General features: G+C 47.8%; 2 protein-coding genes across 13 annotated transcripts; one reads left to right on the top strand and one right to left on the bottom strand.

The window, feature by feature from the left end:
* Positions 1-3,593: 3,593 nt before the first annotated feature.
* Positions 3,594-42,475, bottom strand: IQCE (IQ motif containing E). 7 transcript variants are annotated; one of them, XM_054693664.1, is made up of 24 exons: positions 42,353-42,475; positions 40,012-40,059; positions 38,794-38,839; positions 35,272-35,400; positions 34,575-34,709; positions 33,677-33,747; positions 30,430-30,543; positions 30,253-30,303; positions 27,557-27,627; positions 26,522-26,594; positions 26,233-26,282; positions 24,544-24,707; positions 23,047-23,102; positions 21,792-21,988; positions 19,965-20,069; positions 18,557-18,647; positions 15,156-15,326; positions 14,442-14,465; positions 12,106-12,216; positions 11,462-11,583; positions 10,320-10,420; positions 9,271-9,384; positions 6,842-7,481; positions 3,594-4,865 (listed from the first exon to the last, which is right to left on the bottom strand). In XM_054693664.1, the coding sequence occupies exons 1-23, from the start codon at positions 42,386-42,388 to the stop codon at positions 7,372-7,374; spliced, it is 2,190 nt and encodes a 729-aa protein (XP_054549639.1). In that variant the 5' UTR covers positions 42,389-42,475; the 3' UTR covers positions 3,594-4,865; positions 6,842-7,371. The 7 variants fall into 7 exon arrangements, with proteins under 7 accessions (XP_054549639.1, XP_054549644.1, XP_054549642.1 ...); XM_054693669.1 differs by lacking the exon at positions 42,353-42,475 and adding an exon at positions 41,997-42,145; XM_054693667.1 differs by lacking the exon at positions 34,575-34,709.
* A 2,241-nt stretch (positions 42,476-44,716) lies between these two features.
* Positions 44,717-58,485, top strand: BRAT1 (BRCA1 associated ATM activator 1). 6 transcript variants are annotated; one of them, XM_037507047.2, is made up of 14 exons: positions 44,717-44,765; positions 45,857-46,000; positions 49,393-49,547; positions 50,575-50,722; positions 51,482-51,854; positions 52,068-52,187; positions 53,198-53,289; positions 53,802-53,920; positions 54,133-54,319; positions 54,537-54,610; positions 55,238-55,340; positions 55,448-55,546; positions 55,717-55,892; positions 56,198-58,485. In XM_037507047.2, the coding sequence occupies exons 2-14, from the start codon at positions 45,874-45,876 to the stop codon at positions 56,894-56,896; spliced, it is 2,472 nt and encodes an 823-aa protein (XP_037362944.1). In that variant the 5' UTR covers positions 44,717-44,765; positions 45,857-45,873; the 3' UTR covers positions 56,897-58,485. The 6 variants fall into 6 exon arrangements, with proteins under 6 accessions (XP_037362944.1, XP_037362943.1, XP_037362946.1 ...); XM_037507046.2 differs by having other exon boundaries at positions 44,722-44,754; XM_037507049.2 differs by lacking the exon at positions 44,717-44,765 and adding an exon at positions 44,779-44,938.
* The last annotated feature ends 2,463 nt before the right edge of the window (positions 58,486-60,948 follow it).

Raw genomic sequence — 60,948 nt, forward strand, 5'->3', positions numbered from 1 at the left:
ATTTTATATGTGGCCTTAAATGTGTATGGATGACCAAGTGAGCCAGCTGTTAGCAGACTGACACCTGACAGGCCCATCCACACCTGTAAAATGTCCATGTTCTCACTCTGGTCACACAGCTGCTCTTTGTTGTGGTCTGCTCTCGGGAGACATGGCAGAGCCTCGTGCAGTTCAGGACGGCTTTAAGTTTAGAATGAGTGTGTGTGCATGTGTGGTTTTGTTTGTGTGTGTGCATGCATGTTTTGTGTGTTTACGTGTTTGCCTGTACACACATTTGTGCATGTGTGTGTGTGTTGTTGTGTGCATGTGCTTTTGCCTGTGTGAGGGTGGCATGGCATGCTCAAGAGATCATACTGGTGTCCATGGATGGCTGGTGACGTCCCCTGACCTCACTGCAGATGTGGCAACAGAGTTGGGGGCTGCTGAGGAGCCCAGGAGGCCTTGGTGACTGGTTGGGGGAGGGGCTGAGGATGAGGGGAGCTGGGATGATGTCCCCTTCACGATCCAGTGGCCTGTGACACCAATCAGTGTGATCTGACTACCAGATGGAAGCAGGTTGGGGGTGAAGAGCCACCAGTGCTGTGGGGTTGAGGCCTCTGAGACACACACATGCAAACGTCCACAGCAATGTTTACAGTCTGGGTGCTAGGGATGAACTCTGGGAACACACACATTTGACAAACAGGCTGTGAAAGATTTTTTTTTTTTTAAGATTTATTTATTTATGCATATAAGAACTGGGGTGTAAGCCAGAGGTGCAGATTCACCAGAGAGAGTGGGGAGCAGAACAGGCAGATCTACTGAAATACACTGCTGAGGGGAGCAGCGGGCGAGGCAGGAGAGGTCTGCTGCACCATGTGGGTTGCTCCCTGGCCAGCCGGGGATTGAACTGGTGCTCCAGAGGCTGCAGATAGCTTGATAGCACTGTTGTTAACCCCTGCACCACCAGGGAGGCCCTGAAAGACATTTTTTTGCTGGAGGGGTAGGAGGAAAATCACAGGAGGTGGGGAGAAGAGTGGCTAGGAAGGAAGTGTCTGCATCAAACGCTGTGGAGGGCACAGATTGAAGCAGGAGCTGTCCTGCCCACCTGGGCCTATGCAGGTGCTCCTCTCGCCAACTCTCTCCCTCTGCAGGGCAGCAGCCTTCCTGCCTGCCTGTGACTTGTACCATGCAGGGGTTTTTCTTTACTGATCTCCCTCAGCGGAGGCAGCTCTCCTCAAGGCCGCCCGCCTGCGATCATGCAGGCCTCTCTCAGCAAACCTGTCCCTTTCGGGCCAGCTCTTCCTGCCCACTTGTGCCTATGCAAGTGTCCTTTACTCTTCTCTCCCTTTTATAATAAACCTGTCCTTTTGGATATAACTAACATCTCTGTGTCTTGGAGAAACTTGCCTGGGAAACCCTGCGTGCCGCTGAAGGGGGAGCTGTGGTGAAAACTTTCCCAGAGTGAACCCTCGGACCCCACTCTCCGAACCCAAAACAACATCATCACCGTGAGTTGGGGAACAAGGCCAGCCTGAGAAGGGTTGGCAGCAGGTTCATAGCTATTAGCAGGGACAGGCCGCTTTGAGGCAAACAAGCCCTGCTTCTCTCTGAGCTGCTACCCTCCACCCCCATTCCCTGCTTGCTTTCCTTTAAAGCCGGCCTGGGGAGGGCTGGAGAGACTCTGTCCATGAATGGCAGTCCCAGAAGACTTGGCCCACTCAGGCTCTCTCCTTTGAATCCCAGGCTGTTCTGTGTGTTAATTAATGAATAGCCCAGGGGGCATTCCCCCCCCCCCCCATTCAGAAGGACCAGCACCATGGAAACGCAGGACTCCTGCAGACTCCTCAGGCAGACGCTGTCTAATGGGCTGCCCCCTGGGCTGGCCCGGGATGGGCTCCCAGGGTGTTAATGGGAAAGTGCTGGCCAAAAGCCCTGAGCTGGCACCCGAGCAAAGAAACTTGAACTTGTGCTTCAACCTCATCAATTCTATTCTGAACCCGAGAGCAGAGCTGAAAAGAACAAGGCACTTGGATTCTGAATTTTTTTTTTAAATATTCCCTGGCTTTTGAGAATGCTCATATTTTAAATCATCTTGGCAAGGATCTGGGGGTAATCCTGTTACCAGTCTTCAAAGAGGTCCACAGGTGCTTTGCAGACCAAACTGGGGGCTACTTTTAACCAGAGAATTCCTAAGGGCACCAAAACCAATGGCAGGAACAGGGAGATTCTGTGTGTGCGCATGTTCATTTACTAGTTATATGTTCATGTTGGTCTCTATCTCCCTGCACTTTTCCTGTTTATGGGGTGGAGATTGGACTTCTCGCCATAATCCTGTCACCAGAGGCTGCCCCTTTCCTAGGCTTGAGCCTCGTGGCACACATGAGGCAGGGTGGTGGGGTGGGTTTGATGCACCACTCTCTCTACTCTCGACTCCTTCAGGCCCTACCAGTCTCTCTACAAAGCGTGGTGTTTTCCAACCAGACACAGAGTGACTGGGACACAGAAACAGGCTCAGGCAAGTGCTGGAACAACAAACAAGTCCTCGCAGGACCTTCAAACACATCCCAGCCAGGATTGAAGGGCCTGGCAAGCAGCAGTGTACACACAAAGCCACAGATGCACCTTATTCTATGCAACAAAATATTGGAAGACCGTACTTACCTAGAAATCAACTTTGTGTTTGATTTTTTTTTAAAGATTTATTTATTTATACAAGCACTGGGTACAGTCAGAAGCGCGGGAGGGTGAGAGAATTCACCAGAGTGGGGAGCAGAGCAGGCAGAAGGACCGAAGTACACTGCTGAGGGGAGCAGCGGGCGGCAGGAGAGGTCTGCACGCCATGTGGGACCCTCCTCCGGTGGCCGGGAGCAGCTGGGGATCGAACAGGCACTGCAGAGGCTGCAGGCAGCTTTGCAACCCAGCGCTCAACCACGGCGCCACTGGGGAGGCCCCTGTGTTTGATTTCTAAATAAATGATTTACTCCATTCCTCAAATAGAATTTGTAGAAATTCTCCCCCTGCCCCAATTTTCATTTCTGCTGCTTGCTTAGAAGGAACATTGAGAAGAGACCCTGGTGCCCATAGATGCATCAGAATTTATGCATGGGGGACCTCCCTTGTGGCACAGGGGTTAAAGACACAGCGCTATAAAGCTACTGCCAGCCACTGCAGCACAAGTTCGATCCCCGGCTGGCCAGGGAGCTGACCCACATGGTGCAGCAGACCTCTCCTGTCTCGCCCGCTGCTCCCCTCAGCAGTGTATTTCAGTAGATCTGCCTGTTCTGCTCCCCACTCTGTCTCTGGTGAATCCTCTCATCCCCCATCCCCACTCCACCCCTCTGGCCTACACCCCAGTTCTTGTATACAGAAATAAATCTTTAAAAAAAATTCCTGCATGGCCAGGAGTTGGCGGTGGGATCCCTTCCCTTCCTCCAGATGGCTCTAAACCCCCAGCCTGTGCTGTCACCAAAGCAAAATGCCAGAAGCTCAGAAAAATAGGGTTTCTGAAGCAGATCAACTGAAGTGTTTGGGCGGCATGAGCTGTGGCATCACGAACACCTGGAGGTAATTAAAGTGACAGATTTATGGGGCAATCAAGACAAATAGTCTGTAAAACAACTTTTATTTACAAAGGCCAATAATGAGTAGCATAGAGTGAAAAGCTATCCCTTCCAAAAGATTCATGTATAAATTATGTATAAAGGTAGAATTATTCTAAGTAAATATGTCAAAGACCAGCCGATCCACTTCTTCCTCTGTGAGCCACCTGGTTTCACTGTTCAACTTCTTGGCATCACTTCTCAGTTTTAAGGATGCTTCCCTGGGGTGTCGACTGCTAACAGACCTTCGAGAACTTGGTGTGTGGGAGCCTGGAGTAGCCGGCCCGGACACATAGCAGGTCAGCAATCTGCTGCTCAGCAGGTCTGGGTCATCTGAGAGCAAACATGGCCTCCAAGGCCAAAGGAGGGTTTTGCATTCGCTTAGACAGGTCATGGTGGCGGTCACACTTCACTCAAACCTTGATGGTTAGCGGGCTTTGCAGAGGTTATTTATTTCCTAAAAAATTAAGCTCTGCTCTGCTGTCTGCATCCTGGACAGATGAGCTAGGCTGGTCTGCTTTTCACTAACGCAACTGGTCTCAGCCAGGGTAAGGGCTTCTGGTCCGTCTGACTAGAGAGTGGCCCTCTTTCCCCTTGTCAGTAGTCAAGGCGTGCTCAGACCATCTGTCTATTCTAGGGTCTCTCAACGCACATGTGAACGAGCCAACAAAACCCTAACGGGTGAAGCGGCTCCGTCCAATCACCAGGCTGTTGCCTGAAGGTAGCCCCGGTCAGCTGAGCACTGCTAAGAGCACCCCACTGGTCAGGAGACCTGGAGGTCACGCGGTCTTGGCAGCCCTCCTCACTGAACCTGCTGCTGGCTCCCACCTTCCAGCCTCAGCCCTGCTTTGGGGTCACCCTGCGCAGAAACCCACAGCAGAGCAGCTCCCTAGTCTGCCCCCAAACATGCACCCCTCCCATGCTCTTTAGCTTTGGCCCCAGTGTCTTCCTACAAGTGTCCAGGCAGCCTGTCTGCCCTGCTCCAGGCCCTCCTGCCAGTAGGGCCCCTCCTGCATTTTCTCCTCAGTTGGCATCTGGTAGATGGGTGTGAACCAAGGGCTGCAGAACATGTCAGCTTCCTGTGCATCCTGCGTGTGCCCCTGGAGCCCACGGGCAGCACTGCTGTGAGGAGAGGGCATTGGCAGCCCGGTGTGGCCCCGTCAGGATGCCACGACTCCCAGCTCTGCACGGAGGGACGCCAGCAGGGTCAGGGTAGAAGGCGTGGTTCTGCCGACACAGCCAAGGTCCAGAGATTCCACTTCTGTTACTGCCGGTTTGTGGTATCTAGGATGGAGAGAAGGAAGCTCTTGTAGAGCCGGATCACCCACACAGCCTCTAACAGCAAATAGCCTGGCTGCTTAGTTCAACGAGGCAGGCAGGTGCTGCAGTGAGCCTCATATGCCACTCAGTCTCCACCCAAAGTACAGACCTGGGCCTTTGGGCACCTACCACCTGTGAAGTCCCTTTCTCCTCTATCCACTTTCCATTTCTAATCTTCCCAGGGGTGTTGTTTTGCCACCTCTTGAGGCCCTGCCCCCAGATCACCCCCACCCAGCTCACCCCACTGCCACTGTCAGCAGCCTGGCTCTGAGAGGACTGTGTGGAGAGATGCCCAGGTGACCTGTCTAGCAGAGCACCATGGAGGCAGCATAAGGAAGGTGGTCCTCCCGGGTCCCAGGCTCCTCACTGCCCTGCCTGTTCCTGTGGCCTTAGAATCCCCAGGCTATGACCTGGGGCCTTGAAAACATGCCTGACCCTGGCATGTCCTCCAAGGAACAAATTCACAGAGTGTAGGAAGGGATCACAAGAGAAGGCTGCATCCAGCAAAGGGCACTGGACAGTCACTGGACATCAGCTGAAGACACACACTTGAGGCACAGCGACTTACTATGGCAGCTTCAAGAATGCTTGCTGCACCCAGTTGTGCAGGCAGACCAAAGGAACATACTTACAGTTTTCAGTGGCATTTTCTTGAGTGGAAAACTCAAGTCCATGGGCTGATCTCAGCTCTGCTGGTTGGCCAGGATCTTACAGGTCATGGTACACAAGATAGCCCTGGACACCATGCAGAGCCAGCCCCAAGCAGGGACATCCTTTTAGTGACCGAGCTTTGTGGGTACCCAGAATCTAGAGTTCCAGAGGCTATTCCTTCCTGAAAGTGGTAAGTAATTTAGACATCCCCCCCTGCCCCCTGCAACCTGGGGAATGTGCCTTTTCTCCCTTAGGTGCTGAATTGGGTACATTAGCCCCATAGACCTTTAGCTCTGGGTCCCCAAAGAATGATGGGACATTGCACCTGGGAACAGCCCCAGTGGGCTGAGCACAGGTAGGGTCTACAGAATGCTCACATCAGCAGCAAGTCAGCCAGTCAGTGAGTCAATGGGGGACAAAAAGAATGAACACAATTGATCTGGCAGACAACAGACCAAGTAAAGAAAAAATTAAACAAGCCAGCCCTCTAGCTGAATTTTTTTCAACACACTGAATAGCACCTAAGTGGGGAATAGGGCCAGCCTGTCCCAGCAATAGGGCCAGGACAACTCAGCGCCCCACAGACCTGGCTCATGCTGGACTTCCCTGAGGTTGGACATCAGAAAGGCTACATACAGAATTGCAGGAGATTAGGGATGGGATGGGGCAAGTTTTGCAGAGCCCATCAGGTTGGTCTTTGGGCCAGCTTTCAAACATCAATCTCTTCTGAGATGTCGTCTCCACCCCAGAGGGGAGTCAGTCCTGACAGGGGTCTGCAGACACAGATGTCAGACGGGATATAGGCTCAGAGGCCCTGGAAGCCCTACCCAAACACAGGTACCTCATTTTTACCCACCAACAAGTGTTAATCTCACTAACAAAGGGCCAGAACTGACTTTCTTAAGGAACCCTGCCAAACAGATGGGGCTTCAGGATGCTGACAAGGTCATGCCTCTTGGACCTGTGGCCTGCAGAGGGAGACCTGGGGACCTCTTAGAGTCATAGTAACTGTGATTGGGGACAGCCATCCCCTGCTGCAGTTTTCAAGAGAAAACTGGATATTGCTTCTGTGATTATATTATAGTTTGGCATTTTTTTAAAGGCCTAAATAACTATCACAAAATTCTACCAGACTTCTTGGGCAGCGCCCCAATGGGTAGGAAAGATGACAGTAGAAAGATCTGTGTGGTGAGGGGGGCAGGAAAGGCCTAAAGAATAAGAATTCATCTTGGGATGTCTTCTCATTTTGCAAGGACTGCATTTTGTTGTGGGGATGAGGGAAAACCTACCGCCCACTGCAGGCCTGTGTCATCTCTTGCTCTTCCAAAAGGTATGGCTCAGCGGGTCTGGCTGGACCTACTAGGTGGAGATGGGAGCAAATCCTGGTGGAGTAGATGTCAACGAGGATGAGGAAGGTGATGAGGTCAGTGCTGGATCCTAACGGAGCAGCTCTTCCCAAGTCAAGGCCAAAGACAGCCAGTCTGTTGCTACAAGAGAATGTGTCTCTGCAGGGCTCCCTGGCTGCCCCCACAATTCCGGGCAGCTGTGTCTGCCTGGAACTGAAACCCCAGGGTGAACTGCAGCTGGAGATGGGCCCCTGACCCTGGCCAGAGAATAAAGGCATTTGGGATTCCTTAAACAAGCAAAACAAAAGAGAAAAACCCATTAAGATGTTCTGGTGGTAAGTATGTACCGTTCTTTTCCTAACAAGATAAATTATTTTTCATTTATAGTTATTATGTCTTCTACAAGTGCTTTGTCCTCTCAGCCCCAACCTCCTCCGCTAGAGCCATCGCCACGGCGGGGCATGTGCAGGGGTCTAGGGCGGGGAGGTGCTTTTCTTCATAGGCAGAGACGGAGCAAAGATAATCTCGTCCGAGTCATCGGAGCTGACATCATCTGTAGGTGGCCCTGAGAGAGAGGACGCCACTGCAAGGAACCAGAGAGAGGGAGGCTGTCACACCGACTGCTTGGGACCTGTTTCTGGGCACCCATCTGGACACGTTTTCACATCAGCCCCAGGTCACACCCACAAACAGTGGGTATACTGCTGTTTTCTTCGAAATTGGTTTTTTTTTTTAACTAGTCTCTGGGGGATGCCATGAGAGCCACTCATGGCAGAGTGCTACTCATTGAACTCTGAGTTGCACCCACATCTGTTTCTAAGCTCAGCACTGAATATTCTGGCCCTTTCCAAAAAGGAATGCACACCTTGGAAAGGTAAAGACCACCAGCGTGAAGGAAGGGTGAGTCTGTGGCAGGAGCTGAGCCGCCCGCACAGCAGCTCCAGGAGTCTGGCCTGCAGTGCAGATGAGGCAGCGGCCCCAGCCTCTCTGTGAGAACAGCTGGCTCCCACGTGGCACACCCCACTGAGGTGAGGCAGGACAAGCCCGACCTCACGAACACTGTGAGCTTCACATGGGTGGGCCATCCTCCCCAGCTACACTTTCTTCATTCACATCTAAACATCCCAGTTTACACTGGAATGAGATGTCGGCAACGAACCCCATGGACTGGGGGCGATGGGTGTTAGGCAGGGCAGGTTATCAGCAGGCTTCACAGCCCCTAAAAAGGGCCTTTCATCTATTATTTCAATAAAATGAAAGTGAAAAAGTGACCAACCACTGATTTGAGATAAAAAGGTGAAGGAAATTAGGGCTGAGCAGTGCTACAGATACTGTAGCTGCATCAGCTTTTTTTCTGTAACTTTCCAGAAAACTAATACAGTCACCCCTTGGTATTTGCTCTGTGAATACCACATCCACAGAGGTTCAACCCCCTTATGTAAAATGGTATAGCATTTGCATATAACCTGTGCACACGCTCCTATGTACTTTAAACCATCTCTAGATTACTTATAACACCTACACAATGTAAATGTAAATACTTGTTTAGATGATAATGACAAGAAAACAGTTTGTGTTCCGTATTGACAAAACCATCAGAGGCCTAACTACATGGTATGGATTTCCCATCGGGGGCTGGATGAATCTGCAGATGCAGAACCGTGGATGAAGGCCCAATTGCATGAAAGTGGAAACTTATGAAATTAAAAACATTAGTTTTCAAGGGTTTTTTTCCTTTAAAAACACTTTCACAATTAGATAAAAGAAGAGCTCCATCTCTACTTTTCACATACTCGTATCCTTGGGTAAATAAAAGCTGAATGCTTGAATGTTCTGTGATAATACTTTTCAGACAGGTGGATGAAGCTGCTGCTTCAAAATTACATACATTTATCAAGAGGAGAAAAGGGCAGCATAAACAAACACTTTAACTTTGATCAAAGAATCTAAAGGTCACTGAATGCAGGGTCTGGTAAAATGGGCATGAAAGGGCTGTTTGGAGAACAACTTAAAGCCTTTTGGGGTGCCCACAAGTTCTAGGATGGCCCCCGGGGCTTCTTGGGCTTTGCATGTTGGCACGGCTCTCCTATAACCCCAGGCTGCTAATCTTTGTTAGTTGAGCTATACAAATGGAGAGAATATCAAAGTTCAAAGTTTGTGAGCTCCGACAAAGCTAGGAAAAAGATTAAAATGTGATTTCTAGGTGCTGCTTATGCAGAATAGTCTCCAAAATCCTGTTCCCAGCAGGCCAGCCCCTGAAAGGAAGCTTGGCAGGCCAAGGGTGCTCAGTCAGAGTGGGCTTGCAGCGAGCTAAAGTCATGGGCTCACAGAGCAAGAGGGTTCGCTGTGGCCCACCATTGGCCTCAACTCACCAGGGCAGGGCTGCAGGGTGGTGGGGCTCCCTGGTCCCCAAGGCCTTGGCACTTCTTCCTCAGTAGCTGGTCCCCCCATGGTCTCCCAGCTGCTCGCTTCACTGTCTTCCTTCCCTGAAGGAACATGCAAACTGGAAGCACCCGCATTGTGTAGAGACAGCGCCAGATGCTGGCTGGAGCCGCCACACCCTCACATCTGTCTACTCTAACACTTTTTCATCAGAAAACCCACTTTCTTTGTAGTTTTTCCTGACATGAAGCATCATCTCTACCTGCACCCTGCTCCTCTCCAATTCCATCTCTGAGACCGCAGAAGCCAGGCTAGGAGGCCAGGACTGGAAGCATGCTGGACCCGACCCACACTCCACCTTCATAAAATCTCAAGACTACATTTCTTGGTCTGATAAGAGATAAAATCTCAAATCAGGATCTTTTGGTCATCTTTAGCGTGATAGCAATAGTCACAACAAGCAAGTGTAGATGAGGTCTTCTAGCTAGAGTATAAGGCTGAAAGAATCGTAGATCATACAATCATAGCTCACATGATAACAGCGGCTCTTAGACTGTCTCACCCAATTCTCCATTTCACACATGAGGATGGCAGGCTGGGACCAGGCCTCACCATTAGGGATTGATTATCCACTAACTATTTTTGTATAAAGTATTACTTAAAACGAATAAATAGGAAAAACTTGGGCCCAAGGGAGCCAAGAGCAAACTCTAGATATGAAAATCACGACACTCCCACTGCAATATCCGTGGGAATACACTGCTGTCCATGATGCCTGACCCCATTCTCTAGTCTCCTGGGCTCAGGGAGTCCCTTCAGGCCATTCCTACAATCCAAGGGACAAAGCTGTGATGAGGGAGACTTGGTTGAGGTGACTTCCGGGCTGAGGGCATCACTGAGTTTGCAGGTGGTCACAGGGAGGAAAGTCCCCCACGTGTCCTTTCACATGTCAAGCTTTGGGGAGAGTAGCAGCTCTTTTGGCTCAAACCTCAGGGGCCAGCTGCCCCTCACACTAGAATTTGAAAGGAAATGAAATTACCAGGAACAGCTGCCGGGCAGGGTGGGGAGGAGGTCCTGTCACGCGCAGCTGACACAGGTCTCTTAGTCGCAGCAGCAGTGCCGGTTCCCTTACTGGCAACACTAGAAGAGAGAAACACTAGCCGTTTCTGACATTACAGAACATCAACACTGTCTGGGCCCTATAGTAGGGCTTGACAGAGCGAACAGCCATTGCTAGCAGAGGCTGGTCCTGAGACTCTCTTTCCTCCCACCTCCTTTTGGTGCCCTGGGTCTGCGTGGAGCCAGTGGCCTCACTTCATTGGACATGCTCACGGCTGTGCAGCTCTCCATCTTCTGGTTGTGGCTGACTGCATCAGGGGTGGATCCCCAGCCTGCACTGAGCCCCTGGTCCCATCTGAGGGAGGTGGGAAGGTGGAGTCTGGGTTATGAGATTCCAGCTCTCCTTTTGCAGAGAGAAACTGCAGATTTAAAAACATGGTGGCTGCAATTTTCTGCCACAAAGCCTGAGAAACAGAGAAATCCATGGCAAAGGGGTGCGAGCCAGCAAGCAGAGTGCTGCTGAGTGGAGATGGAGAGAGGGGAGCCGAGCTTCCCCAAGCAGCAGAGTCCAGGCCTGGCCCGGTCCCAGCCAGCAGCATCCCTGCCTTGTGCCTGATGTTCTCCTAGCCTCACTAGAAGTTCCACTCTTTAGCTGAGTTGACCTAAGTGGGGTTCTGATTTTCTGCAACCAACAAAGTCCCCATGACCGGGGAGGCCTAGCAGGAATGCTGCTGCTCAGAAAGAGTCTGTGTTGCTGGAGGAAGGCTTCTGACAATGCCTACATCTTCTGAACACTGGGTCAGGTCACATTTTTCTCTAAAAAGGGCAATGCATTAGGACAAGCTGACAGTAACTCTACAAACCGGCGGCTACCAGTACATGGTCTCAAACTGGCTACTTGTTTTCTCCCAGTGCAAGGAAATGATTCTAGAGAGGCCTCTTCATGAGGACCAGAACTTGGGGCTCACCCCACCTGCACGGAGAGGTGGGTTTTTTTCACAAGGCATAACTTTTGCTCTGGCCCAGGTGCTGGCTCTCTGGATGGGTGGCCTCTTGCTCAGTGACTGTGTCTGGCGCGTCCCTGTGACACAGAGCAGAGGTGGGCCTGATAATCAGACTTACCTGTGCCTGGTCCGAGCCAGGTGTGCCCGGAGAACAGACTGGATGATGGTAATGGCCTCCTCTTGCTCTGGGTCATCCTCAGCCTGGTCAAGGGGACTTGGCATACGGGGCGAGGGGGTGTTCTGTAGCAAAATGATAGTGGGGAAGAAAACCACTGGAGAACCTCAAGGGCAGTCACCCTCAACCTGAGAACCAGGTAAGAGCACATTCTGTTCCAGGTGACTCACCTCATTACCAATTACGTAGCCAGCAATTTCCTGATTGTGGGTTCTTAATTCTTAGACTCTAGAGATTCTTAATGAACAGCTTGCGCTTTTTATAAAGGAGGGTGCTGCCATGGAAAGCTTCTGTCTTCATTATATTTTTAATCTTATGTCTTAATTGCAGGATTGACATGCTACTTGATGTGTCATAATTGCTAAGTGATTTGGTCCCTGAGGCCTAATCCACCTGGGGAGGGTCCACAGGTGTTGCTGCTTGGCTGCAATGTGCTGTAGGATGGAGAAGGTGACACACCCATAGGGCAGGCAGGACACGAGGCTGGAAGATGCCCCATGCTTCCCTTGGTTGCTTAAGTATGGGAGGAAGAAACGGAGAGGGAATGATGAGAACTCTAGGTCTGTGTCCAGCCCCTGTGAGGTTACCTGGTCAGGAAGGCAGGGCATGCTGGAAGCTTCTGAACCACTTGCTGTGCTTGTCAATAGCCTTGCCCGTGTTAGATGTCCCCTGAAAGCTGCCTGAAGCACAACAGCTGCCTGGCAGGGAAAGAGTAGAGAGAGGAACAGATTTTAATTTCTCTGGAAGATGGCAGGTATAGATCAAGGGAAATTCCAGAGGGAAAAGCTAAAAATTACAGCAGAGAAAATTACTTCCCTTACTACCAACACAATCACAGGGGTATCTGAGAACCTCTCTTTCCCTGACCCAGAATCTCCTACAGCAAGAAACATTCTGACTCTAATCTCTAGGGAGGAAAAGGCAGATGATCCCACAGGAAGCTGAATCTTGGAAAGTAAATGAATCATCTGTTAAATGTTATTAAATTTAGCTGCTAAAGTACTCTGGTTTCTCTTCAGATCATGTAAATTGCCTTTTTAAATTCAGCTGCTAATACCAGTCCATATTTTACACATGGTTATGTTTTCATGTTGGCACAATTGACTTCATGGTGTTTATTCTAATTCATACACTTTCCACATATATGTAAAATCAAGCAGTGGAGCATATGATGACAAAGGAATTATTTATCCTTTGACCTTAATGTTAAAGTACGTGGTGCTCTGTCAGTTCTGAAGCCAATGCTGTGGAATTCGGGGGCAGCATTGTATTTGCATGGCCCATGCTTGGGGAAGCTTGGCTCCCCTCTCTGCATCTCCACTCAGCTCCTTTTTAGAAGGATGACAAGCAAGCACACTGAGCCTTGAGGCGACATTTGTCTAGAGGCCTAGACGCTTCCATAAACAGTCACCGAAAGGAGACATCTTCACTTTTTCTTGAAGGCAAGGTGACGGAACTGTCACAAACATGGGGTTGAGAACAAGTACTACCAAGGCAGGTGAGAGAACGTCAGTCGCTAAGGACACAGAACTCAGAAGGCTCACATCCTGGATGTGGCAAAGCTGCTGCTATAGTGGTTGACATCAACCATAGCAACCAACGCAGGATGAAAAGCAGAGCGAGCCTCTGTCCTGCCCACACTGTGTCCACACTAACAGACTGACCCCACACAACTGTGCACGACTTATCATCTGGGCTCCACTATGAGGAAACTGAGGCTGGGGGGGGGACACCAGAAGAGAAGACACAGAATGGAGGACAGCACACACCAGCTGTCTGGGCTGTAAACATGTTATTTGGTCCTCTGAGGAGTACCAAGTTCATTTATTCACTCATTCATTCTTGGAACTAGGAACACAGCAGCAAAAAAACAGGTGTTTTCTACCCAAAAAGCCGATGTTTTCTACCTCCATGGAGATAATTCTAATGGGAGATAAACAATTAAAAAAAATTAAGGGAGGATAAATGCCATGAAGAAAATAAACCAGCACATAGGCTGGAAAGTGACAGGTAGTATAGAACACTCAGAAAGGGTCTCTGAGCTGGTAATATCTGGATAAGTAAGGGAGAAGGACATGCAAATATCTGGAAAGAGCCTCTCTGCAGCAGGAGCAGCAAGTGAAAGGTCGTGTGGTGGGAATAGCTTGATATTGTCAAGTCATGCCAGAAAATCCCCCAGATGAGTTAAAGAGGAGTATGCAGAGTTGGAAGGGTCTTTAGGGAACAAGTTTGGATTCTGTCCTAAGTGTGAAAAGAATGGTATTAATTAATATTTAAAATTATGTCACCCTGGTGACTGTGTGGACACTAGGCTGCAGAAGGTCAAAAGCAGAAGCAAACGACCAGTGAGGGGTCACGAAAACAGGCAAGGTGGCTGACGTCTGCACTGCCCCAAATTCCACTAGTTCTCTGCTGCTAGTGACTGCCGCCAGCTGCTCTTTCCCATCTTACCCACAGGCTCGTCACACAGCTACCCTTGCCTCTCATAATGAGCCACACTTCCATACATCCAGAGCTTGACTGAGTTCTGCCTCCAAGGTTCTTTCTCTTGCCTCTCAGTCAGGCAGTTCTTAATCATTCTCAAGGCCTAGCAAGAACAGCACCTCTAAGGCACTTTCCTGCTTGCAAGTGGGATGCACCCCAAAGGTGCCACGATGCAGCCTAACTGCACTTTGACCTGCCTTTCTTCATGTCTTTTTGGGGACCCAGGGCCCATCAGGTTGCTTGGCACAAAAGTGATGTCAATGAAAGTGTGCTGGAAGAATGAATGAATTTTGACAGTGCAAACTTATCCAAAGGTTTATGTGGTATAAATGTTGGGGTCTGGTCTGACTTCATGAAAATCAGCACCTAAGATGCCACAGTCACTTCACTCTGAAGGAAAAAGACGTATTTTGAAATTAGTGAAATCAAACTTGCTTACCTCATCCAAAACAGCTTTTTTTTTCTGAAATAAAGAGATAAATTAGAAGTTAACATGAAGATGAATTTTCCCACAGTACTATTTTCACGTCCTGATCTTAGCACCACTAGTCAACAGGGGATGGAAAAGCGGGTAAGTTCCCAGCGACCCCTCACTGACAGCGTCCCTCCACCACCACACCCCAGGAGGCACCTGCTGTGGGGTGAATTCCACAGTGGCTTTATCAGTCAGTCAACAGTAAGATTCCTGAGCGGGAGTCCATGCTGGGGGTATTTCCAGGGTAGGATGGGGGGCTGCACCAGCAGCAGTGTCCCTGTGACCCAGCCTACCACTGCTGTCTAGGATGGAGCAAATGAGCCAACAGTTGCTTTCTGGACAAGCCATTGGCCTTTTCTGGCAATGGGCACCCCACTCATCCTTCCAGCACAGGCTGAAAGGTAAGCCTTCCTGTTTCCTTCCCAGCAGGGTCCCCACTCTCTCCACTGTGCTGGCACCTCTCTGCTCCTCGGCCCACAGAGTCACTTTCAGCTGCGCCCATTCTGTCTCCTACATTGTTCACATGTCCACCACACATATCGTGGAGCTCCACACAGCAAAGGGACCCATAAATGTCAGTCGATTGAATAAACGAACAACAAAATGCCTTCTCTGGTGGGAGGACAACTCTGTGTGCCCATCGTTGGTGAGAGGGCAGGTGCCCTTGGGAAACCTCACCTTGTGTTTGTACACCTTCCAGCGGGTCTGCAGAGTCCTGGCAGCTGCGTCTCTTCTCCCTTCAGAGCAGGAGGAGGGTGGCCGGGAGAAGCCCCCCTCACTTATATCTGGTCCAAAGTCTTGCAGAATGGGGTTTCTGTGGGACTGGAGGGCTTGGGGTTCTTCTTGGATCTGCAAGAAAAGCAAGGTATGGAAGCATGATCATGCCTGCAGCAGCTCAGGTGGCAGGATGTGGCCCCAACACAGGCTGAACGTATCAGATTAGATTTTTTTAAATTCAGAGGGAAAATCTGTAGCCACACTGTTTATCAGTCCATACAGCAGAAGTCTCTGGAGAAACAAGATGAAAGCAAGTAAATATGTTTAAATTCGCTTTTATTAAACTCCCTAAACTGTCTGGGGGCACTCTTCTGGGAGAGGTGAGCTCACCTACTGGGTCCAGAGGCCTCTATTTCAAATGTTGTACATGTTCTCAGCTCAGCAAAATTGGCACATTATTGAAGAGTATTTGCATACCTGGGGTTCTTTTGTGTCTTTTAGTCTGATGCTGTATTACAAAAATAGGAATTTGGAAAAAGTTCAGTAGATTTCTAGCTTAGCTTTTAACGTAGAAAGAACCCATAATTGCTATGGTGACCATTAAAACACTGATGGGTTCAAATTTATTATCTATAGTAACCTCTCAATCAAACATCTGTCAATAAAAATGAAAATACTATTTTTCTCATGTCACCAGTGCAAACTCAGTGGTCTTGCTTGTGTCTCACAGCTGGGGAGAGTCCTCCTGGAGCGACACAAAACTGCCACCAAACTAAACCATGCAGTGATTCTGAGTGCTTAGCTGTCTGGGCCACAACGCCCCGAGCAACTGGCTCTGTCACTGCTATTTCACAAGTGCTCACAGAGTCACTGCCACCAATATTCTGAGTTGGGCATTCAGGTCTGTGACTCCAAGACCGCCCTGTTTCTTGCCCCAGTCCCAACATACTTCCTGACTGGGCTCCGCTAGGCAAGATGAGAATTCTGTTGCCATGTGCTGGTGCCAGTGTGAACAAAAAGGTAAAGTCAGTTACTTAGGAGATAAAGGAACATTTACTCCAAAACTCTTGGCAGAGAGCTGAACAAATTTTACATTTTGATATACATATAAATTCCTTGAAGCAACTGTTAAAAACTGACTCATATCTACTCCAATTAAACTCACAAATTCATCATTCGCATCTGAATGCTGAGAGCCAATTCCCTTATTTAAATTTACTTTTTAAAAAAAAAGAATTATTTATTTATGCATAGAAGAGCTGGGGTACAGGCCAGAGATGCGGGGCAGGGGTGGTGGTGGTAGTGGTGAGAGGATTCACCAGAGACAGAGTGGGGAACAGAACAGGCAGATTGACCAAAGTACACTGCTGAGGGGAGCAGCAGGTGAGAGAGGAGAGTTCTGCTGTGCCATGTGGGTTGCTCCCTGGCTGGCCGGGAATCGAACTCATGCTGCAGTGGCTGCGGATAGCTTCATAAGTTGCATCTTAACCCTTGTGCCACCAGGGAGGCCCTAAATTTACTTTTTTAAAAAAGATTTATTTATTTATGTATCAGAGATGTGTGTGTGTGGGGCGGGGGGCGGGGGGGGGGTAATGAGAGGATTCACCAGAGACAGAGTGGAGAGCGGAACAGGCAGATCTACTTAAATACACTGCTGAGGGGAGCAGCGGGCGAGACAGGAGAGGTCTGCTGTGCCATGTGGGTAGCTCCCTGGCCGGGGATTGAACGCGTGCTGCAGTGGCTGCTGATAGCTTCATGGTGCTGAGACTTAACTCCTTGTGCCATCAGGGAGGCCCCCAATTTCCTTATGTAGAAGCACACATATCTTCCCAATTAATCCCAGTATTCTTTTTCTTTAAAATGAAAATGCTTCTGGGCCTCTCTGGTGGCGCAGCGGTTGAGCACTGGGTTGCACAGCTGCCCGCAGCCTCTGCAGCACCGGTTCAATCCCCGGCTGCTCCCCGGCCACCGGCGGAGGATCCCACATGGTGTGCAGACCTCTCCTGCCGCCCGCTGCTCCCCTCAGCAGTGTACTTCGGTCCTTCTGCCTGCTCTGCTCCCCGCTCTGGCTCTGGTGAATTCTGTCACCCTCCCACCCTTCTGATTGTACCCAGTGCTTGTATAAATAAATAAATAAATAAATCTTTAAAACAAAATAAATAAAATGAAAATGCTTCTCAAGCAAGGGAAAACAAACAAACACCCAGAGATAATACATACTTAGAAACTTCTGGACAAGGCTAAAAGAAAGTAAAACTCCTACCCTGCTGCAACAGTCACACTTTGGTCATCTTCCCAGACATTTTTCTACATATAAGTTTTTTAGAGGATCACGACTGTGCACCGTTCTAGGGGAGAAGAATGCGTTTCCATCAATGACAGGTCACAGGCCCCTTTCCATGTCAGTGACTGCATATCTGTTTTACCCTTCCAATGGCTGGGGAATGTCCCACTGCTCACTAATAGGCCTCCCATCTGGCTCTGTGGTCTCCACTGCAGCAGATGTCCCTGTACTGAGAGCCTTGCACAGAGGTCAGGATCCCTTCCCCAGCTCACCCTGAACAGCGGGAAATCTGGGATACTCGATTTGTTCCTGTCGTTTATAGGGCCACTACGTCTCAAAGTCATATAATAAGGTGCCAAAATATTGATAAACACTTGAGTGTAATTTTGACACCAAGCAAATCTAAGGGCTATCAGGAGAAATGGGGAGGTTGAAAAAGGATGTAATTCTTAAGGAAAACCTTTATGAGGAATCTCCCCGCGGGCCACTCTGCCTGCACTAAGGTAGTGGAGGATTTCAATGTGATTTCTGAAATTAACAGAAAGAGGCAAACCCAGTGGTGAAGGCGCTCAAAGAAAGAGAGGATGCCTCATGTTGGGGAGGGTCCTTTCCTGATGATCAATGTCCACACTGGGGTCATTTTTTCTTCTGAAGTTGTGGGTTACTAATGCACAGGGAGAGAACATCGAGAAACTGACCTGTTCTATGTTTACAAAGCAGCAGGTTGGTTCCCTCCAGAGCCTTTTCAAACTCCTTTCCACCTTCTAATGAACCATCATCCCATGTGGGATAATTCAACTTTCTGCATATTTGAAATTTTGGGAAGATGTGTGTTCACCAGTTTAAAGATCCAAAACTGGAATACTAGTTTAAGAAGCCACTTAACTGACAATCAATTACTGTAGTCCAGAACTCCAGACGTCATGCAATTTTACAGAATCGATGCTGATGAAGAAAGGAAATCAGATTAAGGACATTTTTTCTGGATTGTCAGGAGTTGGTGTGGAAACAACCAGAACAGCGCATATCACCTGCAAGACCTGCCGGCCCACTAAGACCAAAAAAAGCTAAACCATACCTCAGGAGTCCACTCCACGGGACCCTCTTTCTCATCTGTCTTGGTTTCTTCCAATTCTTGTAATTTCTTGGTGAGTATTCGAATTTCCTCTCTGAAGTGGGAAGGGGAGAGAAGCCACCTGACTTGTCAGCACACAGATGAGGACTTATGACAAGAGGGATGGCTGCCTACAGAGCTGCGAGGCCACCCCTGGGAGCAACATGGGCACCTGCGCCACGACCATATACCCGAGCACCCCCACTGTCTGTCATCTCCCTTCAGGAGACCCCTTGGGCTTGGACTGAGGGGTCCCAGGGCCTAGCACCAGTCCGGGCAAATGGTGAGAACTGAAAAGATACTGTATGGACGATGAGTAGGTGTCATTTGGGACTTTTATAAACAATGTGAATTGTTTCTTCACAACTTGTGTCCTATAGATTTTAAAGACAAAGTAAAAATAATTCTACATTGTACATATGTTGTTTCTGATTTACTTTAATTTTAGCTTTCTAATAAAAATGTAGCCACATTTCTCCTGAAAATATTTTCTATTCATTCTAGTAATCTGTATCTTACTAATTAATGTCAGTGCTTAATATTTCTGCTCAGATTTTTCATCTACTTTTTGGAGGCAATTTTTATTGACACAAAGTTCATTGACATGAAACTCACCAAATTAAACAATTAAGTGGTTTTCAGTATATTTACAATGTTATGTAACCATCACCACCATCTAATCTTAGAACATTTCCATCCCCCATTTCAAAAAGGAACCCTGCCAACAGTTACTCCCCATCTCCTCAACCAGTGCTCTATTTTCTGTCTCTATGGAGTTGCCTATTCCAGACATTTCAAACAAATGCAAGTGTACACATGCGGCCTTTTCTCTCTGCAGCCCTAAGTGAGTACCAAGTTCTTGAGGTACATCCTGTTGTAACATGTATCAGAATTCTATGCCTCTGTAAATCGTGTGCCAGGAGGGATGGCTGCCTGCAGACCACTATGTATGAATATATGTGCTGAAGGGTATTTGGGTTGCTTCTGCTTTTGGCTATGTGGACAATAAAGGTATGAGGATCATGGGAGGCACCTGTCTCAGGGGGCAGCTGACACCTGGGTTGTGCTGACCAGAGATGTGGAACTGTGGCACATTCTGGAACTGCCAAGAGGTGCAGGGAGAGGCAGCCATGAGGCCAAAGAGGCAAACACTAACCTAACCAAGAAGAGCCTTGACCTAAAATTTGGATATCTGCTTGAAGGAAACAGAAAATCACTGGCTACTTCAGAAAGAGTGACTTAATCAAGCTGAAGTTTAAAAAAAAACTACTCTTGACACTGTGCTGAGAATAGATTGGGGGCTGCAGGGGGAAGTGAACAGCTTGGAACTGTGTGTATTTGCTCTGAAAACCATGAGCTCTGGTTCACTTACCTCAAAGCTTCCTCTCTCTCTCTCCTTTCCTTCTCACCTTCCTTCACACTTTCCAGCTCCTTCTGCAAATCAGCCTTTGTCTGTAGTAGCTGCTTTACCTCTAAACTGAACACACAGAACCAGAGACATTTCAGCATTCATCAAAACACAAAGGATCACAGTTACACCCATCATCAGAGCAGGAGGAGCTTTCAGAAAATAACCTTGTCCGCCTTCCCACGTATGGCTGCTGCTGATAGCAGCAGACAGTGAAGAAAGGCACTTGTTCATAACTATGCAGAACCAGGAACAGACCCCAAGACCTGATGTCCTGCTAGTCTTCCATCAGATATTTACGGAGCACCTACTGTGTGCCAGCACCTGTTAGGCCTAGGGGACACCATGCTGAGTAAAATCTGACTAGGGCCTGCTTTCACAGCCCTCACAGTCTCACAGTGCTTGTCACACAGTTAGGTACCTTTCACATCCAGTACTCATATTCTGAAGGCCCTGCCGTGGACTAGACTTGGTGCTGCCTGAGCAGAGCCTGAGGATGGGGGTGTGAACCCGCGCGCCTTCCAACATGACTGCTTCCTCTGAGCTGTCCTATATCCCACAGGGGGACTGGTAGCTAAGACTGTGACTTCCAAAGAGACCTGCTTACTCTCAGTAAGTTCCACTGGCTGCTCTCCTGGTGACCTAACTGGTCAAGGTCCTGTTAATCTCCACATGAACGTGCTAAAACACCATGTGCATTAAGAGATGCGCCAGCCACCTAGTAAGAGCTCAATAAGTGAAAGCTATTATTGTGCCATGTGATTGCTTACAAGACAAACACAGACACATTTACTTTCAATATGACTAGTGCAATTTTTAAATCTATGAAATATCTTTTTTTTTTTTTTTGTGGGACGGCGGCAGGGAATGAACCAGCGCTGCAGAGGCTGCGGGCAGCCTCGCAGCCCAGCGTTCAACCACTGCGCCACCAGGGGAGGCCCTGAAATATCAATTTTTATAAACAACATATTCATTCAAATAGATGCAGCTTTAGACTTTGATTGGAAGTAACAGGTCAGGTGAGGTGTGAAGGCATTTGCCTTCTGCTATAAACAGAAGGCAGCAGAGAACTTGCTAGGCCAGGAGTTGATTAGTGGGTCCTTCTCAGACCAAAATGTGCCCATGGGGATCTCGTTAGGGCAGAGTTGGATTCAAGAAGTCTGGGGCCCGCCAAGGTGCTGCTCCTCTAATCACCTGGGGGCAGGGGCTACTGGCTTTCCAGGACACACTCTGAGTAGAAAGGCCTAACACATAAACACCATCCCAGAAGACATATGGGCTGTGCGCGCTCATGCAGAACTGTGACTAGAAGCCACCATAAACAGGAGACAGGCCACATTTAAGTGGGTCACAGATTAAGACATTAAGAATGAACAATGAACAAGCAAAACTTTGAGACTTGGCCTTTCAATTCACAGTATCTATGAATTGATATAAAATTGATATAAAGTTGATATAAAGTTGATATAAAGATCAGATATCGTAAAATACTACTATTTTAATTATTCCACATAAGATCTAATTGATGACCTAGCTATTTTATGCAAATCAATGAAAGCAAATGCTTCACTAAAAAAGAATTTAAATATCTCTTTGGAATTCAGTGTAAAGAAAAATGGTATGTCTCCCCTTAGTGATATAATCTAGCTGACTAATATCTTCTTTTTAACACTAACATTGCCTTTATTTCCCAACCAAAATAAAAATTTTGGAATCCTACAAAAATTATGCAGTAACTACTATGAGCTGATCATCTGACCAAAGCACAAGAACAGTGCAGGGACAACGCACTCTTTCTCCAGCAGCTGGGTCTGCAGGGCGCTCCGCTCGCCTCTCAGGCTCTTCACTGCCCCCCGGAGGCGCTCGGTGTCCTCCTGGCGGTCGGGATGCGGCTGCTTGGGCACAGTGGAGCATGAGGCAGAGTGAGCCAGCACGTTGGACTTGACCCCTTCTGAGTGTGACTTGGGGCTTTCCATCGAGCTGATTTTCTGGAGACCACACAGATATTTGTTAGATGTTATTTGTCATCTTCACTTTTCATTGATGAAACCCAGAAAAGAGACAGTGGCTCAAGGGCAACTCCCCTCCAGCAAGGCAAGAGCTCTGCTCTGACCTGACAGGGGACAATCCTACCCCTCCAGAATCCTGTGGGCAGAGGGCCCTCCTGTACTCAGAGCAGACTCAGACCTGGGGTGGGGATGGGGGTTGGGGGTGAGGGGAGCCCCAGTGAAATAGAAGCAATCAGTAAAATAGAACAAAGGGCACAGGGAAGGTGAATTCCTAACTACTTTTATTTGTTCCTTTACCCTATTATTTCCCTAGAATTTCTGAACATTCCCACTTCTGCTTTCAATCTGAAATGCTAACCCAGTCTGCTAACTAAATGATCCTGAGCACCTGCAGATGTCCACTGCCCTCACTACCTCTCAGCCTAGATAATTCTACCAACTGGAATCCTGAGCCATCTTGGATGACTTTCTCCCCGTATAAGCTTTATATTTTAAAATACCCATAATTTACCAACATGTAAGTTTTCTTCTTTGTAAATATGTTAAATTATTATTTTTTAAATGTTCTGTTCTTCTTTACTCTGCTCAGTCAAACAATGAGACAGCTCTAATTTAATATATTACCAGGTTATGCTAAGGGCATTGACACTGCTGATCAATGGCAACAGAATCAGATTGATTACCAGTTTGCAAATTTACACAGAAGCTATGCCAATTTCCAAATTTTCTGGTTGGCAAAATATGAATGAACAGTTTTCTATGAATTCAAATATTATATAAGCAGAGAAGCAAACAGTGGTAGTGATGAGTAGTAAAGGGCCCTGCGCGACCATCTGGAACACGAGGATGGGACTGACGTGCCCGAGGTCCTGCCTCACCTGCATGCTGCCTGGTAGATAGTGCTGTGCATGTGCTCAATCCAAACCCGTTTCACTTTAAGCAAAGCTCGGTGCCTGTGCTCCCCACTCTGAGAGCCCTGCCACCCCTTCACATGGGCTAGTGTGGAGTGGCGGGGAGACACGAGGTGGTGCACTCACTTTTTCCAGCTCTGCAATCCGTCTGAGCAACCGGGGCTTGCTCCACTCCACATAACCTGATGGAAGCAATGGGCTGATAAAGACACACTTCATACAACCATCCCTCTGGGCCCTTCAGCCTGGACCCCCATCTCAGAAATGGACCAATAGTGCCCCCAGGTCAGCACAGTGTGTGCAGCCATCAGTAGAGCTGGGACTCTTGCAGTCCAAAGGACGTCTGGACAGTGAAGATCCCTGGCCCCTCTGTCAAATCCCTCAGTGTCTCAGAGTGACATTCTTTCTTGATTCTACCCTGGTCAGACTTGGCTGCTCCAGCATGTTATGATCATCCCAAGGTCACCAAGAATCTCACTCTGCCAATCCAGCTCAATCATGTGCTGCCCCTCCCAGCCCCCACACATCCACTTGTCCCTTCCTTCCGTCACCTGGCCTTCGGGGCATCTCAGGCCGCTGGCCTCACTCCCCATGAGCTCTGCTGACTTGCACATGACCTACCTCTGAGCACCATCTTCTCAGGCCAACCTGGACGTTCCCTTGCCTGCTTATCCACTTGGTGATGGGAGGCACACCTTGCTCATCAGGTCACTGACGACTAAAGGTGAGTCCCCTGTCCAAAGACTCTGCCTGAGCTTGTTGACACATCTTCTCCAAGGGAACCTGTTATACCCAGCAGATCTGACAAGTCCCTCTCCCACACCTGCTCCTCTTCTGTCTACTCCACTGCTGGATGCTCAGATAAAAGGCCTTAAGCCTGACTCTCCTCCTCTGGCAAGTCATACTTTCTCCCAAAGGCAGGGTGCCGGCCTGGTCCAGGCTACCAGCAACCCTCTTTTAGCACTCCAGGCCCCTTTTCTACACAAGGTCTTAGCATAGAATCCAAGAAGCTTCATGAAAAACACTGTTCCCTTCTGCTCAAATCCTGCCCCGGACTGGTTGGCAAGGCCCTCACCCCATCTGGCCCCTGCTGCTTCTGTCTTCGTCACTATGACTCGCCCACGGCCGCCCATGCTGGGCACACTGGATATCGACCGGCTGTCACTCACCACTCTCAGCTCTGTACTGTCACCACTGGTGGGCGTTCCTTGCTGCCTCTACTCATAGGTGTGCTGCCCCTCCACCTCTGCTACTCTACTTCCTTCACCTCCCTCCCTCCATCTATGTCGGATCTGCTGGTCTCTTCTCCTTCCCTGCTGCCATGTCCCTCTAGGGGACATCTAGAAGACACCTGCATGCTTAGTCCATTGCTCTACCTCCACCTCCTGTAACAGTGCTTGGCACACAGCTGGTGCTCATGATTTGGACTAAGTTTCCAAGTAGTGCTGCTCTGTGGGGTGTGTCTGCAAACGAAAGAGGATCTTCGTGGATGCGCAGGAAAACTACCTTTCCCCCAGCAGTCACCCCATGTCTGCCCTCAAGGAATGAAAGTCCCAGCCTCTCTGCTCAAGTTCCCTCCCCTGGGGTGGCTCCCCTCTTCCTGGGCATCTCTCTGGGAGTCACCTTTCATTTTGGAGCAGGTGGGAGAGTTGCTCAGCATGCGGTCCAGGTCCTCCTTTAGGCTCTGGTTCTCCTCTGTGAGCTCCTGCACACTCCTGGACAGGCTTAACAGGGCACTGCTCACTTTTTTCTGCCTTTTGGGGCCTGTTTTCTTCTCTCCTGGAGGCCTAGGAACAAACAAACCATGTGGCTAAGAAGTGGGTTTCTAAGCCAGTTTAATAAGCATCCAGACGAGGGGAGGCACATGACGGCCCTGGCCGGTGTGCTCAGAGGGCTTTCGCAGATGAATACTTGCAATTGAATGGGAATATTAACTCTGAACCCCAAGTAGGCAAGCTGCCACCCCCAAAAAACAGAATTCAATCTTTCTCACTAGTAAAGATACGTAACAAAGTATTCAATTATTAGCAATATATTTTAAAGTGTAGCACTAGGAAATTTGTGAATTTGTTTTCTCCTGTTACATCACTATCTGTAGTAGTCTGGTTGTGCCTCTTATCCCATAAAGTCTAAAATGCAGCCAGTTCTCATCGTTCACAGATTCTATATTTGTGGATTTGCCTACTGCTTAACATTTACCTGTAGCCCCAAGTGAACACTGTGGTACTTTCAGGGTCACTCACAATCATGGGCCAAGTATGGAGAAGTTCGAGTGGACTGGCTCATCCATCAAGGTGCCCCTGCCTCCTGCTTCAGGCTCACTGTCAACAAGCATCATTTTCGTGGCTATTGAGTGAAAGCTTTTCATGTTTGTGCTTTTTCTTCATGCTTTCACTATTTAAAATGCCCCCAGCCATAGTGCTGAAGAGCTGCCTGGTGTCCTAATCGTGAGAAGGCTGTTGGGTGAGCTTTACTCCAGCCTGAGTTAGTGCTGTGGCCCAGGAGTTTAGGGCTAATAAATCAACAGCTTTTGTGATATAAGGCATCTTCAAATAGAAACACACATAAAAACAGGTTCATATCGGCTGGCTGATGAAAACATGTGACCAGATGCCCTCAGGAACCAGCCCCGGTTTCCCCTGGGAGCAGTGGTTCAGTGTTGGTGGAGACTTTATAGAACATTCTACAGCAGGTAATAAGAATTGACTGTTACTTACTCTCTGGCCCTTGACAGGAAAAGTTTCCAAGCTCCATTTTAAACTTCGGGGTGGGGGGTGGGAGGTGGGAGGAAGGGGTAAAGGAAAGACCATGCCTGGCACAGTGTAAATGTTTGTTTCCGGCAGATGCCAGGGATATGAGCAAATCCATGAGGAGGGATCACTCCTTCCAAAGTGTTTTGAAAGGCAGGCATCATCTGAAAAATCTATAAGGTGAGGAAACCTTGATGTCTCGCCTAGTAACCTCATCTGGCAAAATGAACTTGTACTTGGTATTAAGTGTCTCCCTAAAAGGAAGATCTACTCAGAAAAACAGGGCTTTCTCGCTCTGAGCTGGCAGCCGTGAGGAAGTATGAACGACTAACGCAGGGTGTGCTGACTCTGAGCTTGGCAGTAGGCAGCGGCAGCGCTGAAGGCACAGCTGTAAACACCCCAGTGGAGACAGACAACCTGAACCAACAGCTAACAGGGAGAGGTACTGGCACTGTCCCAAAGGACACTCATGGAGTTCCATGAAATGACTAGAAACCCTACTTTAGGGCAGTCTAACATAAAGATAACACATGAAACATGGCCCCCAAAGAGAGGATCATACTTCTTTCCCGTCGTTTCAGAACTTGCCAAGAGAGTCTGGAGACGGTGAATCTGTAAAGACCAAATTTAAATACATTAAAATACAAAATGAGCATGAAGAGCCACCTCTGAAAAAACTGTTCAGATCCCCGATCTCTGCCCGGCAGCAGGAGATGAGCACTAAGGGATATGTGATCAGCTGAAGAGACGAGAGCAGGCCCAGCACTGCAGCAGGCAGCCACCCAGTTCTGCAGCAGACTCCTGGCTGCACTTCCCACCCCTTACCCCGCCCTGGTCAGAAGGGCACACACCTCCTCGTAATAGGTCTCCATGGCAATCCTCATCTCTTCCAGGTTAGTGGTCTTCATGTCAGTCTGCAATTTGCTAAAACCCAAGTGCAGAGTTAGCATGGCAGCACCAGCATTTCCGGGCCAGAGCAAGAGGAAGATGAAGTGTTTTCCAGAACACTCAGAGAAGGGCAGGTTTAGGAAGAAAACTGGCAGGGAAAGGAAAAGCCCAACTCAGTCGCCCCTCATCTGGCATCTGGGCTCACACAAGACTGGTTTTTGAAATTGATAAGAGAATTCCTCACACCCACATGACCCTTCAATCATGGACTAGCCACTTGCCAATCATGGACTAGTCACTTGCCAAGAGGTAAGGAAACTGACTCTAAAGAAATTCTTTACTAAAGAAGTGGCTGTGCTAAGAAATTGGAACAATTGTGAAGAGAGACCTCGGGGGTAGGGGGGGGACAGATCATGGTTGGGGGGAAGTGTACTGGCAGTAAAATTCAGCTTGTTCTCAACATCTAACAACTTTAAGGGCTGTAGTATAGAAATGAAAGTAGAGTTCAGGGCTCTGAAATATGGAAGACAATTTCAGCAAGACACAAATAAAGGGGGGAGTATAAGATAAAGAGGAGACATGGGGCTTCAGACATCCTTAAACAAACTCAAGCACAGCTAGGAAAGACTGTCCCTCTGTATTAAGACAGGAAAGAAATGTGTGCAACAGAGAAAAGCAGCTGGGGAAACAAATATAAGTAAATAAACATAAAAAGTGATCCACAGAAACCTATGGAAAGTGAGCATTTCTTAAATGTAGTGATGAAAAAAAAAATCCTGTTCCTTGGTGGCATTTGGAAGGGATAGCTAATATTCACTTGCATTTTTTGGCACAAAGATGAAACTGGCACAAGGGACACCGACAGAGGGTGGCACTGGGAACTAAAGCTCTTGTCTCAGAAAACAGCAACTACTGCTGAGAAAGAAGACAGGACAAGTGGGCAGTTATGGTGAGCCTGGGGGCAAGGCCTGGAGGGCTGCCTGCCAGCATCTCCGTACTTGATAGTGCTGTCTTTGTCCTTGCACTGCTGCTCCAGCTTGAGAATTCTCTGCTTCAACCCATTAATAACCTGCCAACAGAACACTGAGTCAAGTTTGTGGTTCCCATGTCCCAGCCTCCCCTCCCTTGAGAGACTCAACTGTCCTGTCCCCAGGCCATGATGGGGTCCCCTTTGGAATGCAGTCATTCTGTCCCCCCTAGGTGATCGCTGGCTTTGCCTTTAGACAAAGAGTGCAGCACAGAGAAGGGCACCCAGGTCTCCTGGCTCATGGTGTGCACTGGCAAGTTGAAGGGCAGAGGTGGGGATGCCCTGGCAGCAGGTATATGGCAACTGGGCACAGCAAAAATGAGGGTTTCCTCTGAACACAGTCCACACTTGGGCGACTGGCAGGATGCTGCACTGATTTCTGCTAGGGAAGTCCACACAATCTCTAGATACCTATGTTCCCTGCCCTAACCATGCCTAACAACTCAGTCTGGGGGGTGAGCCGAAGTGAAGGGCCAGAGCAGGGGCAGACAACTTGCAGCAGTCTACACCTCCTTCTGGGGGGACCAATGTGTGCATATTCACCTCATTTCTTTCTTCTCTGTTAATATGTCATTTGGGGAGAGAATACTTCTTTATACTCCTAATAAAACAAGATCCCTTTCTCAACAGCCAAACAATTTTTTTAACTGGATTTTAAATTTTAAATATTAGTAATGTGTGAATACATCTTATTGTAAAAAATTTAAGACATTATACATGAAACTAGACCCCTTGACCCTGCCCCTCCCAACTAAACATCCTTATAAGCCAAATGTGCATTCTCTATGCTTGCACGTGTGGGTAGTTGCCACTGAGGGGATGGAACCCACCATCGCTGCCCCCAACCCATATCCCACACTTTATTTTTTCTTCACTCCACAAACCTTTTTGGTGATCCTCCTGCTAGTTCCCTATGTTGAAGTTCTTTTCAGTAGTAAGAACACACATGGTATATTCACCCATTCGGCTATTGATATTTACATTGTAATCAGTTTCTGCCATTACCAACAGTCCTGCAGTACAAATCCTGGACTAGTCTTCCTTCCACAAGGGTAGGTGATGACAAGCAGACAAGTTCAGTCTGGGATATGGCCACTTTGAAGGACGACTTGGCAATGGGCATTAGGGTGAAAACTGCACCCTATAATCTGGAATTTCTATTTTCAACCAACTTTAATTTAAAAAACACAGTATCAGAACAAAATAAACTAAGAACCCCTTCTTTAAAATGAATCCATTATATACAGAATCTTACACCTTCACCCAAATTAATCATATAGACATTTGTTCAACAGGTTGAACACAGGTGCACTGCTATATTCCTTTTAAAATTTTTTTCTGAAGATTTTTTGATGGGACAGTATTCCAATTTGAATACCTTCTCCTCAATCCTCTACATCCCCACACCACTGGTCAGCTATTAATACATCTGTAAATGGTTTATAGATATATGTGTAATATATGTGTAAATGGTTTTTGTATTGGAGTTTTTCTTCAGGCACAGTTCTAAGAAGAGTTTAGACTAACGTTAAGCACAGTTTTACAGACTCGCCTTTGCAGGCACGAGGTCTCAGTTCTGAGCAGCCGTGTTTCCACAGTCCTGCCAAAACAGGAGCTGACGGTTGGTGTTTATTTTGCTTTTAGGTGTCAGGCTGTACCTACCCGCTTGAGTGTTTACTGTTGGTGAAACAATGAGAACCCAGCCTCCCAGAGCATTTGTCTTTCACTAGGAACCCAATTTGGGCAAATATTTTAGCCTCAGTTTCCTGATTTTAAAAATGGGGATTGAAGTCCCTATTTCAAAGGATCAAAGGCTAAGGCGCACATGTGCACCCTGTCCAAGCAGAGATGCTGAGGAGTTGCTGTCACCTCAAAGCGTTTTCTTATGGAAACACTAATTCCTTCTCAAACACTCTGGTGGTTATTTGGTAGAGCCCAAGCACAGAACCAGGCTCTGTGAGTCTGTTCAGAGCAAACTGATGATATTCTTTAAAGATCTGGATAGATTCTTCATCTGTTCTAGACAGACAATTCTGTTGTACTGATCAATACTATCCTCTCCCCTCCCCCTTCACACTGACCCAGTTTCCATCATTGACTATGGACTTTAATTAAAAATTTTAAACTTATCAAACCCTCTATCACATCATTGTTGTTATTTTAGTCTGTGTGTTCAATTGTCTCCCTTCCAGTTTTCTTTTCACCTATCCCATTTAAAAAAAATCCTTCCTTGATTCATAAGAGATGTATTGTGATCCATTTTGCTCTGAAAGCTAAGGATTACTGCCATAGCATTAATCAAATAAAAGCTCCATTTTTCATCATTTGTTTCATTCACTTTGCATAACATTCACTTTGTTTTAGCTTTGCTTCTCTGTGTTAAGTCTCATTTGTTCAGCACGAGGTTTTTAGGTATGAGGGGGACGTTCTCCATGGTGACTACTTTCCCTAATTCTGTTTGTGGTGCAGAAGTTCAGCTCCCTCTCACTGCCCCTAGTCCCCTGCAGCAGAGCCCCTGTGGTTCTGTGGAAAGTGGATTCAGGAAGTTCTGAGCTTCGCCCCATCTCTCGTACTTCTCTGTGAGAATGCTTTAGAGAAAAGGCTCCTCTCCACGGCCACAGAAAGACTTTGGGGGAAGGTTTCTGTCCTGCTGGAGACTATACTCACCCAGCCAGTGTCAGGCCTTTTCTCTGCCAGAGTCCGAACAAAATCCGGGCCCTGTGGTAAGCAGATTGAGAAATGAAGACAACATGTGGTTTCTACTTTCCCCCTTAGTCTGAGGAGTGGAAACCTGTGGCTCCCACTCCACAGTCAGGGCAGGACCACCGCAGGGCCAGGACTTACTCGGGATGGATCCAACAGCTGTTCTATCTGCCGATCCTTTCTGTTATTTTCCTCTTCTAAGCGCCGGAGTTTTGTTCTCATCAGATCCACATCACTTTTCTGCGTGTGTAATGACTGAAGAAAAAAAGGCCCATGCACACGTACCCATGCACACACACGATGTGTACACAAACATCCCATGAAACAGTGAACTGGAGAAGAATTTCAAAGCTTCCTGGTTCCCCATAAGAGTGCTGTGTGTGGCTGATGGGAGGGATCTGGATGTCCAAGATAAGGGATCTGGCATTTTGTGGGTGGGAACTAAGGAAACAAAATGCTGCTGAGTACAGGACAGTCCACTGCAACTAAACAACTCCACTCAAAACACCAGTGGCGCCCCCAGGAGAACTGTTCTACAAACACTGAACAGCAATTCTGGTAGGCACCATGCCACCTCTGCCATGTCCATATGACAAAGCAACTAAGCCCGTTTTTGTCACACTGCATACCACTAAAACTCTTCCAAGGCCAATGTCCACTTAAAACTGCCATCCTACATTAAGGCTTAGTTGCTAGAGTTATGGTTCCCAAATGCTTATCTGAAGATCAATTTTTCACCAGTATGTGGTGAACTGAGAAGAAAAATACTATATTGTCAGTTTCTCATAAAGCAATTTCTCACTGTTTCATTTTTGTAACAATTGTGTATTTTGAAATGACCCCCCATCCCTTCCTACTATTATGGACTTATATAGTCCTTCTATGAAATGATGATGGTAAGGTATATTTAATTTTTGTTTTCAACGTCCTCATTTGAAAAAGGTTTCTCCTAGTCTATGAAAGCCCTTAGCCTGAGCTGCAGGATGCCAAGAGGGCTCACAAGCTCTGGCCAGCTATGTCATAGCTTACTGCTCCCAGCATGCGACCTGCAGCCAATCTGGTCCATTACTTTGTTAATACCCTTCTCCTTTCAAGGAACTCCCAGGGCTCAAGAGAGGCTGACTGAAGAAAGTCAACCACCATAGCTGAAAAGAACACCCAGTGTGCATATCCCACCAAGGTTGGCCTGGTACGTCTGCCACATGGCCACAGTGGGCAAGACTCTCAGTTCTGCTGTAGGGCATGAGACAGAATGGGTACTTGATGAGTGTTGAATGAATAAATTAGTTAGTACACAGTCACTGGGAAAGATGAAATTCTGCTCCCAGAATATGTAACAGACTCACTTTTTCCTAATCGTCCCGCAAAATAGGGCTAAAAACCTTTACCATCATAAATAAAGCAATCATAAGAAGACTCAGAAAGGTGGGAAGGAGGAGGCATGGAAGGACATGCGGAGGGTGCTTTCAGTTTTCTTTTTTCTACCTGTATCCTCGACAGGGTGCCCAAGAAACCAATACTTGGACAAGCCAATGCACACAGACAGGAAAGCCCCAAGAAAAGCCAGCTGAAAGACCAGGAAAAGGGAAGCCTCACAAGGCAGAAAATGTACAGATAATACCTGTTTCTAAAAAAAAAAAAAAAAAAAAACAGCAGCCCCACCCCACCAGCATAGGTTGAGTGGTGACCCTGCACTTCTACACGTGCTGGGCTGTGACAAGGTGCACGGCGTCCTCACTGGGTGAGGGTGTCAGAGGAGTCCGTGGTGATGAGGATGGACACACACACACACACACACACACGCACATGTGCGGGAAAGACTTAAATCCTAACACATCAATAAAGGTAAATGTTCTGGCCTGACGCTGTGCTGTAGCTATGTCTGATGTAACACTGGGGGAGGCTGGGGGAGGATGCAAGGGACTGCTTGGTACTGTCTTTGCAGTTTCTTGGGAGTCTGTAATTATTTCAAATCATGTTTTTTACTAGTGGTCTACAAGTGTTACTCTATTAGTTTGTCAGACACAGCACTAAAGCATGTTGTGGGTGATTTTATTATTGACTCCTGATAACCCTATGAAACATGCTCTTATCATCCCCATTTTCAATAGGAAACTGAGACATCACTTGCCACAGAAAAACTCCCACATTCAGGAGCCAGAGCAATAGAGTATCGAAAATAATATTCTTTCTGAATTTAAGAACTTAAGCTGATTTTACCTGGAAACCCACAATGGTAAGTTTGAATAAAGTCCACATAATTCTACCCAGGACCCAAGATTTTTAGTCCCAAGAAGATTGTTTCCAATGGTGTTAATGCTGTGATTACTCAGAGTTTCAGGGTCTCTCAGAGTTCATTTAGTACAGTCTCCCAAACAAAGTAAGAATCCTCTACTATATCTCTGATAATTGTATCAGAGATTATATCCAACATTTGCTTAAAATTTCTAAGGACAAAGTGCACATCAGTTCATCAGGGAACACTCTCACTGTAGACAGCTCCTGGGGATGAGTGTTCTTTTGACTCTACCTAAATTCTCTCTGGATTGACTGGGACACAGAAGCCTATACCAGTGCTCCTCGGGAGAGACAGCTGCCACTCCTCACCATACTCTAGGCACACTGGCTGCCAGCTCCCTGCTCAGCCTCTAGTGTCCACTGATCACAGCCTCCAGCATTTGGCATTGAGGATAGTAGGTCTATAGACCAAGGTTAGAGCAGGGACTGAATCCTGGTCATTTCTCCTGCAGCACAAGGGTTATCAAAGACTGCTGTGATAATAGTGGTGATGATGATGGTGTTGATGACAATTACTTCTTTCAATGTAATTTACTTTAGGGAATGTTAGACAACATGAGTTAGAATAAGAGTCTTGGCCCTGGAAGGCATTGATCTTGATGGAAATCATGGTTCTGTTACTGGTTAACCTTGAAAGACTACTGACTTCTCTGAGTATGAAGGTCATCACCAGGTAACAGTTGTCAACGGGCCCTGCCTACCTCACAGAGCTCCGGTAGAGATCAAATGCGACAGGGCAAATGAAAAGTCTTGCTGACACTAAAGAATTACACAATGGGAGGTTATTGATAATTACAACACCAAATGACCTTATCATAATCAGTGCACAAAGGGACTCTCTGAAATTAATCCACTTCTTCCGCAGTATGGTGAGATGAAAAACAGGATTCTAAACTTGTGAGGCCTCTTAAACAGCTGGTGCAAGGCCTGTCTTTAACCAGGTCACCCAGCTCACAGGTGTCACTCTAAAGCTCATGTTCTCACGTTCTTTCCATACAGATACCTCACAGCACAGGTAATGACTTGTTAGTGCATTGTTAGAGAAGGCTTTCATCGGTTAACATCAACAAAGATCAGACAGAAACACTACCTTCTTCAATTCAATGATCTCGTCATACATGTCTTCTTTCTCTCTGTAGACAGGGGTCCCAGGGACATGACCTGGAGGAAGATACACAACTCTTAGAAGATTATTGGAAAAATACAAAAAATGCTTGGCCATGCCTAAACCTGGAAGTTAATAAACTTATCCCTTTAAAAAAGGAGAATAAAAAAGAGCAAAAATATTTGAATATTTTTAGGCTGATGATACCTTCCCTCAAAAGTAAGGAAAACAAAAATAGCAGTGCTATAGAAAGATGAAGCAAAATATAACTAAAGGATGTGAACCCAGAACTTAAGTATAATATAAGGATTAAAGATGGGAGTCAAAAAAGGAGAAGCGATATGTTTAAATTTTAAGTAGCAAACAAAACAACCAAAGGCAAATGATGTTCAGAGCAGATGACAATAGCCACCCAAAGCAGCAAAGCATACTCTGATTTCAACATGATGTCTCACATATAAATATTTAAGCATAAAATAGAACTCCCAGCCATAAATGCAGTGAGGCAATCAGCTCATGGGGTACAGAGGTTTCACCCCCTCCCTGTGGGAGTCAACAGGAAAAGTGATGATAGCTTGGGTAGGAAAACAGAAAGCAAATAGATTCTTTTTGTTAAGAGGTGGGCTTTTTATTATTATTTGCAATGTTTCTTTCTGTTTCTAATATTGTCTATACAATATATTTAAATAAGACCAAAGCCTGCTAGATGTCACTGTTCAAGCTTTCCAGCAGGTCAGTCTGAACTTTTTAGGACTTCTCAGGACACTCTCCAACCTCCTACTGGGAGAGATAATATAGGCAGCTCCAAATCTCACTTTGTCAAAGGACACTCAAAATCCCAAGTTTTTCCTTCTCATGGGCTTGTCACCATCAACGTGCTCACCATTGCTGGCAGAACGCCTGAGATTTGACCTCTTCATTCTTAAAGCTTCTGTCAGATAGTCAGGAGTGCAGCTGGGGGGGTTGGTCCATGCATGCTCCAAGGTGAGGTCTGACTTCAGGGGTTGGGTCAGACTTCCTGGTTCGAATGTGCATGGTTTTAATGACAGGTACAAGCAAATACAATGGGAAGTTTTGCCTTTAATAATCAACCTTCTCAGGTTGAAGAAAGTTCAAGTCAACAAGTATTGATAGATACTGGCAATCAGTGGTGTGCGGAGAAATGCTTAACAACCAGCTCTCAAATAATAACGTCCTGATTTTTAGCATTTGCCCATTTCAAATGATCAGGGATGGTACAAATGCCCCCACCAAGTCCTATTTCAAGCTGCCAGTGTCATATTGCCCAGCACACAAAATTCCTAAAAACTGAACAATTGACTCTTGTAAGCTTGTAAGAGCTGGCTCCAACACACCACTGCCAGCAGCACTGAGACAACATAAGACTCGCAAGGAGCAAGTGTCAGACATGCAAACCTACAGAAATCAAACTCAGATAATACATAAAAGCTGCGAGACTCAACATCTTTAGTAAGATGACATTCAAACAAGCCATACTCAAAACTCTAGCTTAAAGCACCACCCTTAATTTCTAAAACTTCTCTTGAGCAGGAAGGGTCTCTAGTGGAGCAACCACATACCTTGCTTTGAGTTTCCCAGCCACAGCTTCTGTGGGGTTAAGGACATTCGATTACTGAGAGGCATAGTCGCTGCTGTCCTCAGAGATCTCCAGGATGCCACTTTTCTTGGCTTAGTGTAATAAGGTGACTCTAAAAAAGTCAATGTATGATTTTAGAGCTTCAAAATACCAATGCCCCCTTAACATATGTATTTCAAAAGACAAAAATGATAAAAGATAATATTCACAAGGGTATAATGACTCTAGATAAATCATTCTGACAAAACTTTAAAATGTGGTTTTATATATATATACTTACATTGATTCTTTAAATTTTATTACAAAGAAATAACATAATGGGAATTTTATTTTAAAATATAAATAAAATCCTACCAATATTACAATAGTTAACTGTCAATTTTTCAGGTACATGTATTTTTTTTACATAGTCATAGTGAACATACAATTTTTTGTACTTTATATTTAACACTAAATATTTTTTCTAAGTTACTAATGATGTAATAACATATAGAACTTAACATTTAAAATATCTGAAGATACTTTAAAATTATTCTTTCCAGGGCATTTTTGATTTTGTTACCACAATATGGGAAAAGTCTTAAAATTGTTTTTTTCTGAGAGTTCATCTCTTTAATTACATAAAATATGATAAATGAAGACAAAAACTAAGTTATTCATAAAACAGGTTACATTCTTTGAATAGCAAAGTAATTAATATGCATAAAAGGTCCTGAAAATCCAAGTCTATTTCTAATAATTAATTTCCAAGTTTTTTTTTTTAAAAAGATTTAATTTATGCATACAATAGCCGGGGTGTAGGCCAGAGGTGTGGGGGGGGTGAGAGGATTCATCAGAGACAGAGTGGGAACAGAACAGGTGGAATGACTGAAATACATTGCTGAGGGGAGCAGCAGGTGAGACAGGAGAGGTCTGCTGCGCCATGTGGGTTAGCTCCCTGGCTGGGGATCGAACTTGTGCTACAGTGACTGTAGGTAGCTTCATAGTGCTGAGACTTAACATCCCTGCGCTGCCAGGGAGGCCCAATTTCCAAGTATTTTACATGGCTTCAAAATTTATGGAAAAATTTCTATCGTAACTTAGAATAAGAGAATAAAGACACATTAAACCTTGATACATTTTCTTATTTTTTAAAATTTTATTTATTTATTTTTTAAAGAGGCATGTATTTTTACTTATTTATTTGTTTGTTTTTTTTCTTTTTATTTGTTTGTTTATACATGCACTGGGCACAGTCAGAAGTGCGGGAGGGTGAGAGAATTCACCAGAGCCAGAGCGGGGAGCAGAGCAGGCAGAAGGACCGAAGTACACTGCTGAGGGGAGCAGCGGGCAGCAGGAGAGGTCTGCGCGCCATGGGGGACCCTCCTCCGGTGGCCGGGGAGCAGCCGGGGATCGAACCAGCGCTGCAGAGGCTGCGGGCAGCTTTGCAACCCAGCGCTCAGCCGCTGCGCCACCGGGGAGGCCCAAACCTTGATACATTTTCACCCACCTTCCAAGATATTCTGAAGGCCTCCCAATATTCTAGAAGTGCTCATTTATAAAAATAAATTAGTGATTAGAAAAAAAACAAAAATAACATTTCCCTCCTAACATGTGCTTTTTTTTTTTTTTTTTTTTTTTTAATGATGTGCTAGAATTTCTCTGGACAATGAAAGTTGTGAAGATGGAAACTTGAACAAAAGAGAAGTCTGTTAGTGATTGATTCTGCCTTTAAAATAATAAATGCTGAAAGAAAAGAGATATCACAGCGGTCCCACCTTCCCCAGGGAGCTGTGAGGACGAAAAGCCTCAGAACACTTTGGAAATGACAAAACTGATGAACCTTTGACTTAGCATTAAAGAAAAGCACATGTGAAGGCATGGGACAGACGCGGTCCCTGCACTCACAGCATATACATTCAGGCAGAAACACACGTGCCAACCAAGTGGCATGAAGGAGGAGACCAGAGCGAGAGGCAGGCTGTATCTGAGGAGTTAGGCCTGAAGTGTGAAGGCGGAGTGTGAGGCATTAGCTACAACACCCCCACATCTGTAATACTTTGGGGCTTGGAGAAATCAAGATAAAAGTGATTTGATTATTACTATCTTCAACACTTGAAATGCTTGACTTTCATCAAGAATAATGAAAGCTGCTCCAATATTTACCTCTGGTAACTTCTAGACAAAAAAGGACTTAAACAAAATGGTTCTAAAATAAGTTTTAAAACACAAACACTCCTGATACCAATTCTCAGTTTTCTTCACTGAAGGAGAGGAAGGACATCAAACATCCATATTGCTGGAAGAATTCTATCTAGTGTTTATGTATATTTGTAATATGTAACACACTTTCTTTGCAGGAACTTATCCAGGCTTTTCTTGGGCTAATATCAAAGCTCATTTGCATTCTGTGTATATGTCATAAATAACAAAACATGTTTAAAATACATGTATCTAAAATACATATATACACACAAATACAATAAATTCAGGGAGGGTGACAGGTTTTTGGGTAGCAAAAGGAAGCTAGTCTAGGATTTAAAGTTTGTCATCAAGACACTTTTCTTGATTCATAAAATGAAAATATGATTCACTGTATTCTAGAGCAATGTTTGAAATACAGAGACAGAGGCCTGGGTGGCCAGCCAGACTAGCCCTGTTTGTCATGGATGAATGTCTGAGGTCCCTCCCTCCCAGCTTATATGTTGAAACCTAACTCCCAGGGCGTTAGGAGGTGGGAAGCAGTCCTCACAATGGGATTAATGCTCTTATAAAAGGGAAGACAGAGAACACCCTCATCTCTTCCACCATGAGACAGGTGTAACCTAGACATCTGTAACCTAGAAGAGGGCCCACAGAACCATGCTGCCCCTGAGCCTGGATTTTCAGTCACTGGGCCTATGAGAAATGTCTACTGCTCAGAAGAAGCACAGTCTCTGGAACAGCAGTGCAGACTGAGAAAGTTCCATCCTCACAACATCCTCTAACAGATGACTGCCTCCCTGACCACTGCCAAGGAAGAGGCCTCCCTGGACAGAGTTGCCCTCCTCCTGTAGAAGATGGGGAATGGAAGAATCTTGCCAGCAAAAGCAGCCCAGGGCCACCACAAATGGGAAAAACTAACTTTCACCCTGGTCCTGGAATATCTACACTTTCTCAGTACAGTGCCCAGATGAACTGCTTTCAGCCATAAGGAACAAATCCTGAGGTTAAAGATGCAAAAGACCAAGAGGCACGGTGTTGTGTCCTATGGAAAGCTTGGTAGAAAGATGATCGCTCAGGGGCCGCAGGCCCCAGTGAGGCCACCTCCCAATGGGAATACGGGGGAAGTGACCCCAGGAGCATGTGCTCCCAAGATCCCAATGCCAAATGGAGCTAACTGGTATGGGTGTTGTGTCTCAATAGCCCTAACTGTTCAAAAACAAAAACATTCTAGATCTTTCTCTTAGGACACCAGGGAAGGACTGTTTCTAAAAGCCATTTTCTGAGTTAAACTGTGGAAATTTGAGGGCCTGGTCATACTTACTTGGTGATGTGGGAGGAGGTTTGTGGAAACTTTTCCTTTTTGCTTTCTGAAAGAATGAAGAAAGCATGTGAATAAAGCATGTTGCACCTTCTTGAGCAGCCACAACAGTCCCAATTGTGAAGCACAGGCATGTTCAGAAGGGATTGGGGTGGTGTAAGAGCAATGAGAGAGGATGCTGGAATGTCTGGAGCAAAACTAGCAACACATGAGGTCCCCCTGGACATGTGATGGACAGCACGCTCGATTGAGCTGGGGCTCGCTGGCTCTCCTAGTGCAACCTGATCATGAAAGATGGAGGATATATGGTGAGTCTAAATCCACTGTGTGGATACCACGCAAAGGCATATCTCTGAACACCCAGTGTCCTCATGGTTCACCAGGCCAGGTACACCAAGATGCAACCCCTATGAATAAGTCAAATGCAAATCCCACTGAGGAAAGCCTGCAGAACAGCACAAGCAGGACACAGTCAGCTTGCATCCCCACCTCTTTCACACAGGACAGAGGGCCTCTTACTTCCCTTCCATCAGACACAGTGATACTATGACTATGTTGTCTGAACTCTACCTGGGATTTGGTTTGTTTTCCTACTTCTCTAGGGAGCACCTCAGGCCCAGAGTCTTAGTGGTGTTGAGGGAAGATTCTTGATTCTTTGAGGTCCCTCACCTCAGACAATGATGTTCTCCCTTGAGTTCACAGCGTTGAATTGGAATCGAGACCGTTCTACCAGATTCCCTCAGAGCTATGTGTTTGGCTAGAATTCCCTATGCCAGGAGATACATGAAGCTACCTCTGCTCTTTTTACTGCAAGTATAGTCAGCAGCTCTGTCTTCTACCTGTTTCTTCCATCTGGTCCAGGGATGAGGCCATCAGTCCAGACAGTGCTCAGTCCCAGAGCCACAGCTGCCAAGTCACTTTTGACAATGTTGCCATCCCCTTATGTGTCAGGACTGGGGGTTGGGGGTGTGGGGAGTATAGGCCCATACTCGATACAAGATAAGAATTTGCAATCTCCTTATACCCTGCTCAGGTACACAGTTTTAAAATGATAATCACATTTACTTAAATCCCACTAAGGGTTTGAAACTTTTCCAATATGAGTAGTGTTTAGAATTTGCATTCCAGCTGTAATATAACATGTTTGGGGACTGACCAGCTGTGCAACTATGAGGGTCATGTGTGAAGGCCAGATAAGCTGCTGGCCCCCATCATACTCACCGTCTCAAAGTCAGAGTCAAAGGTAATAGCAGATAGACTGTCATCTCCCTAGAAGAAGAGATGAAAACACTGAAACTTTAAGGTACCTACTTGGCTTCCAATAGTCACACTTAGAAAGTGAAGATGGCCCATTCACAGCAGCTAAAGCAGAAGCCCAGAGTGGGGGACTCAGGACATCAGAGCAGACAGCAGCAAGTCTGCTTGGGTCATCTTCGGAAGGGAGGGGGGGGACATTAGATATAGAGTTGGATCCATATCTGTTGCTATATTTAGCAACAATGTATCCACAGAATCATGTGTACTTTGGATAAAGAAACAATTCTTCACAAGCCTTTCACTTTTCACTGTTTAAATGTTCCCTTAATCATCTTCCCATCAAAGCACAAGGAACCCATGGCTGTATTCCACGGCGGTTCTGGCTCAGCACTATGGTCAGCTTCCACTTGTGGCACAGGAGCTCCCTGGCAGACAGGAAGTGCTCTGTAAAGGCCCACCAGCAGGTCCAGGGGCAGCTCTATTCCATGGGACTTGGGGAGCTGGGGAGACCAGAGGTTTAAAACAGATCCAAACTCAGCAGGAAAGCCACAAATAAGCCTGTGTTCACTTTCAAAAGACTGAGACTTGAGACCAAGACACTGGGATTTATTTTTTTTGGGGGGGTCCTCAGATCCTGTCATGTACAAGGTGCTTAACAGATGCTTATATGGGCAAGAGCATTTATAGCAGCATCATTTCTAATAGCAGAAAATAAAAATAATAAAAGCAGGGAGATGGATGAATAAAATATGGGTGCCCTCCTTGGGTTCAAGGTTTTATAATCATGTTCTTAAAAAATATGTGGATAAATGAAATGGTAACAAGTTATAAAAAACAAACAACAAACAAAATGGTAAAAGTTACAAAACAATGTAAATACGATCTCAACTGAAAAACAAAATATAAGGAAAAAAGATGCTTGGAAAAAAGATTGGAAGAAAATGTACCAAACATTAATTGTAGTTTTCTGCTTGTGGCTAGATTTTGGATAATTAATGTTCCAAATGTTCTCTAATGAACATGAATTATTTTTATAGTCACAATGCATGAAGTTACTTTTGAAAGTTGAAGGAGCAGTAACAGATGTCAGTGTAGTGAAGCCCCAAAGCTGTCAGGCCTTTCAGAGACAGGACTCGGTGCCTTCAGGAACAAGTAGGACATTTCAGTGCTCCAAGAGGTTCACAGCACTGAACTCCTACTCCAGGTGAGCTCTGTACAGCCCACATATACAATGGTCTCCATGAGTTTGTGAGAAGGAAGTTCTCTCTCTCTGACACCCTCCAAAGCCTACCCACTATTCCCTGAATAAAAATCAATCTCTTTCCAGGGTCCGCAAGGTTCTCCGGAATCAGGCCCATGCCCACTCTTCTACTTCCACTCAGGCCATGCTCCCCTGGCTTCCATACCCGCCCACCCCATAGGAATCCCAGCAAGCTTTGACAGCACAGCCATTTCCACTCCTGGACCTTAGTACCAGGCGTCCCTCTGCTCTTAGATTAGAATCAGACTGCCTCCTCCTTACAAGTGTGAACTCCACAGGATGGTTAGTCCTGGCATCCAATCCACAGCAGCCCTCCTCCCTAACCCATCTCTCTCATATGGCATGTTTTATTTTCTGCACAGATTCTATCACTTTCAGATCTTAATGATCTGTTTATTGCCTTGTCCTGCCCCTTTGGGAATGCAACTTATTCACGCTGATACCTCCAGCCAAGAGGACCTTTCCAAAATGGCTTGGTAAAGAGGCACGTTTCCCTTCGCTCTAGGGAGTAAACCTGGGCAGCACATCCTCCAGGAAGTCCTCTCCCATCAGTGATGGCAAGGCCTACTCCCAGAGCCCAGGGCTTCCACCCACAGCCCGGGGATGGTTCCAACAATTCCCTCGGTTGTCACAAAACAGAACTCGAGGACACCCCTAGCCCTTAAGGCATAGGGTGGTGGGCACTTACGCAGGGAGCTCCGTCACGGGGCGGCCGTGCCGCAGGCTCGGCACCTGCCCAGCCCCTCAGGCGCCGGGCGACGAGGACGCGGAGTCCGGGAAGGCTTCCTGGAAGGGGGGTCCGTGCAAGGGCAAGCAGGATCCCGAGGCTGCTGGAGGCCGGGCGAGGGACGCAGAGGCCCCGCCAGCAGCACGCGGGTGGGGACGGGAGGTCCGCTCTTATGCGGTAACAATAATGGCAGCTGTCACCGGCGGCCGCGGGCCGTGCGCCTCCTTCCTCCGGCCCGCGGCGGGCCCCGCAGGCGGCGGGCAACGGGCAGGGGAAAGGAGGCCCGGCCCCTCCCCGCGACCCCCCGCTCCACTTACCGTCTCCGAGGCCCGCTCCGCGGTGTCCAGCGACATGGCGGCGGCGGTGCCCGGCCGCACCTCGGAGTTACGGGCGCGCTGGTCCGGCTTTGAGGCTCCACTTGCTCCCCGCAGCCAGCAGCCTCTCGGCCCTCCCGCGCGCCGGGCCGCGACCCCGCTGCCATAGCAACCGCGCGGCGGCGCGCCGAGTCCCGGATGTGGCCGGCGCCCGGCAAGCCCGGCGGCTGCGCGCGTGCGCAGAGACACCGCCGGGCCTGCAGGCAGGGCGCCGGGAGTCGTGAGCCCAGCGCCGGGCGGGGCCGGAGCCCGCTGGTTTCACAGTGCACTGCGTTTTACAGTGTAGGGAGCTCGGCTTGTTTTTTTTTTTTTTTTTTACTCGTGGATGGTACACAACAGGCTTGTGCGCTAGTCACCGAGCAGGAAATTGATAACCTTGAAAGGACCGAGGGCTTCTGTGCTGTCACAAGCTCCTGACATTCAGAAAACTGTCTTCCTTGACCTCATCTCCTTCGCTGGGGTTCTCATGTAGCCACAGGGCAAGAAACAAATGAGAGGCTGTGCTGGGCTTAGCATGTATCATGACAATCTTGGGTGGCACTTCAAAAAATAGAAGCTTTCAATTTAAATTACAGCCAAGTGTTGCTAAAGACGAGAAAACATTCTGGAAAATGCCCTATTAGTTCATTTCCTCCTTGTACAAAAGTTATAGAGGGTGCTTATACAAATCTAGATGGTACAGCCTATTACACACCTAGGCTGTTAAGGTATAACTTGTTGGGACCACTGATGGGAACATTAAGTCATGCATGACTGTATTCTTGGGAAGTATGATTTGCTCTTTCTCTTCATATAGGCCAGCATCTCGCCTTGTTTTATTTTCCAGCCCTCTGACATTTATTATCTACAAGAATATTCCATATCCAGAATGTAAGCCTTCTGGGGCCAGGCTCTGCCGTGTTCACGGCTGTATCTCAATGCCTTGGAGAGGGTCTGACACATGCCAGATACTCAGTCAATGAGTATGTGATATGCTGGAGTTGAGTAGCTTCTCCGTTTCTTCAGGATCATATGAAGTAGAGAAAAGGATTGCCGTGAGGATCAAATGAGTCGGTATCTGTAAATTTGCTTGAAATAGTGGCCCTGTTCCAAAGCAGATGCAATGTGAGTGTTATTGCTTTCTGGTGAGGAACAAATGGATGCTCCCACTAGGGTAGCCTAGTGTAGTAGAAGGAATGCTGGGGCAAGTGATGAGTGTTCTAGTTCTGGCCCCACCACCTTCCACAGATCCACAAACCTCTTTTCCTCGATTTTCTCATCTGTACAACAAAGTGAGTGACCCATATCATGGGTAGAGATTGTCCCTCCACAAGCAAGGAAGACTAAGCCTGGTAGTGCTCAGGAGTCAGAGTCTTGAACAACCTGTTTCCTTGATACAGAAAGAAGACAGTTTCAGGGCTTTTGTTAGCATCAAAGGAAATAACAAAAATCAAATTTACCTCAGTGCCTGGCACTTGGTAACTCCTCAAGAAACAGAACCTATCAAGTAACACTTTGCTGCTACTTTGATTACTTGAATGGTATTTGAAATAGTGAAATAGTATTTGTTTGAAAATGATCTACTTTACTCACTGGAGTTCCTTCTCTGCCTTGCTTCCTGAGTGCTGTCGGGTAGAGGATTTACCATATGTTCTGGTTCCTAATTTAGACTTCTCTGATGCAAGGGAATTCAGTGGGTTATAAAGATAACTTGACATATAGTGAGATGGGCATTTTATGATATGCGATACTTAGAAACTTCTGTACGCTGCTCATCTAGGGTTACTTGAAACGACCACTTAGTTATTTGGGGATTTCAATGATAGAGGTTGAGGATCAGAGAAGTGATTGTCCAAAGTGGTTCCCCCATAAAAAGCACTATTTTTTAAGTTTCCGGTTCAATTTAATACCCAGGGGAAATCCACTACTTCCTCGTGTATCCCCTAAAATCTTGAAAAAACCCGTAATCTCAGGCTCATTCAACGGAGCGCCCTAGAGAGTCAGGCATGTGCCAGACCCTCTCCAAGGCATTGAGACAGAGCCGAGAACACGGCAGAGCCCGGCCCCAGAAGGCTTACATTCTGGATATGGAATATTCTCATAGATAATAAATGTCAGAGAGCTGGAAAATAAAGCAAGGTGCGATGCTGGTGGAAGCCTTTGGAACAGGGCCACTATTTCAATCAAATTTACAGATACTGACTCATTTGAGCCTCACATACTCAATGACTCCTTTTGCTGGCACGTGCAGCCCTCCCAGCTCCCCCCCTCCCTTGGCCGGGGAAACCACGCCCTTCCGGAATAGTCCCCGCCCCTTCCGCCGGGAGCCCCGCCCCCAGGCGCCATGCTCCCGGACGCCTGGGCAGGTACCACTGAGGTAATGGGGTGGTGGCCTGGGGCGACCGGGTTAGCCGCTGCCTGTCCCCACCCTCTCTCAGTTTGAGCTCATCCTTAATGTCTGCGGACTCTAAGTTCTCCGTGACCTCCAGGGGAGCGTTCACCGTACCCCGCACCCACCGTCTCGTCCTCGGTTCCCTGCAGACCCAGAAGGTGGCGCGGTCCGGGGCGGGACCTGAGGCGGCAGGGGCTGGGCCTCCACAGCCTACGGAACCCTGCCAGTGTGGCGCGCGCCGTGGGAGGGAGTCGCGGTCATAGGTCCTGACGAGTCGGGGCGTGGGGTGAGGGGCCGGCGGCCAGGGGAGCAGCCGGGGAGCGGCGTGAAACCCTTCTGGACGTTCTGGTGACCCGGGCGCACAGAGCCACCTGACTCGGAACCGCAGGGAGCGCTCCTTCCACGGGGCCCTAAGCTCGCCGGGGTTGGACTGACGGTCAGTCGGCTGGGACAGTCAACTCCAGCCCAAGGGGCCGACCTCCCCATGATAGAGTCACTGACTGCCCTTATTACCCTTAACGCCTGCGAGGCCATCCTGACTGCAGGGCACCGCATCCCCTGCTGGACCCTGCACGCAGATGCACACCCACGCCGAGGAGGGACTGGCACTGGACAGAGAACCTGGACCTCTGGGCACACTGCTGACACGCACACACGCACACACCGATCCCGGGAGGGGCAGACACTTCTGTGTGACTGAGGCTTTCCTACCCCTGTATTTGTGGCTGACTCCAGGATGCACGCACCCCCCCTTCCCCTCCCCCCCCCCACACATTGTGGCCCAGCTGGTAGCCTAGGTGAGCTTCTTAGTGTTCCTCTCCAGCAATGTCCAAAGTTAGCATTCTTTGAGCTCCTAAGGCCTCTGGTTTACACCAAACTCTTCCAGCCCTATGGCCTGGACTCACAGCTCCAACCAGGTTGAGGCTTTGTGTCCATTTGGGCGGCTGGAAGCTTCCCTCTAAGGATCAGGTTCTTCACCCTTGGCCTGAGATGAAAGTTCTGGTACTTGAGTGGGCCTGGGGCCACCCTGTTACTAGGACCCGCATTGTGGTCTGGCCTTGACATTTTATTTGCAGGGTCCCCTGGCGTCACCATGGATCCAGAGTGCTCCAGGTTACTCCCACCCCTCTGTGCCCTTCTGGCTGACCCCAGGCAGCCAGTGGCAGATGACACCTGTTTGGAAAAGCTGCTGGATTGGTTTAAAACGGTAACTGAAGCAGGTAAGCACGAGTGTGCTGTTGTTGACTTTCCCCAGAAACCAAGGGTAATATGCAGAGTATGGGACAAGGTGCAGGAGGCTTCCTTTCACGACCCAAAGACTCCCTTGACTAATTGGGACACATCAAGCTCAAACCTGGGGAGTGACCAGGAGAACTCAAGCTGGAAGTCCTTAGCTGACTCAGCTGTGATTCAGACCTCCTGCCCAGTTCATGCTGGGTGGCTGCGGAGGATAAGGACACATATTTTGTTGTTCTCATTGCATTATTTTGTTTGTTTTAAGAAATCAGTTTTTTTTTTCTTTCTGTTTATGACTTGAACAATACAAAGGAGCAAAGAGGAAAATTAAGCCATCATTAACAATTTCACTCCCAGCCTTTTTCTCTAACACATTATTTTCTTATAAAAATCATTTTGCACTGTAAATGCCATTTGGTGTCACGCTTTTACTCACTTACCATTATAGTGGGTGTTTTCCCCATGAAACACATGGATTTTATTGACTTTATGTCATTTACCGTGTGAGTGGATCATAATGTATACAGTCACTCCACTATTGTTAGATGCTTGTGTTTGTAAAGTTTGTGATTGTAAATAATGCCATAGTGGCATTCCTTGCACATAAATCTCATCTAACTGTGCTCTTGACTGATAATTACTTTAGGGTAGAGTCCATGTCATTAATTTCTGCTACTTGTTATTTTCCTTGGTTTATCTTGTTTCTGTTAGTCTTCAAGATGAATAATAGGTTTTTCTTGTTTCCTAATATTTGCATTCAAGGCTACAATTTTTCTGAAAGTATAACTTCAGCTGTATCCTGCAAGTTTCATTATGTACTGCTTTCATTATAATTTAGTTCCAGAGGGCCTCCCCGGTGGCGCAGTGGTTGAGCGCTGGCTTGCGAAGCTGCCCACAGCCTCTGCAGCGCCGGTTTGATTCCTGGCTGCTCCCTGGCCACCAGAGGAGGGTCCCACATGGCGCGCGGACCTCTCCTGCCGCCAGTTGCTCCCCTCAGCAGTGTACTTTGGTCCTTCTGCCTGTTCTGCTCCCCGCTCTGGCTCTGGTGAATTCTCTCACCCTCCCGCTCTTCTGACTGTACCCAGTGCTTGTATAAATAAATAAATAAATCTTAAAAAAAAAATAATAATTTGGTTCCAGATACTGTAGCTTTTCAGTGTTATTTTTCTTCACTAATAAATTATTTAAAAGAGCATCCTTTAGATTAAAATTTTTTTTCATTCTTTTTATTATTGGTTTCTAATTTATTTCATGGAGTTAAGAAATACCTATATTTTGATACTTTTGAAAAAATATTCATCCAGATTTAGTAGATGAGACTTTTTTTAAAAAAGATTTTTATTTATTTATTTTTAAATATTTTTGTATAGAAGAACTGGGGTTTAGGTCAGAGGTATGTCGGGGGAGTGTATGTGTGTGTGAGGATTCACCAGAGACATTGGGGAGCAGAACTGGAAAATCTACTGAAATACCCTGCTAAGGGGAACAGCAGGCGAAACAGGAGAGGTCCCTGGCTGAACTCAGGCCACAGTGGTGGGCCTTCGTGGTGGTAGGACTGAGACTTAATCTCTAGGCCACCAGGGAGGTCCCTGTTGAGGCCTTTGTTGTGGAATAGTACACAGGCAAATTTTGCATATGCTCTGTAGATTTCCCTGTATGGTGCTATGTTGGGTGTTTGTAAGATCCTCATGTAGGGTCCTCAACCTACAGTTTGTAGTAAAATTTTTTCAATTCTTTCTAAACAGTTTATTTGAGATATAATTTATGTACTACGCAATTGATCAATTTAACATGTACAATTCAGTGACATTTTAAATTGACTGGGTTGTACAGCCATGACCACAATCTAATTTGCAACAGTTTCATCCCTCTTCCCCCAAGGAAACCTGGTACCCACTAGCAGTCACTGCCTACTTACTTTACTACTTATACCTTAGTTCATGTTATTTAATCCTGCTTTTCTTGCCTATTTGTTTGCTTAATTGTTTCTGAGAGCTGTGTAAAAATCCCATACTTTTTTTTTTTGAAATTCTGCCCTTTTTGTTTTGTTTACTTTCAGGTGGGTTAGGTATGTGCATTATATCTTCCTGGGCTTTGTCTCCTTGGACAGTGGTTTTCTTTCAAAAGCACCATAATGAGCTTTGCTTTAAAGTTGGCTCTGTTACTCTTGCTGTCCCACCATTTAAAATTAGAGTTTGCTCACCCTGCCTTTTTTTATTTCTTTTTTCCTCAGCTTTCTGTGTTGTCACTCTTCATTTCTTCTTGTAAACAGTAGATTGGAAGTCTTTGGGTCTTATTTTCATCTAAGAGCTCTTTTGTATTTTTCATTTGTTGAGATTACTTTTCTGTTTGAAACTGTTTTCACTATATATATTTTTAACATTTTCCATGCCTTGTCTTTGTCTTTGTTTACTTTCCACCCCTCCATTTGATTGCTAGAGCTTTTGTTTTGTTCATTTTTCTTCTGGTTTTTGAAGTCATGCATTCCATTTATGTTCATTAGTGGTTAACCAACCTGGATTTTAAACGTCAAAAGTTAGAATTGTCTATCCTCTGTTCATCTCTAAATAAAGTCCTTAGAGCACATTACCTCCACATACTTTTAACATAGTACAATTGTCTGTGTAATGTTAATCTTATTTAGTAGACAGGAGAGGCCTGCTATTGCTATGCCATGTGGGTTGCCCCCTGGCTGGCCTGGGATCGAACTTGTGATGCAGTGGCTGGTGACAGCCCGACAGTGCCGTCTTTAACCCCTGTGCCACCAGGGAGGTCCCCAGAAGTTTTTTAATTGGTAAAGTCAGTCCTGTTTTAAATTTAAATTTATTGGTCTCTTTGCTTCTTCTCTCTTCTTTACTCATTTTCTTTCTTATTGATAGTTTTAGTAGTTCTTTTAGCAAGGGCTTGTCCCAGCTTTGCCTCAAAATGTCTTTCTTCCTTGTGAGTGCGCTTTTGAACAACAGTGTAGTTAGGTGTAGAAATTTTGGATGCCAGGTCTGGAAACGAATACCCATCCATTATATTTCTTTGCATCCAGTTCTCTCAGTTTAAGATAAAAAGATCCATTTGAGAAGTAAAAGTAGAAGTTTGCGTTTCTTTTTCATAATCAACTAGACAGTATGTATTTTTCAGATTTGATGGCCATTCATATTTCCTGTCTATGTCCTTTCCCCATTGTTGAGGTTGCTTTCTGGTTTGTCCCCCCTAATTGAATTGAAGTTATGAACCCTTTGCTGCAAACAGTTCCTCCCAGTGAGACTGCTAAATCTCACTGCTTGAGAGCAGAGTGACCTGGGAGTTGCTGGAAGAACCATCCCTTAGGGGGACATGTAGTGCTCTGCCCAAGTGACATGCTTCCCCACTGGGCCATCTCCAGGGTCCAGTCTTTTGTTATTACAGGAGAATCCTTGCCTGGTAGAGCTGCTATTCCATATGCTGAAACCCCTGGACCTTCACTCCAGAGTCCTCTCCTTCTCACTCCGCCTCACAGGAGTATTTGCAGCCCAGGAAGACTGCTTCCAGTATCTTCAGGTGAGCCTGGTCCCTGCCCCCTCAGCGACCCACCAAGAGGTGCACCCTCCCATTGTGAACTAGCTATGACTTTGGTGGGGTTTAGGGAAGGCCCTTTAGGTCATAGCAGATTCCACAGAGGGCCTCCCCTGTGAGCTAAAGGCAGCAACCACCTCTTAGAGCCTCTGGGTCACTGTAGAGTTAGACTCTTCATCCTTGAGTAATTGAAAGTATGTCTTTGTGATCCCATGGTCCTTTATTCTGGAGTCCAAGGTGAGTAGAGGGTTTCATCCCTTGAAGGTGGGGCTGTAGCTGAACAGGATACCCAATGGCTTGGACTAGGCAAGGCTCTGACCTCCATTGTTAGAGTCAAGACAAGTAAAACTCAGAGTGAATAACTACACCCATGAGGGTCTGTTAATAATAGGCAGCACCAGGTTCTCTACTGAAATCTAGTGGCCAACACAAATCTTATGTGTGTGGTAAGAAATATGAGAAATGTATAATGGTACTGTGAAATTCATAAACTGTCGGGGACTGAGGAGCAATCATCTCCATGTTGTGGGCTTGGAGCTGGGTTGTAGAGTTTGGACAGGTGAGGACAGATAGGATAGGACCTCCCCTGAAGGAGGGTACGTACCCTGGAAGACTCCACATGCTAAGCTTTGGAGTTGAGCAGGCTATAGAGAGGTTGGGGTCCTTGAACTGCTGTCATTGGCAGAGGTAGGCCTTGGAGGTAAAGTGATAGTAATGTTGGGAGAATTCCTGAAGTGAACTGTAACAGGGTTATGAACCTTCATTTAAAACCCAACTCTTCCCCTGGAGTACTGCCACTGGGAGGCAGAATGAGCAGCCATGACTGCCACTGACCTGCAGTGGTCTACCTGCCACCTCCCAAGCACACCTGCTCACGGGCACGTTGTAGCAGCAGCTTGTGAGAAAGTTCCCCAGAGAAGTGCCTCTGCCAGCCCTGAGTAACAGGAAAGTCATCTGTGCTGCTTGTCTCTGGGAACATGCCCAGGTAATCACTTCCTTCTCTGCTTCCCAGCAGGGGGAGTTGCTGCCTGGCCTCTTTGGAGAGGCAGGCCCCCTGGGCCAAGCAGCCTGGACTGCCCCTGGTGTGCGCAGTGGCTGGATCCAGGGCCTGCGCTCCCTGGCCCAGCACCCCAGTGCCCTACACTTCCTGGCCAACTGTGGTGAGTGTCTGTCTGCTTTCATCTCTGGCCTTGTCGTGCTCACTGCTGTGTGACCCCAGGGAAATCACTATACCTTGCTGGGCCTCCTCTCATCTGTGGAAGTGACTGATAATCATAAGGCTGTTGTGAGGAATACATGCATCACACCAGGAAGGGCAAACGCCTCTTGAGGGTCACACCTGTGACTTGTATGGCAGCCAAGTCAGGCCACTGGGAGGCTTTGAAACTAATCAGAAAGACTCCAAACCTCCATGGTTTCAAGCAGGAGGAGATGGTGCCAGGGGCCTTGGAAAGCCTTTTTTCTTTTCTTTTTTTTTTAAAGATTGATTTATTTATACAAGCACCAGGTACAGTCAGAAGTGCGGGAGGGTGAGAGAATTCACCAGAGCCAGAGCGGGGAGCAGAACAGGCAGAAGGACCAAAGTACACTGCTGAGGGGAGCAGCGGGCGGCAGGAGAGGTCTGCACGCCATGTGGGACCCTCACCCAGCGGCCGGGAATCAAACCTGTGCCGCAGAGGCCGCGGGCAGCCTTGCAACCCAGTGCTCAACTGCTGTGCCACCGGGGAGGCCCAGAAAGCCTTTTTTCTGACTCCTCAACTCTGAGCCTGGGGGAGGGCGGGAATGGGGCTTCCTGAATGTGCTATTTTTAAGTCTTTTCCTGAGTCTGGTGACAAGTCCCTCAGTGATGTAGTCTCTGGTGGCTACATCAGACTGTTCATCTGACCCCTGTCTTCTCCACCCCTCATCCCCTCCCCAAGGTGCTGTTGATACCATCTTCTCCCTTCAGGGAGACCCCAGCCTGTTTGTGGCCTCGGCAGCCAGCCAGCTCCTGGTGCACATCCTTGCTCTGTCAATGCGCAGCCTACCTGGGGAGCATCCTAGCCCACAGACTGCCGACTGGCCGCCGTGTGCCCAGAAGATCGTGGGTCACATTGAAGAGTCCTTGCGCTCGATGGTTCCTCCAAGGATCACACAGGCCCTGAACGTCCTGACTACCACTTTTGGGCACTGCCACAGTCCATGGGCCGAAGTCCTTTGGGTGCAGCTGAGTCCCCTTGTGACCTGTCTGCTTGAGAAAGACCCTGTCCCGGCCGCACACTCGCTGGTGGACCTTCTCCTCAGCGTGGCCCGGTCAGGTCCCGGGGGCACAACTGGGGGCACATGGGAGTGGGAGTGCAACTGGGAACAGTCCAAACCCAGAGGGGTTCTGAAAGCCCACAGACTTAGGAAAGACCCTCTGTCTTAGCTGGGTACACCAGCCTCAGGCCTTGTAGCCCCACTGGGCACCCTAGGGACTTTGGTGTGGGGTAGAGGGATAATGTTCTCTTTCTGTGTCTCCTGCAGTTCTCCTGTATTGAGTTCATCAGACTGTGGCCTGTGGGAGATACTGGCACAGACACTGAGCCACCTGAACCCTACACATGCAGGGCCTCTGGCTTTGGGGATCCTGAAACTGCAGGACTGGTAAGGATTGGGGTTTATTTTGTGCAAGTGCAGGTAAAACGGTCTCCAGTATGGCCATCATAAGCAGGGAACTTCCCAAGAACCTTCTGAGACCAGAGAACAGTCAGAGGCAGTGCAGACATGTCATCAAGACAGTGCTATAGGCTATGGCTTCTGTTCTCTCTTTAGTGACATACTTTATTCTACTTAATTCTCTGGCTCCCCAGAGAAAAAGCAACTCTTGGAGATGCTCTACTCAGAGTGGGTTTGGTCAAACCCAGGACCCCTTACTCTGCTGCTCTCTATCCCCCTCCTTAGCAACCGTAGCTTGTGGATTTTGGGCCATCACCCTGTGCACACACCAGGGTGGGTGTTAGGGGCCATTCGGTATGGGTGGGGGAGGGGCTGGTGAACAGGGGCACTCTGGACAGCTTCCTGGAAGGGAGGGAGGAAGAATGAGGAAAGCCTTTCAGGGTTCTAGGTGGTCATGTTGGCCCAGATTAAGGGTGAAAGTTGCCCCAGGACCCACTTTGCAGAGGGACTAGGAATGCAATGTAGGCCCTCTCTGGGCTCCAGGCTCTCCCAGTGTTCAGAGAGAGGGAGCAGTCCAAAGGGAAAATGATGGGTGAGTGGCTAGCCTGGAAGGACAGCTCTGTGCTGGCATCGTCTCCTACCCAATCCCAGCCCATGCACTTGGGACAGGTGCTTCCAGAACGTTGAAAAGGATAGCTCAACTGAACCAGAGATGAATCACTAGAATGCCCCTGGAAGGAGGGGACCTCAGTCCCTATGGCCACTGCCCATTGGGTTGGGTATGGCTAGGCCTTCATTCTTTGGGGCTTGGGGAGATGCTTTCTAGCAGCTCCCAAGGAGTCTACACCAGTAGTCCACATATTGCAGGGAAGTTGTTTGTCCAGAGGGTGTCCAGATCCCCAGTACCAGGCCCTTTGCTCCAGACTTGCTAGGGCCATTAGTGGGGCAACCAGCATGCCTCAATACTGGGGTGTGCTCACTGTGTCCTCTGTCTCCAGCCAACAGGCACTGAGGGCCCAGGCCTTTGGTGTTCTCCTCCAGCCCCTCGCCTGTATCCTGAAAGCCACAACTCAGGCTCCTGGGCTCCCAGGTATACTATTTTGGAAGTCTGGGCAGGTGTGGGAGGGCGGAACCCTGGGTCTGGACATGTCCCTGGCTTGGGATAAGCTGATGGATAGCAGAGTAACAGGCTTGTCCCCAAATAAGAGTGAAGATGACCAGGGCATTATCCCAGGTGTGACTTTGCCCTTTATGTCTCTACCCCAGAGTTAATGGGGCTGTGCCATCACTGGTGGGCATCATCTGGACTGGCCCCAGAACAACGGCTTTTCACCCCCATCGCAGACTCTGGTAGTTGGTGCTTCCTGACCCAGGACAGACACGTGATCTGGCACTGGTGCTAGAAAGCCCTACAGATAGGTTTAGAGCCTGTCTCTGGCCAGTCTGATGTCACCCTGCTCCAGCCACCCATTCTGAGCCTCAGAGTCCTCCCGTCAGAATCCTGGTCTCTGTCATGGGGTGCTGGCATGGGGGTGGGAAGACCTATTGTAGCCATATAGAAAATGCCCGCTCACTGGGAGTTGTTTCTGGTTTGGCCTCTAGCTTTGCTGGATGGGACTGAGGGTGACTCAGTGACAATGGATGTGCTTCTGTCCTCCAAGTCAGCCTATGTGGGTCTCCTGTGCCGGACTCTGGCCCACCTGGAGTTGCTGCAGCCACTGGTAGGTGTGGCCCTGGCTGCTCATGTTAGCTCAGACCATGGGTAAAGTGGCTCCAGGACCAACTCCTTAGTGGGGCTAGGTATTGACTCAAGCCTAGCTCTGGGGGCTCCTGATGTTTAGATAGAGGGAGTGATTGAAAGGGAGAGTGAAGCATGGGGCAGCAGCCTGGAAGGAGACCTTTGAGCCTACACTGAACAACCCTTCTTCCCCAGCCTCAGTGTCCTTTGCCGTGGCCCCAGGCGCCTCTCCTTGGAGCGGTGGTGACAGTATTGAGGTTCTGCAATGGCTCAGCAGCCCCCACCTCTGATGTGGGGGGCCGCCTCTGTGCCATCCTGGTGGGCTGTGTCCGGGTCCAGCGAGCAGCCCTGGACTTCCTGGGGACTCTGTCTCAGGGAACAGGTGAGCGAGAACATTTCTCTTGCACAACTTGGGTGTCATGCCTGTGCCTTCTGCTAGAGCCACGCGGGACTGATGTCTTGCATTCATCCCTGGGGCGGTGGGACTCCGAGTCAGCGCCATCTGTCCGCTGCTCTCTTTGGATTAACATGCTTCCTCCTGTGCTGGGGAGGTCAAGGGTGAGGGACTGGTGTTCCTCATTCATCTGCATCTCTCACAGGCCCACCAGAGTTGGTGACACAGGTGTTTGCCATTCTCCTGGAATATCTCCAGAGCCCTGACTCCAGCCCCACGGTACAGGCATGGGTGCAAGGGGGAAGGGAGAGGAGAAGGGGAGCAGAAATGGGGAACCCTTGCAGGCCCTAGGTGGGGCCTGAGCTGTTTTGTGAAGTGCTTGCTAGGGCCCAGAGTCAGTGAAGATGGAATACTAGGTTGTACTGGGTTGTGGAAGCAGGAAATTATCAACTGGAGCCAGAAGGCTCCTGTGCTTTGGGCCCAAACTCTTAACATCTGCAAAACACCCCTGTCCTTGTTCCCCACCATCAGGCTTTGGTGGATGCAGCATTGATGCTCATACTGCCAAGTAGACGGTGGGAAATTTGGGTGACAGGCTTGGTGAAAAAGCTGCCCCAGATAGTTTCTTGTGTCTCAGTATAGAAATCTCATTTTCCTAGTTTGGGTGTCCTCACGAGGCTACCCCCTCCTCCCTGAGTTTGGGATGCCAGTTTTTCCAACTCCAGATGCTTGTGCCTCATAAGGTCAAAGTCACTGTTCCTTTCCCTGTACCCTGTCCCCATGCTGTGCCCCAGGGCAGGGGCAGGGGACACAGGAGAAGTGACAGGGGCTGATGGGAGCTGATCAGGGCAGGTTGTCCAGCTTGCCCCTCCCTCATGGCTCTCAGCTCTGCTCTGCCTATTTCAGGTTCTGAAAAAGACCTTCCAGGCCACAATGGGGTGGCTCCTGAGCTCACCCATGACCCCCAGCAGTTGTGATCTAGACTTTCCTATCCAGCTGTTCCTCAAAGGTAACCCTGGCTGTTCCTGGGGTAAACTTTGGGAGTCACAAGGGTGGAGGCACCTGGAGGCTGGATGGGAGGACCTGGGCCTCACTGAGTAGCCCCTCCTGCCCCAGAACTGCTCCCTGTGCTGCAGAAGCGCCTGTGCAGCCCCTGCTGGGAGGTGAGAGACTCGAGCCTGGAGTTCTTGACCCAGATAACCAGACACTGGGGAGGTAAGTAAGGACATGGGGGGTGGCCTGGCAGTTTGGCCAGGCCTTAGCACACTGGTCACTTCCTGTTGGCTTTGGGAACTGGGAATACCGTGGTAACCCTCAGGGGAACATGAGGGGAGGCTGCGGGCTCAGCCCTTGGTCACAGCTGGTTGTGGCCACTTGATCCCCAGGGCAGGCTGACTTCAGACGCGTGCTTCTTGCCTCAGAAGTGCCCAAACTTGCCAACCAGCTCCTGAGAGACCCTGAAAGCTACGTCCGCGCAAGTGCAGTGACCACCATGGGGCAGCTCTCTAGTTGGGGGCTGTACACCACCCCCACCAGCTCTGAGCACCCATGGGGCCAGGAGGTAGGAGGCAACACATAACTGTGTGTGACGGATACCTGGGGTGGAGTGGGTCTGCTGTTGTGAATGGTGCAAGGCCAGGCCTCTGCCATGTGCTTCCCCTGTGTTCTTTTGCTCAGCCTCCCAGCACCCCTGTCACCCCCTCACTTGGATGTGGTCAACCCTATTTCACAGATCTGCAAATAGAAGGCTAAGCAGTAATGAAGCCAACTTAGCCTGCTCCTTGCTGTACAGGGTTATCTCTGCAGTACTGTGTCTCGGCGTAAGACCCTCCTAGTTCCCTCTCATCCCTGTGCTCTGTCTTCTAGACAGGACTGCTCATGGAGCTTCTGCACATCCTCTCTGCTGACTCAGAGGGCTTCCCTCGCCGGGCTGCCATGCAGGTCTTCACTGAGTGGCTGAGGGATGGCCATGCTGATGTGGTCACTGACTTGGAGCAGTTTGTGACCAGAGTGCTCCAGGTGGCAAGCCAAGACCTGGATTGGGAAGTCCGGGCCCAGGGCCTGGAGCTGGCACTGGTGTTCCTGGTGCAGATCCTGGGCCAGCCTGGTGCTCATTGTCCCTACACTGCAACCCTTCCCAAGGTGGCCCCACCTGGCCCACAGATCCAGGCCCTACAGTCTCTCTGCCGAGTGCGGCTGTTTGAGTTTGCCTTTCGTGCATTGTTTGACTGTGACCGACCCGTGGCCCAGAAGTCCTGTGACCTCCTCCTTTTCCTGAGGGCCAAGACTGCTCCCTGTGATAACCCACAGGAGGTGGGGAGCAACCCTGACACGGCTGCTGTGGAGGCTGCTCTGCAGAGATGGCAGGCAGGTGAGCAGGGCCAGTCCCTGGGGGACCTGGAGCCTAAGGCTGTGCTTGCTGTGCTGAGATCTCTGGACCTGGAGGGCCTTAGGGGGGCACTGGCAGAGAGCAGTGACCACGTGGAGAAGAGTCCTCAGTCACTGCTGCAGGACATGCTGGCCACCGCAGGCATCTTGGGGGAGAATGAGGCTGACTGCTACTGAGGTGACCTGGGGGCTACTTCCCACCCAGCCTACCCCACTGCACCATATCCCTGCCTTAGGCCCCAGTTATCCTGAGAGCTCCAGCCGGCCTGGCTGCACAGGGAATCCTCCAGGAAAACTGGGACTAGGAAAGACCAGAGAGATCAAAGAGTTCCACATTGTGATGTATTTTTAAAGTCATGGTTTATTTTCTACTCAAAATAAATGGTCTTTGACAGTGCCACTGAGTCAGCACTGTGTTTTGGAAGTGCTCACCTATAGATCCCAGGTCTAGTGGAGCTTAGAGAAGTGTCTGAGGAAGGATTCTTCTGCAGGGCAGGCTTGTGTTTTGTGGACATGAAGGGTGTGGGGTCTCTACTTGGACTCCACTGTGCCCCAGGAATGCCCACAAGTCAGAGAGCAAGCAGCAGACTGGAAAGTGTCTGGCCTTGGACTCTGGCCCCTCGCAATTGTGGTCCCAGGTACAACCAAGACCAGGGAGTTCCAACCTCTGAATCTCCAGGATCACCCTGAGCAGTTCAAAGTCTCCCCTCACACTGACCAGGCAGGATGAGGAGGACTTGAGATCAGGCCAGGCCCTGGGAAGCAAAATGTACACCACCCCAACCCTCCCACTTCCAGGCCCTGTGACCTTGGTACACTGCTTCCTCTTAGAACTTGTTTGCTCATCTGCAAATGGGGATTTTGCCATTTGCTTTCCAGAGGTAATGTTCTAGAGTTCTAAAGAAGAAACCTCAAGAGAATTTAAAAATATTTTTAACTATGTGGACATGGAACAAAATTTGTGTGATAGAGCAGAAGCAGAGCTTAGTAGCAAATTTGGAGCATTGAATTCATATATTAGAAAAAAAGAAACATTTGCACTTTAGAAATCTAGAAAAAGAAGAACAAATTAGATTCTAATCTTCGGCCTTAGGAAGCTAGGAAATTGAAAAAAGAACAAATTTAATTCAAAGTAAGCAGAAAAGGACAATAAACAATGAACTTAAGACCAGGAAAATCAATGGAGAAAATCAAGTAAATCAAAAGCTGGTTCTTTGAAAAGAACAATAAAATTGGTAATCCTGTACGCAGGCTAAGAAAAAAAGGGGACTCAAATAGTTTCTATCAAACAAAAGATGGGGCATCACTACAGATCCCAGACATTAAAAGTATAATAAAGGAAAACTGAATAACTTATACTGGCACATTTGATAACCTGGTGAAATGGACCACTTCCTTGAAAGACAGTCTGCCAAAACTTGCACTAGAAGAGACAGACTATTTGAATAGACTTATCCCTATTAAATTGAATCAGTGATAATAATCTTACAAAAGTGAATTCTATGAAACATCCAAGGAAGAAATGATTCCTATTCTCCACAGTCTCTTCCAGAAGATAGAAGCAAAGGGAGTAATTCCTTACTCATTCTATGAGCCCTACATTTCCCTAATAAAACCAGACATTCCAAAAAAAACTACAGAACAATCTCTTTCATGAATATAGATGCAAAGATCTTCAACAAAATAGCAAATTGAATCTGACAATATTTGAAAAGGATCATAGACCAAGATCAAGTGGGAATTATCCCAGGTGTGCAAGTCTTTTTTTTTTTTTTTTAAAGATTTTTATTTATGTAAGCACTGGGATACAGGCCAGAGGTGCAGGAGGGTGAGAGAATCCATCAGAGACAGAGCAGAGGGCAGAACATGCAGAAGGACCGAAATACACTGCTGAGGGGAGCAGTGGCGAGACAGGAGAGGTCTTTTGCGCCACGTGGGAATCTGTGGCTGGCTGGGAATTGAACTGGTGCTGCGGAGGCTGTGGACAGCTTCACAGCAGTTCTCTCAACCCGCTGCACCACCGGGGCGGCCCCTGCAAGTCTGATTTAACATTTGAAAATCAAGGTAGTGCATCATATCAACAGGATAAAGAAGAAAAATCACTTGATCATATCAATAAATGCAGAAAAAGCATTTGACCAAACCTATCGGTATCCCCAGTTTTCAGGTTAGGCTGAGATGTGAAAGCCCATAGCCTCTGGAAAACCTGTGTCCTTTCCCCACATCAGAGAAACTTCTGGTCTTTTCCTATTCTGCCTGCTTCCCCTAAGTGATTTCACCCTGCCTCCATACACCATCCTCACATTCCACTTACCCAGACTTCTATCTGAGCCCAGGGGCTGTACATTCACTTCCACCTGGCTAGCTGCACTGCATTAAGACAGGACTGTATATGTGACATCATGACACATGACATATGACTTTACCCACTGTCTCTCATTCCTGCAACCACTTCTTAATGGGGCTCATTCCATCATTCTTCCCTCCTACCAGTTGGTTTCCCTTTGGCCAAAGTGATCTATCTGGTCATTGTCACTTCCCTGCTTACAACTATCCACGCTTCCAGTCTGGCACACAACTCTTGAGGCCAGGCTCCTGTCAGCCTCTTCAGCAACTGTCTCTTGCAAAGACGCCAACATGAGACTGTCACCCGGTGTGGGTAGATTTAAGGTCTATAGTGGGGCTCATGAACCTGTGTTTTTAAAAAAATACTTATGCATCCAAGAGCTGGGGTGCAGGCCAGAGGGGTGGGGGTCGGGGGGAATGGGTGAGAGGATTCACCAGAGACACAGTGGGGAGCAGAACAGGTGGACTGACTGGAATACACTGCTGAGGGGTGCAGTCGGCAAGAAGAGAGGTCTTCTGCGCCATGTGGGTCAGCTCCCTGGCTGGGGATTGAACTCATGCTGCAGTGGCTACTGATCACTTCATAGTGCTGACACTTAACCCTTGGTGCCACCAGGGAGGCGCCATACATTCTTTTAAATAATTTCTTTTTTTAAAAAATATTTATGCATACAAGAATTGGGGTACAGGCCAGAGGTGTGGGAGGTGAGAGGATTCACCAGAGACAGAGTGGGGAACAGAACAGGCAGACTGACTGAAATACACTGCTGAGGAGAACAGCGGTTGAGACAGGAGAGGTCTGCTGCGCCATGTGGGTTGCTCCCTGGCCAGGGGATCGAACTCATGCTGCAGTGGCTGTGGATTGCTTCTCAGGTTGTGTCTTAACCCTTGCACCACCAGGGAGGCCCTTAAATAATTTCTTTTTGGGGTACCTGTTTTGTGACGTGTATTTCTGGCATACAACGTTTGACACTGTCATAATCACCAAAGGTGTAGTGTTTGTCCACCACCAAATTGTCCCTCTTATTTCACCCACATTCAACTCCCTTCCATCTGCTAACTACCAGTCTTGAACCTGCATTTTTATCAAGCACCAATGGAAAGCCTGGTGATAAGGTATGTTTTGATGTGTCTTATGATGCCTTCACTGGTGTTCTTGGAGTGTTTACTTAGCATAGACTTAAGCTGGCAGTTGTTTTCTCAGCACACTGAGACTGTGCATTCTGTTACTTCATGGTTGCGGTCAAGAGTCCAGCTATCCACCTAACTGCTGTTCTCTGAAGGCCTGTGTGGCTGCTTTAAAGATTTTTTTTCACTGTTTAGGTTTTCTGCAGTTTTACTGTCATGTAGATGAAAATTTCTTTTTTGTTGGGAGTCACTGGAATGACTGAATCTGTGAATTGGTGTTTTTCATTCAGTTCTGGCAAAAACTATCTTTCAAAATATTTCCTTTGTTCCATAATATGTGTGTGTGTGTGTGTGTGTGTGTGTCCTCTTCCTCTGCTAGAACTCCAATAAAATTCTGAAATCTCACTTTTTCCTCCATCTTTGAATATTTCAGTGTTTTTTTTTTTTTTTAGAGGCATGTTTATTTATTTATTTATTTGTTTTGTTTAGACAAGCACTGGGTACAGTCAGAAGCGCGGGAGGGTGAGAGAATTCACCAGAGTCAGAGTGGGGAGCAGAACAGGCAGAAGGACCGAAGTACGCTGCTGAGGGGAGCAGCGGGCGGCAGGAGAGGTCTGCGCGCCATGTGGGACCCTCCTCTGGTGGCCGGGGAGCAGCCGGGGATCGAACCGGCGCCGCAGAGGCCGCGGGCAGCTTCTCAACCCAGCGCTCAACCGCTGCGCCACCGGGGAGGCCCTATTTCAGTGTTTTCTGTC

The sequence above is a fragment of the Talpa occidentalis genome, unplaced genomic scaffold (assembly GCF_014898055.3).
Source record: "Talpa occidentalis isolate TD23 unplaced genomic scaffold, MPIMG_talOcc4v2.1 talOcc4.12, whole genome shotgun sequence".
NCBI classification, from domain to species: Eukaryota; Metazoa; Chordata; class Mammalia; order Eulipotyphla; family Talpidae; genus Talpa; species Talpa occidentalis.

Excerpts from the sequence above, each read along its gene's own strand:
- BRAT1 (XM_037507046.2), top strand. The coding sequence starts at position 44,733 with ATGCTCCCGGACGCCTGGGCAG. Across the intron at positions 54,320-54,536 it reads GACTCTGTCTCAGGGAACAG|GCCCACCAGAGTTGGTGACA; the intron begins GTGAGCGAGAAC and ends CATCTCTCACAG. Across the intron at positions 55,547-55,716 it reads GATAACCAGACACTGGGGAG|GGCAGGCTGACTTCAGACGC; the intron begins GTAAGTAAGGAC and ends CTTGATCCCCAG.
- IQCE (XM_054693664.1), bottom strand. The coding sequence starts at position 42,388 with ATGTCGCTGGACACCGCGGAGCGGGCCTCGGAGACG. Across the intron at positions 11,584-12,105 it reads TGCCCTGCCTTCCTGACCAG|AACACCCCCTCGCCCCGTAT; the intron begins GTAACCTCACAG and ends ATTTTGCTACAG. Across the intron at positions 7,482-9,270 it reads CACCCTGCAGCCCTGCCCTG|TGGCGTCCTCTCTCTCAGGG; the intron begins GTGAGTTGAGGC and ends GGTTCCTTGCAG.